Source organism: Eriocheir sinensis, chromosome 4 (genome assembly GCF_024679095.1).
Source record: "Eriocheir sinensis breed Jianghai 21 chromosome 4, ASM2467909v1, whole genome shotgun sequence".
Taxonomy (NCBI): Eukaryota; Metazoa; Arthropoda; class Malacostraca; order Decapoda; family Varunidae; genus Eriocheir; species Eriocheir sinensis.
Genome location: NC_066512.1, coordinates 13,188,324 through 13,260,412, shown reverse-complemented (window position 1 = coordinate 13,260,412; position 72,089 = coordinate 13,188,324). Strand labels below are relative to the sequence as shown.

Genomic DNA, 72,089 nt, shown 5'->3' with positions numbered 1-72,089 from the left:
GTTGTCCTCTTCACCGACCTGAGTAAGACGCCACCGTAAGAATAGAAGGCCCGCGAGGATGGTTCTGTTAATACACTTTTTTTTCTCTTCCTTTTTTTTCGTGTCTTGAACTCAACTAAAAATCAATAGAATATCAAACATTAACATTGATGAAGTCTTTGACGACCAATTTAATATATTGTCTGGTGTCTCCACTAGGCAACAGATAAGCACAGTATGATAAAAAAAAGCAAATATACAGACGATATATCAAATGGATGGTCGTATAATTGTTTTTCTTCTTTCATGAATTTCACGAAGTCAAAGTGAGAAAGAAAAAAAGTGACGACCATTTTTTTATGATTGCACGCACGTGTATTTGTTTTTATTAACTCGAAGACTAGGAAAGGACACCGACGATCATGGCTTTCACAAATCTCTCTCTCTCTCTCTCTCTCTCTCTCTCTCTCTCTCTCTCTCTCTCTCTCTCTCTCTCTCTCGTCAGGCCCAAGCCTGTGTGTGTGTGTGTGTGTGTGTGTGTTTCAGTAAGAAGTATAAATATCCACCCAATGCATCTCTCTCTCTCTCTCTCTCTCTCTCTCTCTGAGCTCGGTAATCAGTAAAATATAGCACCAATAGCCTTTACCATTGTCGCTACGTAGAAAGTGTTCCTTCCGTAAACTCAACAACAGTTCAGGGATCGGGAGAAGGCCGTCGACCAGAACGTTTCCCTTTCCCTGAACCCAGCCACCACTCAGCGACGGTGACAGTGGGGGTCGTGGCTTCTTGTTCAAGCATAAGGCAACTTTTATAATAGGCACAGCATAGAAGCACCATAAGAAAAGGACGTCTGGGATAGAATATGCAAATGTAATTATTATTTTCCTTTATATATATGTTTGTATTCATGTTTTTATTTTATTATTATTATCATTTTTTTCTACCTCTAACACTGGAGCAACTCAGCATCAGAAAACGAAAGAATGCACGATAACAAGTTGAGCGAAGAAAGGGAAGATATTGTTTTTTTCTTCTTTATGCGGAGTAACAAAACTACTGTAAAATGACACTTAAAGAATTGTTCTGCGGAATACATTTAGGAACTCCTTTTTTCATTGAAAGTCATCAAAAAAACGACAAGGCTTCGCGAGAAATGAAATCAGCAGGGATGGCACCAGCCTTAATGAGTGTGCCTCGGCAGTCTCCTTCTTTCCCGTATTGAACTTACGGAGAACTCTTCATTATTTAGTTTTAACAGGACGAAAACAATTGATATAGGCTTTTTCGCATTTATGTATACAAATAAAAAACAACAACAATGATGAAGTAAAAAAGAAAAGTGAATAAATAAGTAGGAATGGCGATACTACCGGTAGATGCACGTTTATATTAAAAGAATAAAGCAAACGAAATAATCTTCCGAACCCAGCAATAAGGCGGCATATGAACACTAAAGTAAATTAACGAGTGAATAAATACGCAGTTATGTTGATAACTAAATAAACTATAACAATACGACCATTCCACAAATAGTCACACGGTTTTTTTATCATTCTGCCGGGCGGGAGGGTGATCGGGAAGGACACACACACACATACACACACAACGAGGAAGGGCCGCCCGTGTTTCCTCCTGACTGGGTGAGGCATCGAGGGCTGAGGTGTCGCCGGCTCATTGGGTTTTCCACTGCGCCTGTCTCCCAGTTACATTCATGTGCCCTTTGTGTGTGTGTGTGTGTGTGTGTGTGTGTGTGTGTATGAGGTGATAAAACAAATAAACGGCGTGTATGTGTTGGTATCATGTCCCCTTTTGCTATTTCGAAGTATTCTTTTTCCTTTCTCAAGCAGCGGCCAAATGGGCGTGAGAGAGTAAAGCCCCGTTCACACTGTGCCGACTTTGGGCCACGGCTACCCACGACTCTAGGGTACACGAGGTCTTGGGTGTTGATGTGAAAGGGTCGGGCATGTCTTGAAAGAGGTCTTGAGACTGTTGCCGAATGCTGCGCCGACGTCGTGACGGGAGTCTGGAGTCGTGAGGGTTAGCACGACATGCTGGCAACTAGTTGGCCGAATGTCCCAGACAGTCGGCAAGACACCAAGACCCCAATAAAACCTACCCCCTTCTTGGAGCGTGGGAACCAACTGTCAAATAGAAAAGTCGCTGGGTTGTCGTGGCCCAGAGTCGGCACAGTGTGAACGGGGCTTGCGTGAGCTGGTTAGGACACTTCCTGTCCTTCCTTTCTCTTAATGCAATATAACGAGCGATGTCGTAGATGCTGGGGAATAATCAACATGTCTGTTATTATTTTTTTTTTCTTTTAGGGGGAATTAAAGTTTTTACTCATTTGACTTGTAATTTTGTTTCTACTACTACTACTACTACTATATACTACTACTGCTGCTGTTGCTGCAGTAGTAGTAGTAGTAGTAGTCTTTTTGCTGGTGAAGGCGTTTGTGGTCGTGGCAGTGGTTTATCAAGGAGCAAGTACGACAGCGACAGACATCCAAGGCCCTGTTAGTTGTTATTGCTTCTCATTTTGCACGCTCGTCCGTGTGTGTGTGTGTGTGTGTGTGTGTGTGTGTGTGTACCTATTTGTAGTCTACCGGGCCCGAGCTAAGCTCTATTAGTCCCGTCTCTATATCTTCATTCATCCAGCCTTTCCTTCATTTGTTGGACACTGTTCGTCTTCACCACCTCTTCCCGCAAGCTGTTCCATGTGTTAACACTTCTATGTGATAAACTATACTTTTTTTAAGTCACTCAAACAGGTTCCTTTATTAAATTTCTTCCTATGTCCTCAAAGCCCCTGTCGTGTCGTCAAGTCCATCTCCTTCAGTCTGTCTTCATACGTTATATTCGAGAGTTCTGGGACCATTCTAGTTGCAATTCTCTGTATCCTTTCCAGCTTTCTGATATCCTTCTTTATGTGAGGCGACCACACAACTGCAGCGTGTGTGTGTGTGTGTGTGTGTGTGCGCTTGCCTTGTTTTTTATTTGGCCAAGGCTTAAACGACTGAATGAGTACACGAATATTCAACTAGATCGGTAATATGATATGGAATAAATGAGGAGAACAACAGTAAAAACTGGGGAATTGGGCCTCACAGAAGGGAAGGACACGAGGCGAGGCAGTGCGAAGATGATGGTGTGGTGATGAAAGGTGGAAATGTTGAAAGCAAGGAGTGTAAGAGAGAGAGAGAGCGAGAGAGAGAGAGAGAGATTATTTTTATTTAGTAAATTTATTACGCCCAAGGGCGACAGACCTAGTGACGTTTGTGCAGCAGATTAGTTACATATTCGTGACTCGCAGGGCACGTCGGAAACAACTTTGTAAGACATACGTACATATACGTGTAATACCCATCCATGCCAACACACACACACACACACACACACACACACACACACACACAAGCAAAATACGTATAGACAAAGAACAAAATAATTACAATCAACTGCCACCAAAATGTGGATATCTAACAAGAACGGTGTCTAAATTGTCTATTGAGCAAATATTTACAAATTTGGAGTAGGATGTGTCTGTGTGGGAGTAAGTTTGTTACTGTGGGGCTTTGGAGGCAATAGTGTTCAAGGGTGTTTGCGTACGGTTGGTCGCACAGCTTGCAGGAGGAATAGTGCGGCACATCCTCTTCTTGTCTGAGCCGCGCACTCACAACATTGTACCTCCGTACCATGAGGTCGTGTCGGCGGTACTTGTGACGACACTGGAGCGTGTTGTCATGGTGCTGGATGGACCCACTGTTGGCCCGTTCTGCGTTGAGAGAGAGAGAGAGAGAGAGAGAGAGAGAGAGAGAGAGAGAGAGAGAGAGAGGAAATGCCACTATCGCCACTGCGACCACATGTCTACACCGCAGCCATACCTGGAGTGATGCCTGTGTGTGTGTGTGTGTGTGTGTGTCGGGATACTCAGTGTGATAACTATGTAAACATTATTCTTACAATGAGTGATGTGATCATTCTTTTAGTGTTGAGTTGTCATAGATTCATCTCGCCGTTGTCGTCGTCGTTGTTGTTGTTGTGGTTGGTGGTGGTGGTATTATTATTGTTTTTTTCATTATTATTACTATCATTATTATTGTAATTATTATTATATTATTATTATTTTTTGTTATTATTATTATTATTATTGTTATTATTATTATTATTATTATTATTATTATTATTATTATTATTATTATTATTATTATTATTATTATTATTATTATTATCATCTTTGTTACTACTGATCAATTTCCTCCTGTGCCATTTGCGTCGCATCTTTGATATTTTTGTTTGTACTCTTCCTGATTTTTCTCCTCGAACACTTCCTCTTCCTCTTTCGCTCTTAACCTTTCCTTCCTCAGGAGCTATCTTGTGTAGGTCACCAGACTTCTTGCAGTCTCCTTATATCCTTGTGTATCCTTGCTTCCTTCTCCCTCCTCCATATCCACACGAGTATTATTCATAGTTAGTTGATACTACTACTACTACTACTACTACTACTACTACCACCACCACCACAACCGCTACATCATCATCATCATCATCAACAACAACAGCAACAACAACAACAACAACAACAACAACATCATCATCATCATCATCATCATCATCATCATCATCATCATCATCATCATCATCATCAACAACAACAACAACAAAACAATAACATATATATATACTACTACTACTACTACTACTACTACTACTACTACTACTACTACTACGACTGCTGCTGCTGTTGCTGTTGCTGCTGCTACTGCTACTGCTGTTGTTGATGTTGTTGTTGTTGCTGCTGTTGCTGCTGTTGTTGATGTTGTTGTTGTTGCTGCTGCTGCTGCTGTTGTTGATGTTGTTGATGTTGTTGTTGCTGCTGCTGCTGCTGTTGTTGATGTTGTTGCTGCTGCTGCTGTTGTTGATGTTGTTGCTGCTGCTGCTGTTGTTGATGTTGTTGTTGTTGCTGCTGCTGCTGTTGATGTTGTTGTTGCTGCTGTTGCTGCTGTTGTTGATGTTGTTGTTGCTGCTGCTGCTGCTGTTGTTGATGTTGTTGTTGCTGCTGCTGCTGTTGTTGATGTTGTTGCTGCTGCTGTTGTTGATGTTGTTGTTGCTGCTGTTGCTGCTGTTGTTGATGTTGTTGTTGTTGTTGCTGCTGCTGCTGCTACTACTGTTGCTGTTGCTGCTGCTGTTGTTGATGTTGTTGTTGTTGTTGCTGCTGCTGCTACTGTTGCTGTTGCTGTTGCTGCTGCTGCTGCTGTTGTTGATGTTGTTGTTGTTGTTGTTGCTGCTGCTACTGTTGCTGTTGCTGTTGCTGCTGCTGCTGCTGTTGTTGATGTTGTTGTTGCTGCTGCTGCTGCCGTCGCTGCCGCCCTCCCCATCACGCTTCCAGTTTCACCTTTGCTCCTTACACTTGTGTCTACCTCCCCCCCCTCACCTTGTACCATGACCTTGCATTTCTGCAACGTCTTGGTGGCCGTTTGATGTCGTTTCACTTAGGTTTAAGGACTGACTACCTAGATGAATTCTCTCTCTCTCTCTCTCTCTCTCTCTCTCTCTCTCTCTCTCTCTCTCTCTCTCTCTCTCTCTCTCTCTCTCTCTCTCTCTCTCTCTCTCTCTCTCTCTCTCTCTCTCTCTCTCCATTCACTTGAGGAAGCTCTAATTTGTTCCATTATATATATATATATATATATATATATATATATATATATATAGATCTATATATATATATCTATATATATATATATATATATATATCTACATACATACATACATACAATTAAGATTGTAGCAGCAGCAGCAGCAGCAGCAGTAGTAGTAGTAGTAGTAGTAGTAGTAGTAGTAGTAGTAGTAGTAGTAGTAGTAGTAGTAGTAGTAGTAGTAGTAGTAGTAGTAGTAGTAGTAGTAGTAGTAGTAGTAGTAGTAGTAGTAGTAGTAGCCTCCATAAATACAAATCAGGTGAAGGAGACTGAGCTGCTCACCGCCGTGCCGCCGCTGCTTTCACTTCCAGGTCACCGGTGACCAGCCACGTCTTCCAGGAACACCCCTCTCCTCCTCCCCCCTTCATCCGTCCTTCTTCCCTCACCACCTAGTGGCACCAACCCCATCTCCCATCACCAGTCCTCCTCCCTCATCTCCCCCACATCTACCTAGTGCCGGAACTTGCCTCACTTTTGGACACAACGTTGTAACAAGCATCTGTCTGGAGGAGAAAGGCATGCACACTTTATACTCTCTCTCTCTCTCTCTCTCTCTCTCTCTCTCTCTCTCTCTCTCTCTCTCTCTCTCTCTCTCTCTCTCCTTTTTCTTTTTCTTCGTCTTTTTCTTCTTCTTCTTCTTATTGTTGTTGTTGTTGTTGTTGTTGTTGTTGTTGTTGCTGCCATCTCGCCCATGCACAACCTCACAATGTCTTTTTTCACCTCTTTGCAGCCCTACCAAGGAAGGACACTAGTAGCTTGCGTCCAGTATCTCCTTATTCCTATATGCTCTTTCCGAGAATTGCTGGACTCTTACAGGAACCACTAATCCACAGCTAAAGATGGATGGAGGTTTTTCTGTGGCTTCTCGTGGGCCGACGGTTGTTGTTGCCGGTCGTGGTGATGGTGGTGGTCAGCGAAAGTGAGAGTCAGGGAGAGTATTACACGACGGAGATAATTTGTGTGAAGGCCGGACGGAGAGAACAACGGCTATCATTTCACACATTTGACATAGTGGACGAATGTAGATCTATAAATAGATAGCCTTATGAGTATACAATTAGGTACATATATACACATATTCACATATAGGTATAGGTATAGATAGATAGATAGTGAGATATAGACAGATAGATAGGTATAGATGGAGGGGGAGCAAATCTCATGCATGCATAATATTTCAATATAAATAAAAAAAATCGTTGGTTTTGCAGATCCCAACCATGCCTTTTTTTAAATCAGCAAGAAGACATTGCATAGTCTGATTCTTTAATTGGCATCCCTTTAAAAAATAATACGTACATACATATGTTAGCACACACACACACACACACACACACACACACACACACACACACACACTTAGGCTGGTCATATCACGAGTAGACCTCATAACAGTTGGACAATCAAAGTAACAGATTGGCAACTCAGATAATTTATGGTAAAAGGGCAAACAGAGTGGATAGATGATATTAGAGATTTTGATGGAGGAGGATAGAGTTAAAAAGAGATGGATAACATTGGGAAAGGCCTTTGTGCTGTATGGACCACTGTAGTAATGTAATGGCTGCTGCTAATGATAATAATGCTTAAGCAGCCCTCAAGGTTTATTACTTCCCTAATTCTCTGGGAATTTTTTTTCTCTCTCTCTCTCTCTCTCTCTCTCTCTCTCTCTCTCTCTCTCTCTCTCTCTCTCTCTCTCTCTCTCTCTCTCACACACACACACACACACACACACACACACACACACACACTGTCAGGCTTCACAGCCTGACAGGGCGGCGGTTCGAGCCCGCTCGGGCTGGATTCTTTCCGTTGTCTATAGGAGTGGTTACTCTCCCCCCTTGAGCAAGGGTGTGCGGTGTGTGAGGTCCTGGCAATGCCCATAGAGCGACTATAAAAGAGCACTTGCTCATGTCGAGAGGGTACCTGCTGGCGATTACGAGTCCAACTCGTGATCAGGCCGTGGTGAATTACACACACACACACACACACACACACACACACACACGTGCGCGTGCACCTGTATCCTAATTTTTCGGCAAAAAATATTGGATTGTCTACATCTTATTAAGTATTCCTTATTCATGTTTCATTATTCTTATGGTAACTAAGGAATTATTTAATTCCATTGGAAATCAATGTGTATGTTACAACTATCCCCTATTCTTTGACAACACCCAGCTATCACCTTCCTCAACACTAAACATCCTCGGTCTATCCTTAACTCAAAATCTCAACTGGAAACTTCATATCTCATCTCTTACTAAATCAGCTTCCTCGAGGCTGGGCGTTCTGTACCGTCTCCGCCAGTTCTTCTCCCCTGCACAGTTGCTGTCCATATACAGGGGCCTTGTCCGCCCTCGTATGGAGTATGCATCTCATGTGTGGGGGGGCTCCACTCACACAGCTCTTCTGGACAGAGTGGAGGCTAAGGCTCTTCGTCTCATCAGCTCTCCTCCTCATACTGATAGTCTTCTACCTCTTAAATTCCGCCGCAATGTTGCCTCTCTTTCTATCTTCTATCGATATTTCCACGCTGACTGCTCTTCTGAACTTGCTAACTGCATGCCTCCCCCCCTCACGCGGCCCGCTGCACTCGACTTTCTACTCATGCTCATCCCTATACTGTCCAAACCCCTTATGTAAGAGTTAACCAGCATCTTCACTCTTTCATCCCTCACGCTGGTAAACTCTGGAACAATCTTCCTTCATCTGTATTTCCTCCTGCCTACGACTTGAACTCTTTCAAGAGGAGGGTATCAGGACACCTCTCCTCCCGTATTTGATCTTGCTTTCGGCCACCTCTTTTGTTTCTTTTTTAGGAGCAGCGAGTAGCGGGCTTTTTTTTATTATTGTTTTATTTTTTTGTGTGCCCTTGAGCTGCCTCCTTTGTTGTAAAAAAAAAAAAAAAATTGTATTATAGTGAGATGCTAGGTGGTGAGACAGGCCAGCAATTTTCACGTTCCAAATTGTAATGTATATTTTTGAGGATTCCAATGTATAATGGTGGTGTTGGCTACTTATACCGTTCTTCACGTGTGTGTCAGCAGGATTTTGCTGTGAGATGTGTGGGCTATTTTTACTTTGTGTTCTACGTAGGTGTACGAGTAGCCTACTTTCATTATGGTTCATAATATGCGCTGCTGGGTTCTTTTGTAAAGTGGTGGGTGTGGATATCATTTAGTTGATAATTTTTTTTACAGGGTTCTGGTGTGAGATGCTTGGTGTGGGCGACTTTTACTATGAGCTGGGCGTGCAGGTGGTGGAGCTGTGCGTGGCCACCAGTCACCGCAACGGCGGCGTATTATCCCTGGACGAGGTGCTGCTCAGACTCAACCACAGACGCAGACCAGACAACCAGATCAGCAGGTCAGTTGTGTATACGTGGTTACCAGGGTAGGCAGTCTAAATATGCTTTTGTGTACAATTTTGTTGTTTTCATCTGTGGTGCATCGAGTGCACCCATGGGTAAGGGTTATAATAACTATTATTACCAGTGCTCAGGGATAATGATCAGAGGAAGTAATGTTTTTTTTTCTTCTGTAATATCCCTTACTTTATCATATGCATGTGTTTACTTTCTTCTGTAATACAGTGTTGTGTTAGCATCATTATAAGGCTCTGAATAGCATTGTGACCCATTAGTAGATTTTTTGTGCTATTTTGGTATGCGGTGATATGCGGTTTACCGAAGTACATATTTGTAGTCTACCCCAGTATCCACCCAAGTGTGGTGATACCTGTCTACCGGTCTGACCTGTCTCCCGAGACCTTATCTGATGTTGTATTGTTACCTGAGGGCTCCTCACTTGACACCTGAATGACCTGACCTGTCTCCGGAGACCTTAGCGTGACCAGACCACAGTCAGGTCATTACCTCATGTTACCTGAGTACTCCTGAGCGGTCTATATAAAAGGACAATCAACGAACACCCACATCATTATCCTCCTTGCACTGAAGTCAGTATCATCAGCTCAACTTATTCTGCTAACAGTTACTGCAATGCTGTTTAAAGACTTTACAGACGTGTCATTTTCACGGAGGAAACAGCAGTTTCATTTCTACGAGAAAACCATCTTCTGGAGACACCACAAGTAGCAGACCCTTGTCATCGATGCGGTAGCGTTATGCAAGAAAAACGAAAGCGTAACAGAGGTGGGGAATTTCGGTTTGTACTTCTCTATCTTCGAAAGAGGTGCCAAACTTCGCGGTCTGTTCGACAAGGAAACTTATTTTTCCATTATACGGATATCAGTAACAAATTAAATTGCAAACTGAATTTGAGTTAAATCTTAGAACTGTCGTTCTTGTTTGTACTGGAAATACCCATGAATACCGCAGTGACTCTAACAGGAAAGTCTTCCAGTACCGTAAATGACTGGTATAACATGTGCCGAGAGGTGTGATATGCTATTTAGCATCTTTTTATAGTTATGTTTTGATGATTTACATTGGTGTCATATGATAATAAAACCTTTAATCAGCACTATTCAGCTTGTTTTTCATTATCCTGCAGTATAAGGTTCATGTAGTGAGGTAGACTGCACGCAGAATTGTAAATATGGTGGTCGACCGCACGCTAAAGTAGAAACGGGCGGGTAGACAGCATAATAAAGTTACATCGATTATTTTTCTCACTGATGCTCTTTCTCTTACTTTTTTTTTTTTTATAAACATGAGCATTTAGACTCCTCACCCAGTGTCTACTGGATGGATGAGTATGTTGAAAATGGTGATGACAATGATATTGATTATAATAATGACAATACTGGGTTACTTATTACAGTCACAAACGTAGACCAGATATCCAGATAAGCTACTTCGGCTTTTGGCTAAAATACAGTATCAAGAACAACCAGTATTATGCACAATGCTTAGTAGATTTTTTTTTTCTTTCATCATAATCATCATTTCGTTTAACGTCCGTTTTCACTCTTCCTGAGCGGTTGGACGCTTTATGGCTTTCCTCCATTCTACTCCGTCTTCTGCCTGATGTTCATCTAATCCCATCAATGCCAAGTCTTCCTGTATACACCTTCTCCACGTTTTCCTAGGTCTACCAACTGGTCTCCTTCCTTCTTCCTCCAATCTCTCCAAAACTTCCAGCACTGTATCCTCCCCAGCTCTCTTTACATGTCCAAACTATCAGAGTCTTTCCCCTCTGAGCACTGTTACCAGGTCCTCTACTCCACATATGTTAGCTACATCTGCACTGCACACCCTGTCTTTCCACCTGATCTCCGCCATATACCTCAGCATTCTGCATTTTCTAGTTAGAGCCCGTGTTTCTGCTCCATACACCCCTGCTCTGCTTTTTAGATTAGAGGGATGCTACGATTCACAAGTAGACTAGCCACCTCCCTCCACTTTAACCACGCTGCCACCACTCTTGCTCCCACTGTCCTCTCCACTCCCGCCTCACAGTCCAGGAAGTAGGAACATCTCCCAAATAACAGAAATGTTCTACCTCATCTAGCTTTACTCCATTCACCTCTTGTTCATCCCTCTCAGTTTCTTGTCCTTGCTGTCTCCTTACACAAGCTGGGGATGTACAATTCTGCACTCTTACATTTCTGAGGCCTGAGCATCTATGGTGGCACCACTGCCTGCAACATGTGCACAGGACTGAATTTACACCTACTCCCCTCCCACAGCATCCACATGGATATTTTCTTGATTTAATCTTTTCTCTTGCTTCCTTTGCATTCACCATGTACTTTGTTTTTTCCATATTAATTTTCAAACCTTTCTCCTCCTTTCCTTCCTTCCATTTATTACATTTTTCTTTCATTTCTTCTGCTGTCTCTGCATTTACTACCAAGTTATCTGACATTTATCAATTCTTATTATCCTTCTCAGCCTCTTCTTCAGGAATTTTTTCATATACCTTCATGCCATGCTCCAGTAACCCTTTAAAAATGGGTATAGTGTAGTAGCTTCCTTTCCAGTCTTCTGGTATCTCTCCCTTTCTTTAATACATTGTTTAACACTCTTGTCAATTCCACCACTCCTTCCTTTCCTGCTGCTTTTATTAAATCTACTGTTAGCCCTGTAGGTCCTGCTACTCTACCATTTTTAATTTCCTTTAGTGCTTCTTTAACTTTCTCTTCCGTAATTTTTTCCTGTGGGCTTTCTACTTTTTCATTTTCATTTATCGTATATTCTTTTTCCTCATTTAGCAGTTCACTGAAATATTTACTCCATCTTTCCAATATCTTTTCTTATTCCACCATGATGTTCCCTCCTTCATCTTTTACAAACTTTGCCCCAACTACATCTGCTCTCTCTTTTCATTTGTTTTTAAAATTTAAACATCTCATTTTTTTTAATTTCTCCCTTCTCTCTCCCTCACCCACTCTTCTGTTGCTTTCTTCCTTGCTTTCGCTACCTCTTTTCTTGCCTTTTTCATCTTTTCTTTAAACACCTCTCTATCTTTCTTTAAGTTTTATAAATGGTTGCATGACAAGAGCACAGACCAGCAGATACCCAGCATTTGCTTGATTCATGGTTGAGGTATTTTTTAAATTGTCCACCAGTGTTGGTTTTTCACAAATTGACTTTTTTTTTTTCATTGAGTCATTTGATTATGAGTTTACTTTCTATCTTTATTTATTAATTGCTTTACCACAATAACAAAGTGCATGATGAAATAAGTATGTAATGACCCTATATTTTAATGAAATACTAATAGTATTTTTGCAAACTAAGATGATTTTTTTATTGTTTTTGAAAAACATTTGTTTCTTCTGAGGGGATTGAGCATTTTCACACGTGTAATATATTGACGACAGGAATACAACAGTGAAATTAACTTTCTGTTATTCTGAATTGAAGTTACCTATAATAAATATGCCTCCTTGGTGTAGTGGTTAGCATGCCTAACTTTGAAACCATCACTCCAGGTTTAATCCTGGCAAGGGCAATCACTGCACACCCCACCCAGCTATTCATCCTCACTTTCAAGCTGGTGTATTAATTTGTATTGGGAAAACATGAAAAAGGTAAACTAAAGTAACCCAAATTTCATGCTGTGTTCCTAAGTTATGGATTATTACCCACCACTGGCTCAAGGGCCAAGAGACAAAGATGAGCACTGAAGCAACACACAATTCAGCATATGCCCCCATTTTTACCTTTGTCTTTATAATATGATTTTTTTCCATTACTTTTACTATTTTCTCGCACAGGGATGTAAGATGTCAGTGTTGCTTGGAGCCTGTTTCCCCACTGCACTATTCATTGCCATGCTGCTGGTATTCTTTTCCATTTATTACTGCCATTCCCTTGCACAAGGATGTAGTAGTAAAATTGTTAACATGCCCATTGAACTGCTGTTCAGTCAATCTGATATGACTGAATTGTGTTTCAGTGATGACATTGTGCGTGCAGTGAAGAAGCTCCGAGTGTTAGGGTCTGGTCTGGAGGTTGTTGCTACTGGCTCATCCCAGTTTATTTACTCCATCCCTGGGGAACTCTCCATGGACCACACGGCCCTGCTGCAGCATGTAAGGCTCCTCCCAACTCAATTTTGCTCCTCCATGGTGTAGTGGTTAGCATGCTTAGCTATGAATCCATGAGCCTGGGTTTGAATTCTGGCCTGGTCATGCAGAGCATGCAGCTCACCCAGCAGTTCATCCTCACTTTTGGATTGAGCAATTAATGGGTACTTGGGGAAGCATTGGATAGCTAAAATGTGGTAACTTGGATGTCACACCTGCCCCATGTCTTAGGGGACAGTGGATAGCACACCTAGTTACTAATCTGCAGCCCTAGGTTCAGATCCTGACTGGGGTAGTCAGCACACAGTTCATCCAGGTGTTTAACCTCCTTTTTGTGCAGGTCAGTAAATGGGTACCAGGGGAAACCTGTGAAAGGTAACTGTAGTAACCAGGATGTCACATTGGCCCTGTGTCCTGGGGTAATGGGTTATTTCCTGCCACAGACTCAAGGGCCAATGTGATGGAGATGAGCACCAAAGCCATGCACAGCTTTAGCACATGTCCCCAGCTTTACCTTTTACAGGTACCAATGGAACCAGGCACCAGTGAGATGGATATGAGCACTGAGGCCACATATAGCTATAGCATATTTTTCCAAATTTATCTCTACCTATTTACAGATAGTAGTGGGTTTTGGCATAAAGTGAGAGAATACTGTAGACTGTAGAGTATTGTGGATGAATCTGATAGGGTGTGTGAGAGGAAAAAGTTTAAAGTAAATTTTAGTAAATGTAAGGTTATGGTAGTATTTGAATAGGCAAGAAAACTCTGTATGTTTTTTGCAGTCATATTGAACCAAGAGAACAACAGAGTGTAAGATCTGGTTTGGGGAAGAGAGGATGAAGGGAAAGATTGAGTTTAAGTTATTAGCAGTGGTGGGATTCAAATTTTTTAACAGGTTCTCTCTATGAGGGGTTCACCAAAATAAGTTAGAAGTAAAAGGTGTTCATGGGGGAAAAATTGAGAACCCCTGATTTAAGCTAACAGTAACAACCAGTTCTCGGGATTAAAGAAATTCCAAGAACAAGTTCTTGCGAACCGGTGCGAACCGGCTGAATCCCATCACTGGTTTTTAGGGATAATTATGAAAGCTTGGGAGCATGGACAGAGAGGTCAGGGAGAAAGCAGTGAAGAATAAACAGGTACTTGGTGCATTGGAGAATAATGAAAAGAAGAAGAGTGATCATGGAGGCAATTAATGATATAAGATTCAGCATTGTCCTCCCAACTCTCTCATATGGATCAGAGACATGCATAAAAGTAGCATGTCACAAATATGTACAGTGCCAATGAGCTATATAATAGGTGCATGTGGTTTGTCAGATTGGGATGGAGGAAGTAATGAAAGTATGTATGATAGGTTTGATATGAGTGTAAATGTGAAGGGAGTGGACTGTGGAGTGGTTGAATGGGTGAAGCATGGTGCTCTGAGATGGTTTGAACATGTGATTGGAATGAATGAGGATGATTTTGTGAAGAAAGTGTATGAGGGCAGGATTGACTGAGGAAGAGGGTGTCAGGAGGAGACCATGAATTAGGAGATTAATAGAGTGGAGGAGTATTAGTGTGAGAGAGTTGGTAGACAAATAGGGTGTGGTAAAGGTAGGCAAAGTTGGGGGTTACACTTAGGGCCGCTTTCACGGTCGTTTTGTTTGTTTTGATCGTTACCAATGGCGGAGATCGCCGCTATAGAATTTCCACTTAAAACTGTCCGAAGGGGTAGTGGCGGCTGCGGGGTTAGCCTAGCCCTGCACCTTACCACACACTCTCAACACCTCTCGCTTCCTCTGCAACTGCCACTACCCCATAGGCTAGTTTCATGTGGAAAACTGTAGCGTCGATCGGCGCCATTGGTAACGATCAAAACAAACAAAACGACTGTGAAAGCAGCCCTTAAGCTCACCATACCTTGGTGCTCATCTCTATCCCTGTATCCCATAAGCCTATGGTGAGTAAAAACTCATTACCCTGGGACACAAGGTAAGTACAGCATCTGAATTACCACAGTTTACTGTCCTCAGGTTTCCTTAGATGTGAGAGACAGGTTATAGATAGATAGTAAAAAAAAAAAAGGTAATATATAAGGATATATAATATACAGGGTCAATGTGTGTGTGTGTGTGTGTGTGCGTGTGTGTGTGTGTGTGTGTGTGTGTGTGTGTGTGTGTGTGTGTGTGTGTGTGTGTGTGTGTGTGTGTGTGTGTGTTTACCTATTTGTAGTCTACCGGGCCCGAGCTAAGCTCTTAATAGTCCTGTCTCCATATCTACATTCATCCAGCCTTTCCTTCATTTATTGGACACTGTTTGCCTCCACCACCTCTTCCCACAAGCTGTTCCATGTGTTAACACTTCTATGTGGAAAACTATACTTTTTTAAGTTACTCAAACGGGTTCCTTTATTAAGTTTCTTCCTATATCCTCTCAGCCCCTGCATTCTTGCAGTTAAGAAGAGATGATCCCTATCCACCTCATCAAACTTGTTTACCAACTTATACAGCGTGATCAGATCTCCTCTCTCCCTTCTTTGTTCCAGTGTCGTCAAGTCCATCTCCTATCTGTCTTCATACGTCATATTCGAGAGTTCTGGGACCATTTTAGTTGCAATTCTCTGTATCCTTTCCAACTTTCTGATATCCTTCTTTTTGTGAGGCGACCACATAACTGCAGCAAATTCAAGCTTTGGTCTTATCATTGTTGTTATTATTTTCTTCAGCATTTCTTTGTCTATAAAATGGAATGATACCCTTATATTTTGCATCATCTTGTAGGTTTCTCCAAACAGCCTTTTTATGTGCTTTTCTGGGGATAGTGTGATAAGCATTGTTACTCCCAAATCTTTTTCTTCATGTACCACCTTTAAGTTTTCTTCTCCCATCCCATATGTTTTCCTTGGTCTTTTTTACTTTTCCCCATTTCCATAACATGGCACTTGTTTGCATTAAATTCCATCTCCCATAACTGGCTCCATCTATACACTCTGTCCAGGTCTTTTTGCAGCTCACAATCTTCCTCTGTCCTCAATTTTCTCATTAACTTTGCATCATCTGCAAAAAGACTCATATAACTTTTCATACCCTTTGGCATATCATTTATATATATATATATATATATATATATATATATATATATATATATATATATATATATATATATATATATATATATATATATATATATATTATGAACATTATTGGTGCCAGAACTGAGCCTTGGGGAACTCCACTCTCTATTCTCCTCCAATTTGATTTCTCCTCTCTAATCACTGTCCTAATTTCTCTTCCTGTTGAGTAATCCTTCATCCACTCAATAACCTTTCTGCCCATTCCTCCCCACTGCTGTAGTTTCCAGATTAACCTTTTGTCTGGAACCTTGTCAAAAGCTGTTTTCAAATCGAGACACACACAGTCACCCTACCCTTCTCTCTCTTGCATCACATCTATTGCTCTTGAGTAGAAACATAATAAGTTAGTGACACACGATTTCCCTTTTCTAAATCCAAACTGTCCTTCATTTACCATGTTTTCCTTTTCGTAATGTTCGACCCATTGTTTGTGTGTGTGTGTGTGTGTGTGTAACATATTGAGAGGCTTTCTACTGTTGTGGTCAAAAGGAAGGGTTGTCGATCAGTGAGTCTCCCTGCCATGACAAAATGATCAGAGACATTGGCATTGACCAAGTCTCTGGAAATGGAGAAGTGCCAAAGAATGAGGGAGAGATTGATGGAGGTAAACACTATAATGGATAAAAAATAGATGACAAAATAAGAGCAATTAAAATCAAGAAATGACTATGGAAACATTATGAAAATTATATTTTACTTCTTCAAATATAAGATCACTTGGTACTTCTAATTTATTATTGTAGTATACCCTGATATCAATGACTCTTTGTCATGCAGGCTGAGAGTGTGGGACATTTGACTGTGGCCTCAGCTGCATCTGGCTTGGGATGGTCCCAGGAAAGGGTCAGCCGGGCATTGGATCATCTGTTGCGGGTTGGAGTTGCTTGGCGAGATGACCAAGACCGTCCTCCATCCTACTGGTTCCCTGCTTTTTTCCAGCAGTGTGCCACAGCTGCTGAATAGGGACACAGTGACAGTAGCTCACAGAAACCCTGTATACAAGTTCACAGGCTCCTTTTTTTCTGTTAACATTGTTCATCATGTACCATCCTTATATTGTTTTGTGGAAGTACCACTCTAAATTGATTTGGTATAATGGATAAAAAAGCATAATGCTTCATATGCCTGTTCTCTTTAGGAATTGGTTAGATACATTGATTATTTACATTGTCAAAATATTTTAATGAAAAAACTGCAGTATATATACCCCTTGTAATTCATTGTAACCAATTTTATAAACGAAAAGTTGATTAATCATCTACCTCATCGAGACTTGGTTTTGTCTAAGGAGGTACTAAGCTTCTTATGCTGATACTCAGTGAAGTCCTTAGGTGTAGATTACTGTGCTTTCATTATATGTGCCTAGACATTCATTATGTTGAGGAACTTAAGTGATGACAATTAATTATATTTATATTGTAATGCATTCACTCATAAGTATCCTTTCACAAGTATAAACTAAGATATGCCTTTTAAGGAGGGTGCCAAGGGGGGTCCCTCCTGGGCACACAGTATGTCCTATGGCTTTGAAATTTTAGTATGTTATTTGTTGGTGTAAATGTATGACATTCTGTGAATTTTGTGAAATTTGGGTGAATGTGTATGGGAGACTCAAACAAAGCATAAAATCTTCTTTTTGTTTCACAGACTTTACCTTTTAGTTAATTGTTTTGAAAAAAATACCATAGAAACTTTGTGTATATATCTACATTCCTCATTTTGTAAGTTTTTGATTTTTTGTTTTGGCATCGGAAAAAAATTAGATTTTTTTTTTCACTAATAATTTTCTCCACTTTTTCTCCCATTTTTAGATTTTTAAAAATGTACAAAATGAGAAAAATTGCCATTTAGTTGTAGTTTATATTGAAACCTTATAAAAGACTGTCAGACGTTTTGTTGATTTTGTGAAATTTTTTGAAGTGTGAATAACAAATTTTCAAGATTTTGGCTCCTAAAGAATTTTTTTTTCCATTTCATGTGTCTTGCCATTTGTATTAATTTGATTGGCATAAAATCTTCACATATGATTGTTTATACCTTGTTCACTTACTGGAGAAGGATAAGCCATCTAGTCCCCCTTTATAATAAAAAGTATTATCACTCAGAGGTGGTGGTGGTGATGGTGAGGTTGGTGTGAAGACAGAGTTGTGACTCTTTCTTCTTGCATTGCTTTCTTGCATGTTTCCTGGGTCTCCATTTTGTTCCAGAAGCCTTCTTCATGTTCATAAATCTGCTCATGGTTGCTTTGCGCTTGTACGTCATTGTAAAGACGTTTTGGGGTAGTAGCGCAGCAAAAAAATTCAACGTCCTCCCCGGTCAAAGTCTGGGTGAAAACTGAGCAGCAGAGCTCGCATTTCACATTCGCCAACTGTCACAAGTGGATAGAGGGATGACGGATGACAAAGTTTAGAGGTAAAAAGACTATTTTTAATGTGAATTTTACGTGCATACAAGCCCTGAGAAATACCAGGTGTGCTGGTGTGCTATGACGTAACAGCACGGGGCATTTAAATCTCTGAAAGGGACCCTGTTTTTTAATATTCTACAAAATTATGCTTCATTACCTGGTAGTGCATAGCATCCCTGACATGTTGAGCGAGAAAAACTAATTTAGTCAGTTTAAAAAATATTTGTCAAAAATGTGTGTATCATCATGCATTTGACCAAAGTATAACATGTGCTACATGCATGCTTTTTTAATCACTGAACATAACTATCAAACTGGGGACACCAGTTGAAAATTAATGTATAATGTAATTTTCAATTTTCAATGATTTAGTTGACTTCCTAGACCTAGAGGGATGTTGATAGGACACCTCTCTTAACCAAACATAATTTTTAGCAACTTTTTTTTTTTTTCTTTTCCCCAAGATGTTTATAAGACCCTTTCCTTATCAGTGTTAATACTTATTCTAGTCTTAGTTTTTTTTTAGGCTGAGTTTGAGTCTGTATAGAGCAATCACAATGGCAAAGAGAAAAGTTTGGTATAAAACTACATCAATATACATGAAAAGTGCAAGCTATCTGTAAAGCTACCACTTGTCAGAGCAAAGATTCTTGTGGATAGGTGGGGGGTGCCTTTATCTTGTAGTGGTGGGTGCCCATGTGTCCCATTATGACCACCATAGTTAAATAATGTCAATCACAATCTAATGGGGCAAGATAAAGTGGTTCTGAGGCTCTCAAAATAAGTTGTGTAATAGGGTAAAGACTCAGTTGTGTAAATTTTGATATGTGACAGTTATATTCTTGGAAAAAGTATTGCACACTTAAGTATCCATTGCATGATAATACTTCAGAGGACATTGCTATTAAAGGGATAACATTTTACTAAGGTGCTGTGTGCTTGCAGCTTGTATATTCAATGTATATTCATTTCCTTAGGGTTTACTTTTTTTTTCATTAAAAGACTTGAAGTAAATGATGAAATATACCAGTATTTAAATATGAATAAAGTTTCACTTATATTAAGTTTATTTTTTAACATCACTATTACTTTTGACTTTCAAGGTTACTCTGTTTCTACCCTCAAAAATGCAGCCTGATAAAATCTTCTGTAAGAAGATTGGTCTGTAATAATAGAACATTGCTAAGAAGAGTGTTATGATTTTCAAAGTTGATTGGAGTGAACTCTCCCCACAAAAATTTCACTTGGTGGGTTTCTTTATCCTCATGACTAAAAACATGATAAGGGATGATACAGGAAGACTTACATTGCTCCTCTGTCAGCTGTTACCTTTGAAATATTACTGTATAGACCATTCCGGACTGCTGACTGCCTGGACCGGTCGCCGCACCAATATACAAACCCAGCTAGTCCGCTGATTTGTAGTTAATTAAGCACGCAAATCACTGCACCGCAAAGATATGGAGACGCAGTGAAAGCATATTTATTCCTTTTTTAATATAAGAATAAGATAATTACCTGTATAGTTAGAACCAAGTTTTCAATCAAGTGAACCCAAATACCTGATCCATATTAGGCCCACTGCCCCAAAACCATGGGAGGTGGGGGAAATGTACTATATATTGGTTGTTGAGTTATTTGAGCATAAAGGTACCTTTTATTCAATTAACATAATTCTTAACACAGACTATGTATTATGAAGCGGAGATGTAACCCCATAGGCAAAGCAAAAAATATTTTTTTCTTTCAAAGTTGATATGTGCAGGGAATTATTTTGCGACTTTGGATGTTATATAAATACTACCACGGAAAACCTAAAGATACCCAACCATATAAGTAAAACGGTACAAAAAAGCTTTACCTATACGAGATAATAGTATAGAAATCCAACCTTTATTTTAGTTAGCCTTACATGCACTGTTTTCTTTGATAATCCGTGGTCAGGTAAGCAAGAACATTTCTAAACATGCCGCTTTGTCATTATCTGAATTTTTAGCAATCGATGAAATCATTAAGCTGCCATTGTGCTGTCCTTCAGGAGGTCACACAGGGAAAATGATTATCATTTGCTAACGTTAGTGGAGATCGAACGTTGGGAAAGACCATTCTCCAGTAATGGCTGTTGATAATACCTAGCTGGCCCCACCAGGCCATGCCAAGCCATGCTACACTGTTGTACAAGTTTGCACCTGTTATAGCTCCACACTTCCTGCATAGGCGAAACGTTACATATTTTTACACCCCTCTGCGTCAGTCAAGATCTTGGTGGGCGCCTCGTTCTAGTTTATTGTACTCTTCATCTTCCACTTGTACACTTTATCCATAATGCCAAAACCAATGCTTAAAAATTATATAAATATTTATTTCGGGTCACTTTTGTTCGTCACGTTTTCGAATTTAACCCAAATTGACGTCACAAGCCGAGGCGGAGGCGCGGCCCCGCTGATTGGTGCCTTTGAAGGTGGCGCCTCGCACCCACGGATCGATGCTGTTTTGGTAAAACTTCCCTAGATGCAGGGATATTTATGGTGGACCCAGAGCTTCGATTTATTATATGTTGTTTATGCACACGACTTAATGCTGTGCTATTTAGTGCAAACACGGCAATTGAATTCATTGATATTCTTCATATGGTACCCTCGTGATAGCAAGCTTCCTATATGTGTCCGCGGGCTTATACGGCCTAGGCCACGCTTCCTGATCAATAGCAAGGCAAAACCAAGAAATGTAAAGACAATAAATGAACATGAAACTGTTGTATAAAATTAATTGCTGGAATGCTGATTACGTTGCTGCAACCAAGAAAGAAGTCTTTATCTGATAAAGTTAGGGAGATCGGAGGTTGCTATGTAAATTGGATAAAGCAAAATATTTTGTGGTTAAATGTAAATATATATATTCAAAACCAAAGAAATCTTGAGACTGATCATGAAACCCATTCCTAGTTTCCTAGGTTCTTAATTCCGCTGCCCGTGAATTCAGGGACAAACCAAAGCAGCAAAATATGTCCCTGTAGGCAATGTTACATGGGGAAGGGGGGGAGGGAGATGTCAGGGAAAATTATAGACTGTGGTGTTTTATGCAATACAGTACCTATCATACACAGTTATATCAATTTTATATCCTCAAATAGACTGCCTACATGGGTTAAGGTGTGAGAATACGGCTTTGTGAGGTCTGGCGGGGAGGGGGCGGGGGCGGAGCGGGGGCGCGGGGCGGCAGACGCGCGGCGCGAACACTTGTGGGCCCGAGCCAGGGACTGTCCCACGCCGCCCAGCCCTGCTGCACCGCGGCCATGGAGAAGAGGATAGAACTTGAGAGAAGGGGCAGGAGTCCTTCCAAGGTACGTTAAGGGGTCTAGAGCAGGTGGTGGTGAACGCTGGGTGGTGCTGTTAAGGCTGTAATAAGGCGAGAAGTGAGCTGCGTCACACAGATGGGGAGGGCATTGCTGGCAGGCTGAGGCCGCCCTTCACCTCATGACAGAACGTGTCCCGGGCATGTGGCCCGCCGTGATTGTCCTTGTCAAGGCCTCGAACCAGAGTCACCTTGGCAGAGCGTGCTCCCAGTGCCAGGGGAAGGAAGGAGTGGCATGAGGGTGTCAGATTCGGTGACTGTCGGTGGCGTCTCCAGCAACAGCAGCAGCATCACGGTCACCTGGATACCCCCCGTGCCCCACCGCCACGCTGGGCACCTGCCCGTGACCTCATGGCCAAGGGGGAAGGAAGGATGCTTGGAGATAAGGGCCTGAATAACTCTGAACGGTGTACAGCTCTGCTCCCATACCCCTCCCCCCTCCCACCCCTGGGCCTCTTCCTTCCACAGCCTCCCCCAGGGACTTAGGAAAGGGTAGTTGTGTTATCCCTGGTGGGTGAATAGGTCAAGGAGAAATTCTGAGCAACATAGAAGGAGAAAATATTACTGATTTTTCCTGTAACATCTGACACAAGTTGCAGCTGGAGTTCAGTACTTTGAAAGATTTGTGTTGAATTGATTCATACTTTTTAGCATTTGGAGGGCAGAAGTTAGGTCATGTGCCAGGGGGTGCTTAGCCATAGTCCTCTATCCCACTTTTGTGGCTCTAGATTTCTAGGCAGGCTGTTCAGCCACCATCTTTGGACACAGGGCTTCTGTCATATTTAAGGTGCCATTAGCTATACTCTAGTAACATTAGAGTGGATTGATGGCTGATTGTGGTGAGTCAGCCTCCTCATCTAAGACCCAGATGAAGTAGGGGGCATAGAATAGCTTGAATCAAACAAATCAAATGAATGTAGTAGGTTGACCAGATCTGGTGTTTTTTGCAAGTAATTAAAGGGTCAAATGAGAATATGATGCACTTCCAGTTTTATTGCAAGTCCACTCTAAAGATTATGTCATTACTTGTGCCTAAATAGAGGTTACCAGGTGTCTTAGTTTATTTTTTTTTTAATTCAAACAAGAATAGAAGTGTCAGTTATATTGATTACTTCAGATGGGAAGGGGTAGTGGTAGAGGCTACACTAACCTTGGAACAGTGGTGAGGGCACAGCAGATACTGTTAAAGTTAGTAAGGTTAGCAACATGCTAGAGCAAGTTTCCTCAAATTCTGAGTAGCAACCCTCCCTGTGTCACAGTATGGACATGCTAAGTTTGAGCTGCACACAGAGGTCAGATGGTTATATATTTTTCTGGAAGTGAAAAATCTTAATATACAAGATAAATATTTATGTTGAGATAGACCAGGATGTTGTAAGTTAGAAAATTATACAACTAATTTTTATCTTACTTAATGGTATTGATTACCAAAGCAAAACAAGTCACTGTGCTGCATAAATAAGCACCTAAAAACTAAAAATGTGTTTAACATTGAACATGTTTGATTCCAGCTTTTTGAAGGATCAATTTCCATCTATGAGTTGCCCTAATCATTTTAACCTCATCCTACCTGCTAACATTCTCTAAGCTAGGGGTTCCCAAGTTTCTCCTTATATATATATATATATATATATATATATATATATATATATATATATATATATATATATATATATATATATATATATATATATATATATACTCACACAGCTCTCCTTGACAGAGTGGAGTCAAAGGCTCTTTGTCTCATCAGCTCTCTTTCTCATACTGATAGTCTTCTACCTCTCAAATTCCGCCGCCATGTTGCCTCTCTTTCTATCTTTTATCGATATTTTCATGCTGACTGCTCTTCTGAACTTGCAAACTGCATGCCTCCCCCCCTCCCGCGGCCCTGCTGCACACGACTTTCTACTCATGCTCATCCCTATACTGTCCAAACCCCTTATGCAAGAGTCAACCAGCATCTTCACGCTTTCATCCGTCACGCTGGTAAACTCTGGAACAGTCTTCCTTCATCTGTATTTCCTCCTGCCTACGACTTGAACTCTTTCAAGAGGAGGGTATCAGGACACCTCTCCCCCTGAAATTGACCTCTCTCTCTGGGCACTCCTTTGACCTCTATTCAGGAGCAGTAAGTAGCGGGCTTTTTTTCTTTTTTTCTTTATGCCATTTGATCTGCCTCCTTATTAGAGCGTTTCCATTTCTTGGCGGAAGTTTCAGATGGTGTCTTTAAGAACCTCTCCATAATGGCTGTACTCGTATTACTAAATATATTTCAATTAATGTTATTAATCAGCAATGTAAATAAAATATTTTCAAAAGAGTAATGCAACATCATCACTTCTCTTCCCATTGTGATACCTCTTTTGCTGCACAATATCATAGCATTGCACCTTCTTACCACACTAAAACGCCACATAAAATTGCGGTTCACAGGAACTTACCTGAGAGAGCGGGGGTGGAAGCACAAGTGAGTGCTCTCAGCCTGCTCCTGCACAGAGGTTGATTTGTTATGTGAATTTTATTTAATCAATTGTCATAAACCATGGAAGTGAGGATTCTTTTTGCATATATGCCAAAGTTTTACGGGTGCTGATGATAATGAGGATGTGAAATTTTTGGAATAAATTAGTAAATAGGGAGATAAATTGAAATTTAGATTATGCGAATTTCACGATGATGTAAGAGCGGAGAGGGTAGTAAGGGAGTGAAAGAGAGGGGGGATTCAATGGTCAGTCGTGGCTCGTGTAAGGGTGCTTGAAGCAATTATTTGACTTGTTATTTTTTCTCAATGAAAATACTATACAGCACTGAATTTGTCATGGTCTCATAATCCCTGCTTGGATATTTCGCACCCCCAGGCCTTAATTGGGGTACCTCAGCGACCCCACCGACCCCATGACCTCTTTATGACCCCACATAATGAGCATTCCGACCCCACTTGGGGTCCCGACCCCTGGTTTGGGAACCCCTGCTCTAAGCTGATATAATGTTAGAATTATAGGCAAAGAAAGGTGAGATAGCTGTTTTGCAAGGTTACTTGATATCGTGGGTAACATGAGTGTAACTTGTCAACTGGTAATATCCTTAATCTTAAATAAGCTCGACCTTTGTCAACTGATAATAGTCTTTAATGAGCTTTAAGTAAAGAGTAGGGCAGATGGAAAAATATATTGCACAAGCATATGGTGGTTATATTTTGTATCATCATCCTTAAAATTACAAGAGCCTTGTTTTTCAAAGTGTAAAGTGAAATGAAAGGACCCCATAACTAACAGACAATGTGTTGCTGTCTCAGAGAAGAGGGGTATCTGAGAGGGAGGGGCAGGTGGTAGGCTCATTGTTACACAGTTGAATGTTTAGGTGAGTCACCAATGAAATGCACAAGATTACAGGAACAAAATGGATGATGAGTATATCAATGAAGTAATGGGTGTTAAGTGGGTAAGTGAAAACCAGATCTGCTTCTTAATTTCCATAAAACTTTGATATTCAGATTATTAATTGAAATTTAACCACATTGCATGTATTTCAGAATCATGTTCTTTAGCAGACATGAGAGCTAGATAAGACCTTGCTAAGGCAGCATTTTTTTAAAATTTTCAACTATTTTAACATTTGCCATGTGATTTAATATTTAGCAGATTGTTGGTGGTATATTATGTTTGTCTATATTCATATTTTATATAAGTGAAAGCTACTTTATTTTACTGTAATGAATTTAGCATGAAAAGTATGCTATAGCTGTCCTCCTTTCATGAAGCCCACTTTGAAAGCACTAGTATGTATAGTAACGGAGCTGCCACATTTGGTCTCCTATTGGTGAAACCTACACCTAGATAAGTGGCAGTGTTTGAAATCAGATCAAAGAAGTACAGAACAGTTTCTCAATCCAATTCCCAGCCAGTCAGACCTATATAGGTTCCTACATGTCAGGCACAGGTATCAGTCATGGTGGATCAGTCTGTAGCCTCACCTTACCCCATAACTATCTGCAATTTGTTTATTTGGAAAAAAATTAATGTAATTAACAAACGTTTTTGGGTAATGGAGAGTATCACTTACAATTGTCATGTTCTTATTGAGATGTGAAACTTGGGATGGTAACTGTCATTAATAACTAATCTATATTGTGCAACTGAACTAAAGAGAAAAATTGATATAAAATTTCACAAGTGTATTAGAAATGAGATTCTTTGCCACCTATAATTTAAATATGTCAAGCACATTGGCAAAATGAATTGAGATATGGGTAATGTTGGTTCAAGTAAATGCATACTTTTAATGTATGTTGAGATATGAACTGTAACATTTGTGAAGCTCTGTCTTTTCTCTTTTTTATTTTACTGTTTTTTTCCATAGATCACAGAGCTCAACTTGGACAACTGCAAGAGTACCTGCATTGTTGGCCTGACAGAGGAGTTTGAGAAGCTGGAGGTATTGAGTCTTATCAATGTAGGACTGACCACACTCAAGGGCTTCCCAGCTCTTCCCAACCTCCGGAAGGTGAGAAATAGAACCCTGCTGTCAAAGTCACTTAAGAATTGTTTGCCTGCCTTTGTAACTAGTGCTTTGATGAAGTTCTGGATCACATGAAATTCCACCATCTGAAGATCTACCACCCCAAATTTACCCACCTTAATTAAGATCCATATGTGGGTTGACTTTCTCATTCTATATTATCATAATAGTATATGGTATTTCATAGACTATTTTGTATAAAGGAACATTCTGAAGGTGCATAAAAAGGCATGTTTGCTAACTATATTTTATAAAAGAACCTTCTAAAGGATCTTAAAATGTCATATCGGCATAGTTGCATTGTCATCGTATACAGTGAATTGTAGGTATGCTTTGAAAAGTGATCATGTGACATGAATTCTTGGCAGTATGGGTTTAAGAAGTCAGGTTTGCATCCGTACATCTTCTTTATTTAAGCCTTATGGATGTTCCAATAAGATTCAATAGTTTGTGTATGTCCTCCTGTCCTCCTGTCCACAAAGCCACCTAACAGAACGATTAATAGTCATGTGAACGTAACTTGGATCCATAACCTGGATTGAATGGAAACATCCTCATGAAGATCAGCTACCCCACTCAGCCACATGAAGATCTGCAGCCCACTCTCACCCACATGAAGATTGGCCACCCCAGGTGCATCTGGGGTGGCAGGTCTTCATGTGATTCCAAGTTTCTAATAATTTCAGTGTAGAAGTTCTTAATATAGTAAAAGCCCAAAAATCCAGCATCCAATAATTAGAATATCCTGGTGGTTCAGGATTTCCAGCCGACAGTCAATTTTAGTTTTTTGGGGGTAATGCCAAGAAAAATTGAGGGAAAATATTGAAAAATATGAAACTTGGATTTGCTTGATTTTATCTGTATTCTTCCATAATAATGGCTCCTACTACACCACCTACTGTGGGGAAGAAGAAAATGGGAAACGCTGCTTTGCCTGCGCCGCATGTCATTTGCTTGTTTATGTGTAGCAACCGAGCAGCAGCAGCTGCTTGTGCTTGTAGTTATGATTTTTTTATTACCTGTTTCATATGTTTACTGTCTGAATATTTATAGAAAGAAGCATTCATTAGTAATTAATTTGCATTGTACATGTTAACCCTTTCAATACGGTGACGCAGATGTCGGCGTCACAGTATGGAAAGGGTTAAGAGGAAATGGAAGAGGATTAATCCTCTTCTAAACCTCTTAATCCTCTTCTAAACCTCTTAACCCTTTCCTTGCGCGCAGTCTGGACGCGACTATCCCCTCAGGCGCAGTCGGGGAGCCCAATGGGGGGGTTCTTTTAACCTCTGTATCTCAAAAACTATTCATCACAGTTAAAAACCAAAAACACCACTGGAAAGAGGAGGTCCAGATCTATAGGAGTCGGTTATGTATGCCTGTCTTGCAAACGTACATGCACGTTCAGGGAGTGTTGAATGTTAACACTTACGTCGGTGCGTGCGGGATGATCAGCCATATTGAGGTAACTGCGGACATCTCTTTCTCAGACTCTGGCAAGGGAGTACACGTGTATTGCCAACTGCAATATTTACAACTATTTGGTCAAAGAATCAGTCAGGTGAAGCTATGCAAAAATGCCGCTATTTTGGGCAAGAACATCCACCAGTTACTCGTCCGTAGATTTGCCGCACTGGCCTGATATGATTTTCCACCAAATTTAGTGAAGAACCCACTCAATTGGCAATCCTGTGTTGTGAGAATTAGTGTTGGAACACTCATACGCGGGAGATTTGAGTGTGGCTGGAGCTCGCAGCGAGCGTTTAGCGCCACCAGCAAATACGCCTAACGCCCGCTGCAAGCGTTTAACAATGAAAGGGTTAATCCCCTTCCATTTCCTCTTAAGAGGTTTAAAAGAGGATTAATCCTCTTCCATTTCCTCTGAACCCTTTCCATACTGTGATGCCGTCACACCGGTGTCTGTGTCGTGTATTGAAAGGGTTACTCCCCTCGAGTTGAAAAAAAATAAATAAATAAAGGCAAACACTTTGTGACTTCTGCTGACGTAGTGTCCATTCTTGACAAATAATACAACCCTACACATATTTTGTCGTAGATAATCCCTTAAATGTGATGCTTAAATGTGCCATACAAACTTTAATAAAATTCTGGAGCAGGTGCTGAATATTGGCGATTGTCAGACTGAGTGTGGTGAACATCTGGGAATGGTATGTTTTGTACATTTTGAGGTCCATTCATGGTAATCTGGAAAATATGCTAATCTGGAAGGTCTGTGACCCCCTACATTCTGGATTAACCCTTGGCCGGCTGTGGAACTATATATAGACGGTCCAAAATTCAGTCAGTCAGTTTTGTATAGCAGAAATATAACAACACTTCCAGATTGCAGTTGGATTTGTAATATAGACGACAGTTAAAACATCTCTTATGCGGCTTAGCTATATTTATACCACGCTCCTGAGGTCGACAGTGATTATATATCGACATTTCATTTGGGGGGGGAACTACTCTTCAAATGCTGCTGCCATCTTAGGTTAAAGGACTTTTACTGTATATATATATATATATATATATATATATATATATATATATATATATATATATATATATATATATATATATATATATATATATATATATATATATATCTTTATTTATTTATTTATTTGATAGTGTATGTAAAAGGAGGAAGCTGAAAATAAATGTCAACAAAAGTAAAGTGATGGTTTGTGAGTGGAGTAGAAGTGAGGTTGTGGATTTTGTATGCCCATATAGAGTGGGAATTGAATGTGAAAAAGAATGCAAAATAATTTTGAATGGTGAAGATATGGAGGAGGTAAATGAGTTTAAGTACCTTGGATCAGTTATGTGTAAGCATGGTGGTACAAAAGGAAAGACAAGAGAAAGGGCATTGCAAGGAAGAAAGGTGGTAGGGTCTGTGGGATGTATCATGAATGGCAGAAGTGTGAGCATGGAGGTAAAGAGGGATTTGAGAAATACAATAATAGTACCAACCCTCACATATGCAAAACATGAAAGTCAGAGGTCTAGAGCGCAGGCAGTGGAAATTAGTTATTTGAGGAGTGCATGTGGTGTGAGTAGAATGGATGGAATGAGTAATGAAAGTTTGTATGAGCGTTTTGGAATGTGTCACGCATAGCTGGGCGTTATCGAGATAAGTTATCGCGATACTTTATCGCTGATAACGAAATCAGGTTATCGGCCATCCGCTACTTATTTATATACATGTTGGTATCTTCGTTGCTTTTGTAACCAAACTAGCGATAATCGCTACTTTTTTCTGCCTCAGAAAAAAAAAAAAGTTGTCTCCTCCCTACTGCGCATGCATGGCGCGGGCGCCCGGTGTTGTATGAAAAAACTTCGGGGTATGAAATATCTTCGGTGAAGAGATTTCATACTTTGATCATCTACATTAAAAAACTAGGTTATTTTTTTTTTTATGTTAGACTCAAAAATTACTATATCAAAGAGAAAAGTCATTTAACTTTGCCCCAAAAATGATTATTCACTGCCTGAAATTTGTGATCCCGTTGTAAAGAGCGCAAACAGAGACCAATAGGTTGTGTTATCACGTGGTGGTGTGGCACGTGGCCTCTCAGCTGTGTCTCGAGTGACGGAGTGAGTGCCAGTGTTCCGGTTCCCAGTGCTTCAGTGCTTCTTTACTGAAGTGACTGTTAAAGTGTTAATGGTGATAAGTAAGAATAACTGAATAAGTACATAGTGATGGGCCAGTTCATGAGAGACCAGTGTTTGTAAACAAAAGCGCCAGCTTTTGACGATGGGGACGCCAAATAACACAAAATTGGTTCAGGCGTTTCTAGTATTACCGTGCATATTTACGTGTCAACGTGTGGTTTTCAGGTTTTGTAAGTTTTCTAAAATACAGATAATGAAAATTTTAATTCATCTATGTTTTTTATTTGAAATATCAATGTAGTATTGTTTTCACCTATCGGACTTATTGCTTGCTAGTATCGGAATTGCGGATTTATATCGGTTATCGGTTATCACCTACATTTGTGTCTCCAGTTAACGAATATCGGTTATCACCGATAAGGTTTTCCATTATCAGTTATCGGGTATCGGGAATAAGGTTTTCTGTTATCGTGCCCAGCTATGGTGTCGTGGGTGAATGGAAGATGTGTGGAGTGGTGGAAGAAGTGAAGTGACAGACTTTAAAGTGGTTTGGCCACATGGAGCAAATGGAGGAGAGTAAGATGACCAGGAGGGTGTATGTGAGTGAGATAGAGGGAAGGAATGTTAGAGGATGACCTCCAGTGAAATGGAGAGATAGGGTGCAGGAGTATGTCAGGGAGAGGGGTGAAAGATCCTTGAGAAACTTTGAGCAGGCAAGGAGGGAGTGTCTGGATAGAGAGAGATGGAAACTTCTGCTGTGGCCATCCCCTGGTGGGAGCTCCTAGGAGCAGACGTCAAAGATGAATGAATGTGTATATATATAGATATATATATATATATATATATATATATATATATATATATATATATATATATATATATATATATATATATATATATATATATATATATATATATATATATATATATATATATATATATATATATATATATATATATATATATATATATATATATATATATATATATATATATATATATATATATATATATATATATATATATATATATATATATATATATATATATATATATATATATATATATATATATATATATTTTTTTTTATCATGCCTATATATATATAGGTTTTTTTCCGTGGGGCTTGATGGTCGCCAAGGCTTCTTCCCGGTGGGTCCTGATGATCGGCCCAGCCTGTTCTGGCAGGCGAGTGTTTATAGTGGCGCCATCTTGCATTGGCTCATGCTGCCTCCCGAGCTCATCTTTAATCCTAGAATCTAGAGTCCGGGTTGATAGGTGGTCTTCTGGACAGCATGTGGTAGTTTTAAGCCACTGGCGGCGGCTGAAAAATCCAGCTTGGTGGCACTGGCGGGATTGAACTCGGCCTCCTGAGCGGTGGTGTTACTCTGTCGATATATATATATATATATATATATATATATATATACATATATATATATATATATATATATATATATATATATATATATATATATATATATATATATATATATATATATATATATAAATATACACACAGTGGTACCTCATGATTCGAACTTAACTGGTTCATTTGGGCTGTTCGAATTGAAAATTTGAATTAGGAAGCAATTTATCCCATTGAAATTAATGTAGGATAAATTAATCCGTTCCTGGCCCCAAAATCCTCATATTTTTTTAACATTTTTATGGGTTTATGTTGTGCCCTGTGATTTACCAAACACTCCTTTAGCCACATCAGCAGCCTTTATTTTCTCTTTATCTTTTAGAAATGTACAGATCGTAGACTTTGCCATTCTGTACTGTAAGGCCAGATCAGAAACACGAGCTCCACTCTCATGTTTTTGTATTATTTCCTTCTTCATTTCCATACTATAATGCTTAAGCTTCCTACCACCACTTGCACTGTCACTTTTCACTATCTTGGGAGCCATAATGAGGGTTAATTCAAGAAAATATGCAAAATATATCAAGAACAACAAAGAGTGGCATTCAGAACAGGGGAGCGCAAGCGTGACTGACAAGAGTGGCTTCCAGCGTTGCCAGGTCCATGTTTTTCCCAGCAGTTGGGTTATTTTTCAAGGGAGCTTGCGTGAAAAAATGGCAGTTGCGGGTTGGCGTTTCTTGAGGCTGGAGTTCGCAGGATCACATTCACCGACCTGGCTGCAGCCGTTTGTTTGTGTTCGAATTGCGACGCATATTCGAATTGGAGGACAAGATTTGTTTGATAAATGTGTTCGAATTGGGAATTGTTCAAATTGAAAGGTGTTCGAATCACGAGGTACCACTATATATATACATATATATATATATATATATATATATATATATATATATATATATATAAATATATATATATATATATATATATATATATATATATATACATATATATATATATATATATATATATATATATATATATATATATATATATATATATTTTGAATGGTGTCAGTGAATTGATTTTTTATTAGTAGTATCTTACCCCTTTTATCATGTATGAGTCTTGAAAAAAAGGTAAGTTTGAATACTTGGTGATAGGCACCCAGTGTAATACAGTATTAATTCATTACAGCTGGAGCTCAGTGACAATCGAATCTCTGGAGGACTGAGTGCCCTAACCTGCCTTCCCAAGTTGGCTTATCTCAACCTCTCTGGCAATAGAATCAAAGACCTGGAAACACTGGAGCCTCTGGTAGGTTAAGTACCCCATTGGCATTAATGAAAGACTAGAAAGATTGATAAATGTTATATTATTTAGTGATTCATCTGCATTTTAAAATTTTTAGGTAATTTCTGATGTGCAAGACCATCTGTTACAGCATTTTTTCATATTCCCCCCACACAGAGGCATTTAAAGTCCCTGTTTAACCTGGACCTATTCAACTGTGAGGTACTGCAAATTGAAAACTATAGAGAGAAGATGTTTGCACTCGTCCCCTCCCTGGTGTACCTTGATGGGTGAGTTCGCTGTCAATCATGTATTTGTTCACAGGAGAAAGGCAATCCATTATTCAACAGCATTTTATCACATTAATGCATTATTTTTTTACAATTTTTGAACAATTTAGCTTATCTCCACTTGATACCATCATATATTTATGTTGGCATATCTCAACCAAAGCCTTCCTTGAATATGTGTGTGTTTGTGTGTATTTACCTAGTTGTATTTACCTAGTTGTGGTATAAGGGAGAGAATCTACACTCATACTGTCCTGTCTATATATCTTCTATAATCTAACTTGGCCTTAAATTAATGAATCGTCTTTGCGTGGACCACATCATTTTCCAGGCCGTTCCAGGCCTCCACCACTCATTGTGGAAAATCGTTCTTCTTTATGTTTCTTCTACAGGCTTCCTCTTTCATCTTCCTGCCATGGCCTCTTGATTCTCTTGTATCCCATTTTATTAGATCTTCTTTGTCTACTTTTTCCATTCCACTCAGCACCCTATATACTGCAATCAGATCTCCTCTCTCCCTCCTCAGTTCCATATATATATATATATATATATATATATATATATATCTATATATATATATATATATATATATATATATATATATATATATATATATATATATATATATATATATATATATATATATATATATATATTAGGTTGAAATTTAAACTCGGAAAGAATTTACAAATTAGAAAATTATGAATAAGAAAGATCGCCTTTTTGAGTGGTTTTACCTTTTCAGTGCTAAATCGTCGCTGCGGCAGCTCACAGTCCATGTTGGTGGTGCAATCGTCACCAAAACAGTTGATCAGTTTTAAATCTCCCGCTCACAATACATGTTCCAACACCATTGCACACTCCAGCTTAAGTAGCTTCGTTTGTGAGATAATAAGGATATATATTCTCGGGGCACCCCGCCCCGAGAATATATATCCTTATTATCTCACAAACGGCTGAGATGTAGCCCATAACATATTTTTCTTTTTTACGGCTATAACATATCTTCCCTGCACTTATTGCATATATATACGTATGCGTGGGCGTGGAAGGCTGTCGTGGGTTTACGGGTGTGATCTTAAGTAGCTTTGTTTGTGCTGATGATATATTAACCACTTCAACATGAGGATGCGTATACTGCGTCCTTGCGTGCCCCGTACCATATCTGAGGACGTGCATACTGCGTCCTGGCGCGCTTTAGCCAATATACGAGTTGTTTTATCTTTATATTTATGCCTACATCTCAAAATTATCAATTAATTCATGCTTCTTTATGCGCACCATTTAATTCTGCATGTTTTCATATATAATACATGATTATGTTGAGTTTGTGGCTGAAAACTTGTTATATTCAATAGCGACATTTGAAATTTGGTGCGCGTGGCGATCCCAGATACAGCGCGGGGCGCTGTTTTTGGCCTGGCCGTAGTAAGTTTCTTTATGTTCACCATTTAATTCTGCATGTTTTGTGTTTCATATATAATACACAATGATTATGTTGAGTTTATGGCTGAAAACTTGTTATATTCAATAGCGACATTTGAAATTTGGCGCGCACGGCGATCTCAGATACAGCACGGGACGCTGTTTTAGCCCGGCCGTAGTGAAGGGGTTAAATGTGGTAGGTGAAAGTTGGGTTTTCTGGTCCGTAGACTTAACCTACACCATATCCGGGGTTTTCCTATATCTGGGTGCCCCCGTGGCTCTATTAACCTGGATACCATAGGGTTTACTGTATATATATATATATATATATATATATATATATATATATATATATATATATATATATATATATATATATATATATATATATATATATATATATATATATATATATATATATATATATATATATATATATATATATATATATATATATATATATATATATATATATATATACAGTCGTCCCTCAAATAGTACGGGGGTTAGGGACCCAGGCCCCCTGTACTATTCGAAAATCCGTATAAAATTAGAGCCCCCTCTTGAAACACTCCTGGGCTGCGTTTGAGAGAGGGAATCGGGACTCTCGGAACGTCACGAGTGCTCTCAAACGTGTGACGCGGTAGCACGAGTTCCCAACTCAGCACATCTGCTGGCTCCCAGCTTTGAGAGGTGGAGTGCCTTCGTGCTGTGATGACGTCATCAGCAAATATGGCGGCCCAAACAAACACATATAAGTGTTTCCATTGCATTTCACCTCTGTGCCACCATAACCACTGCAGCTTCCTTTTCAAGTTTTCATCTTCTGTTGTAAGGAGTTCGTCAACCAGGACAGCTAGTAATGCATGTTAAATGTCACCAGGAAGATCAGCGTACGGCATTTTGGTGCGAGTGAGACGCCGTAATCATAGCAACGACGAGGCTTAGTAAAAGGACGGCCTTTATCTTCACTCTTGCAGTACCCTTGGAGCACTGGCAGTTACTGTGGCAAGAATTTCTTTTACTGATACAGATAACACAACAACACTGCATCACATTCACGCATGCCTCCAATCCGCAAATGTAACTCACCCAAAAACGTAACCTCCTAAATCTGAATTCTTTCTGCAAGCGGTGAACACTTTCGCTTCTCTCAGGGTAGCTTAATCATTTGGTAAATAGTGTTTAGCTACTTGCGCATTAAAAGCTTACTTAGTGAAAATTTAAAAAAATAAAAAAATTTAAAAATGACACAAAAAATAAATTTATATATATATATATATATATATATATATATATATATATATAATATATATATACTATATATATATATATATATATATATATATATATATATATATATATATATATATATATAGTATATATATATATATATATATATATATATATATATATATATATATATATATATATATATATTATATATATATATATATATATATATATATATATATATATATATATACATATATATACTATATATATATATATATATATATATATATATATATATATATATATATATTTATATATATAACATACATACATATATATATATATATATATATATATATATATATATATATATATATATATATATATATATATATATATATATATATATATATATATATATATATATATATATATATATATATCTATATAATATATATATATATATATATATATATATATATATATATATATATATATATATATATATATATATATATATATATATATATATATATATAAATCACTGCCTCCAGGGAAACTTCCTTTGGTTTGAATGTTGTTGGTGTGTGGGTCATCCACGGCTTGGGCTCCCTGAATTTGCCAAAAGGCTGGGGCTGTTGGTGAATGTGGACATGGCTGGGGAAAGGTGTACAACAAAGGCCACAAACACACACACACACACACACACACACACACACACACACACACACACACACACACACACACACACACACACACACACAGGGCCACACACATGACACCAGGGAACAAACACAGCCAGGCCAACGTGTGTACACGCACCTGACACATTTCACCACCACCACCATCATCAGCTGGTGCCACACTTGCCACACCCAGGCCACATCAACACACACATACAACACACTGGACCCAAACCAAACACCACAGCACACACACACACACACGCACACACACACAACACAACACACACACACACACACACACACACACACACCCACAACACAACCCAAACACACACACACACTTGAGACAACCACATATATATATAATATATATATATATATATATATATATATATATATATATAACACACACACACACACACACACACACACACACCCTGACAATAACACAATTCCACCCACACCATATATAAATATATATATATATATATATATATATATATATATATATATATATATATATATACAGGGGGTCATTGATATGCGAACTTGGGATATGCGAACCACCTCATATGCGCTCCTTCCTCCTCCCTCCCTCCCCTCCTTGGGGGGTGGAGCACGTGGGAGCGGTGACTTGACTCGGTAGTAAGAGAAAAGTTTTTTTTTCATTCATTTCATGTTCCCGACTTCGCTAACATCCATTTCCTACCAAATAATGAACTTGCTGTTACTCACTTCCCGAAGGAAGGGAAATAAACAATGGCGCAATCTGGCAACTCTACTCTGTGAGACGGCTCCACGTGTTCTCTTCATCAGTACGTCTATGATACGAAAAAGATATACTAGGTTAAAGAGTTTGGGAAAATGTGGCTGACCGCCCATATACCATTATTTACATGCTTTTTAAGGTTCCTAATATGCGAATTTGCGATATGCGAGGCTTTGAACCGCCTATATTCTCGCATATTAGACGACCCCCCTGTATATATATATCAACAACTTATCTTGCAGTAGGAAGTCAGTTGGGAAAGTTGCTCTTCTTGTTTGATAAATAAAAGCCGCACAACATAAACTTTTATTAGGTCGTAATCATGAGAGCATTGTTAGCTGCCTTTGTTAACAAACAAATATTAAACACAATACTATTGCTTAATGTATGATTATTTGTATTAGTTAATCAGACTTGTGCAATGTGTTAAGGTAGAGTTGAATTTGCTTGATTTAGGTGTAGTTCATGTTAGATGTAGTTCATGTGTAGAGGAAATTATAGTCGAGTTATGTAGGGCCTTATATTCCTTTCCTTTCCAGCTCCTGCAACGTTTGTGCACACAACTTGACAGTACTCCCTACTTTTGTCTGATGATACTGAACATAATAACATAGTTACTCTGCTTTTTTGATTGGGAATATATTGGACACATTCAATGGCATATAGCCATTTGGAGGACAGTTGCTTATCCTGCATGAAGGATAATTCACTTCTTTTGCAGTTGTATATTTTCCCCTACTATAGGGAACACAACACATGCATGACATTATTGCCTTATTAGAATGCATAGGTAATGTTCAGACAACTGTTTTTTCCTTGTGTTACAAAACACAATACTTTCCTGACCAATTTTTTTTCCATGTGTCACAAAATAGCATGACCTTTCCTGACCACATTTTTTTTCCATCAGTCTCAAAACAGCATGACCTTTCCTAACCATAACTTTTTTGCCATCACTCACAAAACTGCATGACCTCTCCTGACCACAGCTGACCCACCTCTAAATGACGGTCAACCTACAGGGCATTAGTCACAGCTTAACTGTCCCCTTAGGGATGAGGCCTCCCTCTCAAGATGGCCTTGGTAAAGCAAGTAACATAACAACACTGGATGATGTAGAAACCCAGGGATGAATCTCAGAGTATAAATTTGGATAAAGGGTTAGAACTGATATCTTCAAACTTTATTTCTGTATTTTCAAAAGTTAATTTGACATGTAGTAAAGAATCATGAATCATGAAAATTATGAAGAAGATTTTTTATTGATAGGTCTTTTCTTTTTTTCACAGGTTTGACAAAGAAGACAATAGTGAGGAGGAAGAGGATGGTGAGTTTGAATTCGATACACTTCTATTATTAGTAAATTTTAGACAATTGTAATTACCAGATTTATATATATTGATAGTATAGTACTTCAGTAGCTTTGCCTAGTGGCAGAATGGTATTCAATATGGCTTTTTTCATGAAACAAAACGTTGGGTTGTTTTAATATAGCTGCATCACTAGGGCTACCACATGTATAGTAGTCAAGTCTTCCCCTGCCTTCACAAGGTGGCCTTTTCAGTATGCTACATTTCTTGATTTTACTCTTTTATATTGTTTTTTCTTATATTTTTTACATGGTGGAATTAGAGGGGAGGGTGGGTACTGTTAGTACTTTATTTTTATGATTAATCTGCTTTTTTTTATTTATTATATAGGATATTTTTGCAAGTGTATGAACTTTGGTGGTGGTAAATGTAGTTCCTTGATGATTTGATGCTCTGAGACCCTCCTGGAATGAACACTACAAAAGCCATGGGGTGGACAGTAAAAGGCCATGAGCAGAGTCCCATTTTTATAGGGAAGGGGATGAGCAGGAGGTAGGAGCTCCCTATGGTTGTATGCGTGATTGGAGAATGGAAGAGGAGAAAAGTTATAGAATTTGTCTGGAGAAGAAAGGTATCCATTAGTTATTATCGTTTAGTGTCACGAAAGCTGGCGGGGATAATCCTCCAGAGTGGGACTCGCGGACTTGGTATCATTGCTTGGGTAATGGTACTCTGCGCTCATTGGCCAATTATTAACTTGCTCTAACGTGCCGGAAATTGACTTTGTATTCCTACCAAAATCCTTTTTGAGTTGTAAGGTAACAGCAACAAAAACTAATGCAATAATATTTTTATTAATAAAAATGTGACATTTGAACTATTATTGATAAATCTGGAATGATATTCATAACAAAACTAAGTTGGAACTACATGTAAACAGACAATATCCTGTGACTGAAGCAGCAAGCTTAATATTTTTAGGCCTGTCAAGCCCTTTCCCTACTTTTCCTATTACTACAAAATGCTAGGCTACTGTCTACACAATGTCATTCATTAACTCAATGTAACATTTCTTGGTATATTTTTAGTCCTGACTTAGTCTTAATGTGTAGTGATGCTTAGTAGTCATAGCGAAAGCATTGGCCTAATGCAAGAACCTCCTTTTCTCTTTTATCGTGATATCATTAATCCTTTATGTATTTACGTTATTTGTGGGTAATAAATAGCCTTAAAGAAGAGTGATTATAAGAGTAACTACATTTAGATACCAACAGTGCTGATTTAAAGAGGTAACAGAGTGAGAGATAGTAGGCTGTGTCATGGCAAACAGAATTTGCCACAGGTTTAATTTTGTAAACAACAGGCCAATGAGCGGCGCACCAAAACATTCATGTCAAGTCCGCGGGTCCATCCCTGAAGGATTATCCCCGCCAGCTTTCATGACAGCGAACATAGTGAAACAAGCCTGAAAGTGTTTGGTGCTTCAGAATATGGAAATGATAATGAAAATGGGTTGTGGAAAGACCTAGGAAGAGGAGTTAAAAAGGGGAAGAGGGAAGAAAGAATGTGGATTGTTAGTCCCCACTAGAGTTTATTGCCTTTGTGGTGCAGTGATTAGCATGCCTAGATACGAATTCAGGGACCCAGGTTCGAATCCCAGCCCGGACTGTTGGCGTGTAGTTCACCCATCTGTTTATCCTCCTTTTTTGGCTTATCAATAAATGGGTACCTAGGGAAACCTGGGGAAGGTAAACTGGTAACCTGGATTTTAATTTTTCTTTGCAAGCAAGCATGGGTTGGACTGCAGTTCACACAGTTCAAGCTTAAGCTCTGATAGCTCGGTCTCCACAACAACTTCCAGGGGGTTGTTAAATAAAAGGAGACTGGGTCTCAGTTTTTCAGTCTCTAAATCTTTTCTTAAACTCACAATATAAATTTTCATTTTTTCTAGCAAAACCTGAAAATAACTTTATATCATGTCATGAGTTCTTGACAAGAAGTAAAGTGTGCAAGATCATTCTTTTTTAAGCATGCACTGAATAGCAACAGCTGGCGGAAAGTTTTAATGTGTCGAAGTTGATGAAAAATATTTTGTTTTCCTTGTAGACTCTCAGGATCAGCACATTCAAATGGGCTGTCATGTCTGTTAGGAATGCTAGGAAGCAAAGAAAATATTTGTCTTGCAGCTGAGTTTGGTACACCTTTATTGCTCAACTGCTCATTTTGAACAAATGAGAGAATCTTTTCAAAGAGCAAAGAAATGCTGGAGCAATTTTCCAGCACTCACCCACCTGATACTTGAGTGCAGTGGATGATCCCTGAATTCTTCATTAACTTCTTCAAGGAAAGACAAATTTTCTGTGTGTCTGTTCCTTATTACCACCTCTGATTAGATTCACTATGTTGACAACACTCTGCATGACATCACTCATGTGTAATAGCCTGCCACATCATGCTTTTTGATGGATAATGCAGTGTAGTGTGATGGTCAACTCCATTTTCCTTCAGCAAGCCAACTTATTCCACATTACTGCCAGCTCTGACACCATCTTTTACAATACAGGAAGTCAGGAACTCTTCAAATCCTTCATATTCATCAGCAACTGACTTGAGAGCACCATAAATATCTGAAATATTTGAGGGTTGCATCTTGACTAGCTTTTCATGTATGTACCATGAAATCCTCAGCCACAATATGTTTGAATATGAGCAACTGGCTTTTGTCACTATGTCTGCACTCTTGTCTAGAGCCAATGAAAAGTATTTGCAGTGTTTCATTATATCTTTCAGTTTTAAAGAAATGTGTTTAAAGTTCATTTACTCTTTTTCAACTGTTTGATGAGATAATGACAGACTTTCAAAATTTCTGGCTGCTTTTTCTTCCCCAAACACTTCTGCCATTTTCACATTACACTGTTTTATCAATTCTCCATCCCTAAATGATTTCTTGTTTTTCACAAGCATCATAACAACTTCATATGATGCTGTAAGACTCGAGGTTTCCTAACATACATATCACCTCCTTCTGTTTCTGGTGTTTGCTCATTAATTTCATGAGAATATCACTGCAAGATTTTCTGACATCCCGAGCATACTGCGTGCTGTGCAATGTCTCATAATGCCACTTGACATTATATTCCTTTCATCACAGAAACTGTCTGTTGACATACAACACATAGAGCTTTCCATTATTTTCTATGAAAAGATATTCTTCCTCCCATTTTATATTAAACACACTGTTCACCTCAATAAACTTTCCTTTCTTGCCTGTGTTCATTGTGAAAGGTAGGTAGTGTTAGAGACACAATGTGACGAAACAAAACCCTGAGTTAAACTGACAGGCGATGTGTCCCGTGCACTTGTGAAGCTGGCCGTGGGTCATGACGCATACCACACATGTTCCTACTTTGTAATCATGGTCATGGGGCAGGATTCTCACTCTCCTGGAGCAATTTTATTCAAGTAACCTAGTCCTACTACCATAGTTATTAATTCTCCACATACAAAACCAGGGGTATGGAGTTGGATATAAAAATTATGACTCTGTCTCTGACTCTAGGAAATTTTAAGGTTGCGACATCAACCCTGACTCTGACTCCTCCCCCTCCCCCTTTTCTGCAGTACTGTGGTAGGAAAATCAAACCCTGCCACTCCACACCCTGCCACACCACACATCACACAGCTACACCACCCACACACCACAGCCAGTCACACCACACAACGCATCACATCCAGCTACATCACACCACACATCACTTCCTGCCACATGCCACACTACACCTCACACCACATCCAGCCACACTAGACCACACCCAGCCACACCACAACATACCACACCCAGCCACACCACACCACACATTACAGCCAGCCACACCATGCTACACATCACACCATATCTTGCACCACACCCAGCCACACCATATCACACATCACAATACACATCACATCCAGCCACACTACACCTCACACCACACCCAGCCACATGACATCACACATCATATCAAGCCACACCACACCATACCACACCCAGCCTCACCACACCTTACACTACACAACACATTACACCCATCCACACCACACTACACACCACACTCAGCCACACTATATCACACATCACACCCAGCCACACCACACATCACACCCAGCCATACTACACTACACATCACACCAGGTAATACCACACCAAACATCATACTCAGTCACACCAAACCCAAGCATACATCACCCAGCCACACCACACCATACATCACACCCAGCCACACCACACCATACATCACGCTCAGTCACACTACACACATCACACCCAGTCACTCCATACTTCACGGCTCACACCATACCCAACCACACCACATTTCACACCACACTCACCCACATCACACCCAGTCACATCACACTTCATACCATACCCAGCCATGTCACAACATACCTCACACCACACCCAACCACAACACACGACATCTCATCCAGCCATACCACACCACACATCACACCCAACCACACCATCTCACGCTCCGACTCCAGCCAAAAGTGGGTAACTCCACCAACTCTGACTCTGACCCCACACCCCTGTACATAACTTTGGAGTTGCAGACACTTTTATGTTTTTTTTTTTTTCATATTATAGAATTAATCAGTATATTAGTATGAGTACTTGCGGGCCACAAAGAATCAACTCACGGGTCATGAGTGGTCCGTGGGCCCACAGTTGGACCACACTGTTCTAGACTACAACAAAAAAAATCCTTACAAGTTAACCCCTAAAGGATGAGTAACCTGCTGGTGGAAAGCCAGGCCTATCTGGATGAGTAACACAGTGCACCCAACCACCCTGAGCTGTATCCTTCTTTTCTTCTTTCTGATTAATCCCTCTCTTCATTAGATGTACCAAACCGTGAGGATGGGTTGGTCCGCCCTTAACCTTGGTCCTCCTATGTGTTTGCCATGTGTGGCGTCCCTGTAAAGCTGGGAGATGGAAGTCCTGGAGGTTGAATGATGCTGTAGTCGTGTGCTGTGGCTAGCAACACACCTCTTTGGTCCCTTATTATGGCCAAGATGGGCTGCCTCTCCTGGCTTGGAGAGGTTATTCTGCTAGCTGGTGACCAATAGCCAAGTGGCCACCACTGTGTCAGGGGGTGGCCGCATATACTCTCCTGCTACCCCTGGGGCTGTTGAGCTTTTAGGCCCAACAATCAGCCTCCCCTTGTAGGGCTCTGTGGTGGGTGGGGGTGTGGGAGAGTGAACCTCCCAACACAAACATGGCATTCAGTACTTTTGACAGGTCTGGTCTGCCCCATAAGCACCCACCCCCTTCCCTTGAGGACTGCCAGGGTGGTGCAGATGAGACACGAGCTTGTCGAGCCAGGTCCATGGTTAATCTCCAGTGGGCTCTCTGTATGGGTGCCTGGAACGTCATGAGCCTCTAGGATGATCAATGACTACCCTGTCTGTCAGATGAGCTCAGGAGGCTGAGAGTTGACATAGTGGCTCTCTGAGATGAAGAGACCTGGTAATGGAGAGATCAGTAGTGAGGGTCATACTTACTACTGGTCAGGCCAGAGCGATGGTGCTCGTTGCAAGGGAGTAGCTATAGCCATTTCTAACTGACCAGTTCTCTGTCGTTGGGGTTACTCTGGTTGATGAGTGTATGATGCTGGTGAGGTTGAAGCACACCTTGTCGGCTTTACATCTCTTATTTCAGTGTACGCCCCTACTGAGATGTGTGGACTTGAGGAAAAAGAGGTGTTCTATGCCAAGCTTGACCCTATAGTTGACCAGTGCACCCTGCGTGACACACTGATTGTCTTGGGTGATTTCAATGCAGTTACTGGCACAGAGAGAGATGGCTACGAGTTATGTGTTTGTCCCCATGGCTCTGGTACCAGAAACTTATACAGTTTACTCTTGAACCTTGCAAGTCCAGAAGGCTGAGGATTGCTGGTTTCTGGTTCCAGAGATACGAGCCTCGTTGTTGGACTAGTTGACGGTGTGGCAAAGGAGATAGATCACATCCTTTTTAGTACTTTTTGGAGGATCCTCCAGAACTGTAGGGTTTTCTGGAGTGCTGAGTTCTTTGCTACTGACCACAGACTTGTTACGAAGTTGAAGCAACACATCAGGTCCAAAGAATTCTCAAGATGCAACCCCCAGGGTTCCATTTTGAGAAACTGAGAGACCAGGTGTGCGTGCAGGAGTATGCAGTGATAACAGGGATGGAGTATTCAAATACATATGAATACTGTATTTGGGTTTATTCATATTCGTATTTTTTATTTTTATTTATTTATTTATTTTTTATTTATTTATATATTTTTATGTGTCGGCCTTTAGCACCAGTAGGCTTTCTTGAAGGGCCTGTATGGTGGTCGGCCCCAGCTCGTCATGGTGCAGGCAAGTGTTTTCTAGTGGCGCCATCTTTTCTTGGCTCATGCTGACCCCTGGAACTACTACTTGATTCACTTGGACGTGTTTTTTCAATTCGAATAAATATTGATAGAAATCAAAGTGTTTTCATACGTATTCGAATACAAGGGAAAATTATTTGTATTCTGCTAATAATCTGGCGGATACTTCATGATTTATTATCAGAAATAACAGCCATTGTTCCTTACAACTCCAGCCTCCTGGGTGAACGTGTAATCGTCGTGTATAGTACAAGTTTGCAGGCTGTGGCAGCGTGGTGTCTGGAGTCTGACTTAGTTGCCACTTGCCAGTGTGGAAGGTGAATGTGTGTACATAAGCTCATTTTACTGTTGCATAACTTGAGAACAGCTCTATACCCAGTTATGCCTAGGGAGTATTTTCAATGAAAAGTATTCTTGAGAGTATTCATGAATACTTTTTTATTCATATTTGTATTCAAATTAAAACCGTTTCAGTGCATTCAAGTTTGTATTTGTTGGAATTTGAAGTATTCGTATTTGAATACACAATACTTGCATTCACTCCATCCCTGAGTGGTAGTCTCACTGGTTTGAAGTGCTTCATACTTTGGTAGACCCTGGAAAGTTGTGTGATACCTTTAACCCCTAAAGGACACAAAAAAATCTAATGGGTGCCTCTGGAGATCGCAAAAAACAGCTGTTTTTCAAGTACATTTCTCTTAAAACTCATTTAATAACAGTTTTACAGAATTTCAAGCTGGTTCTAATGGTATAAACATTTCATAAATTATTTTTGTAATTACTCGGGAAATTACGATAAACTGAAAATAAGTTGAATTTTCATATTCACCGGACCAAAAATTTCATAGAACAAAAGTTGTAGATATCGAAGAAACAATCACAAAAAATGTAAATTTTGATGAAAAAATCAAGTTGTACTGACATCAAGGCATGTCAGAAGTGGCGCGATGTGGTGGGTGGCACCCATACATGCGTACTTCAGCATCTTTGGAACTTTCCACAGCTTTTAGCGCCTGATTTTGAGGTGATGCGATGCGTCCCACGTAGTGGGGAGTTGGCGTCACCTGAGTCAGACAATTTATGAATGGGCAGGGCAGCTGGATGAGGACCTCGTGGCTTGATGGGGGTTGAAGTGAATCCTTGAGGCAAAATATCAGAAAGGTTAGAAAGGTTAGAATCTGACGACGAGAGCTGTGGGTCGTCCGCATCTCATTCTCTAGACAAGGCAAACTCACTAGATATATCCAAGAGAGTGTCCTTTATTATTTACAACTGGCTGTGTGAATTAGCCTCTAGGCCTATGTATGTGTGTATTTAGGCCTAAGGTTGTCAATTAGTGTGTTTCTGATGATGAACAATAGCGAAGGTCACGAGGAAACAAGGGATAGGAAAGAAAACGGAGGCATCCGCATGCAGAACACTCGTCCTTTTATGCATCCCACCAATATTTCTGCCTGCGGGTCACTTGTCACTCAAAGCTGCCAAGGAATGCATTGGAGAGTGCCCAAGATCTAGGAGTGGTGTTGCCTCGAGGGAGACACTGGAGAATGTAGAGTCGTGGTGCCAGGCTGGCTTGGGACTCGGAGGGTTACAGGGTTCTGTCACGAAGGACTAGATCCTTTATGAGGAGGGATAAGGAGAGGCATGTCAGAGATCTTGCTGAGGATGTTGAGGGTTGTCTAAATGCAAATGACCTTAGACCTTCCTTTTGAGCTCTGAAAAAGCTCCGCTCCAAATCCACATCTCAGATGAGTCCTATCCGAACAGCTGATGGGCAGATAGTATCAGATGCAGATGGGCACCGGGTTTGTTGGGCCGAGTACTATGGGCAGCTGTACATTGTAGAACCCACAAGTGGACAGCTCCCTTTGGCTGGGTTGCAGGTGGCAGCTGCTGATCCACCAATAGATGAAACTCTACCCTCACTTACAGAAGTGAGAGAGGCTGTGAGAAAGTTGATGGGTGGAAAGGCAAGTGGGATCTGTAATATCAGCACAGAGATGTTGAAAGCTGGGGATGAAGCCATTATTCGTGGATTGCATGTGGTGTTGTCTGCTGTGTGGCAGTCTGATGCCATTCCTCTTGACTGGAAAAGGGGGTTAGTTGTCCCTATCCGGAAAGGGAAAGGAGACTGACAGGACTGCAACAGTTACAGTCATATTACACTGCTCAGTGTGCCAGGCAAGGTGCTTGCTCATCTGCTGCTGATTTGAATTCAATCTCATCTGCTAAAGTTTCAGAGACCTGAGCAATCTGGGTTCACGCCCGTCAAGTAAAAAATTCATGGTATCCTAGTACTTCGTGTCCTTGTAGAACGCGATGTGAGTTTTGACAAAGGTTGCTCACAGCCTATGTTGATCTCAAAAAGACATTTGACTCAGTGCATCATGAGGCATTCTGGCATATTCTGCAGATCCATGGGATTCCTACAAGGATTACTGACCTGATGACTGGTCTTTACTTTGGGACTGAGAGTGCTGTGAAGTGTAGGGGAGATGTTTCTGGCATCTTCCCTGTTAAGTCAGGAGTGAGGCAGGGGTGCGTCCTCGCTGCATTACTTTTCAACACTTCCATGAACTAGGTATTAGGCAAAGTTACTGATCAAAGTCATTACAGAGCATCTGTTGGCGACATCAAGGTCATTGATCTTGTTTTTGCTGATGATGCTATACTCTTCACAGAATCGCTTTAGGTTCTGGTGATGGCTCTTGAAGTGCTGCATGATGAGGCGAAGCCTCTGGGACTGAAGGTCTCCTGGGCCAAAACCAAGGTCCAGTCATTTGAAGGCTTGCTGGATGACACAGCTCAGTCTGTCCATGCATGTGGTGAGGATGTCAAAATCACCAAAAGCTTCACATACATTGGTAGCATAGTGCATAACAACGGTGGGTCTTATCAGAAAGTTACTTGGAGGATTGTCCTGACCCATGGTGTTATGGGCTCGGTCAATACAAGTGTATGGCATTGTTGATATGCAGGCGGACAGAGATTCAAATCTTTTAAGTCGTTTGTACTCCCTGTCTTACTGTATGGCTGAATAGTGACTTGGAGAGGTGTGTTGATGCTTTTGGTACCTAGTGCCTTTGCAGGATTATGGAGTATTGCTGGAATGACTTCATGTCAAACCAGTGACTACTTCGTGAAACTGAATTGAGGCCTGTTACCGGCTTAGTCTGTGAATGCTAACACCAACTATACGTGCACTTGTTGTGCCTCCCGGATGCCGATCCGGCTCACAGGAGTTTTTCTTCTACGCGAGAACAACCCCAAGTGGAAGAGACAGGGAAGACCTTGTAACATGGCGCTGGGACAAATCGGCGATCCTTCTGGGAGACTGAGGATGGACAGGCAGGGTGTAGGAGCTTTACTCGGAGGACCGCTGGGAGGAGTGCTGGAGGTGAGGTGAGGTGTTGGATGTTCCCTGGATGTATGCTCCCATTAGTTAAAGTTAGTGTTCCATGTGGACGCCTTCTTTGTTTAATTTTTTCCTTCTTTATGTTGACATTTTTCTTTTGTTTTTTCTCACAAATTACACTAATATTACACCCTTACTATAAATATATGCATATATTGACAGGCTCAACACACAACTAGTTGTGATGGATAATGTTTTTTTTCTTTTTTTGGCTTCTCGCGTTTGCGTAAAATTTGCACATACATAATGGCATACACCATCATCATGTGCACATACCTTTTTGTTTTGTTTATTTTTTATTTTATTATTTTCACTATTTTCTTTTTATTTTATCTTATAAATATCACAATAGTTTTTTCAGAAAATGTGCTTGAAAATTTTTTTTTTTTTTTTCTCTTTTTTTTTTTTTACTTACTTTTTTTTTTCACTTAAGGGGGTGTCATTAATTCTTCTTTTATTATTATATTGATCTGATTTATATTCATGAAATGTATGCTTATGGTGAATATATATACACTTACTTTCAGATCTATGATGATAAATACAAGAAAAAAAAAAAACAAAAAAAATAAAAAAAAAAACAAAAGAACTCTTATCTAATCTCCTACATGACCACTGCTGAAAAAAAACCAAAGAAACTTAAAAAAAAGATCAAAGATTCAGAATTTGAAAATTTTTTTTTAATTTACTTTGTTAAATTTTGATTTTTTTTTTTCTTTTTTTTTCTTTTTGTGTTTATTTTTTTATTTTTTTTTTTATTCTAGTGAAAAGAAAAAAACAAAACTCAAAAAAAAAAAACTTGCGCTTCCCGCTTAGTATATTCTATATTGATTATTAAAAAATTCAAATAGTGTGGGGGTTATTGCAGAAAGACAAAAAACAATCTGTTTTTAAAAAGGAGAGTTAAGTTGTGACTTAAAGAGTCTCCCTTAAAAACTAGATGCTCCTGGTGGTTATTTTTCTTCTTGAATTCAGTTCTCTCTTTTTTTGAGGACGTCTCTGTCTGATGGTGTCCTTTTTTTCTTGTGGTCACAAGCAGACATGAAGCTCCTATCTCTGTCCTCCGGGAGACTCAGCTCAGTTTCCTGCTGCTCTGCCAGCCTGCTGCCTGGTAGCCTCAAGATACCTAGCTGCCATATACAAATATTCTTTCTATTTTTCAATGTGACAATGTGACATGTTCTGTACCCTTTTTCTTTTTTTTTTTTTTTTTTTTTTTTTTTTTTTTTTTTTTTCCTGTTTTTTTGCTGGTAGGCTTTCAGCAGATCGGGGCCTGGGTGCATTTTCATGGGCAAGTGTTTTATAGTGACGCCAGTGATGAGAGGAGAGGGGGGAATTCAGCCATTCATTATTTTCTTCTTATTTATTTTTCACTAGCTAGCTGAGGCATGTATGAAGACATCTGAATTTTTTCAATTTTATCAATTCTTTTTAAAAAAAATCCACGGCGGACGCTCTGGTTAAGGGTTAAAAGGAAATTCTTAATTTTATGTTATAGCTTTAATAGGGATGGTATATGATATATATGTTTTTTCATCAGCAGTGATCAATGCATAACTCCAAAATATATTTTTTTTCTGAACTTTTTTTTTTGCAGAATTACTAGAAATTGTTATTTATTTGATATTAGTAATATAAAACTCACCTTGTTGGAGAATGGGATGTTTGGTGTGATGATTGTTCCAAGGCTTGCACATGGAGGCTACTGTGGCTGTGTCCCCACTTGTGCTATGCTCGCTCACTTCCATCAACATATCATTAAGTCCATCAAATCCAATTCTTGCAACAACTGGTAGAGAGGCAAAAATATCACACAGCAGCACACACAGCATTTTAAACCACAGAGCTTGAGAACTGAGCTATGGGTAACATGATTGTTTTGGTGGGGTAAGGGTAGGACAAGTATTTGAGTCATCTGGAATGTATCATGTTTTGTATCAAACAAGTAATGTTGTGCTTGCATGCATTAATCATCATCTATTCACATAAATAGCATAAGATGAGCAGTGATAAATAACCACAGGAGGAAGAGGAACTGATGTTACTGGGTTGTGGTGGTCAATCTAGAATGCTGTGCTAGTTAACATGACCCTGCTAATTTGCTATATGTAAATTGCATTTTGAGTGTTGGTTGTATATAATCAAAGAACTTTAGATTCATTTCAACGCAGTGGCTAGTGTACCCTGCGCTCACAGGGTAGTTTGGTTACTGCCAATGCTGTGAGGGTATCTATAAGGCAGTGAGGTTGCTGCTCCCAGCTAGTTAACATTTTCATTTTTTTCATACAGGAGAAGAGGAGGAGGATGGAGTGGAAGCTATTGGGGAAGGTGAGAATGAGGAAGATGATGGCGTGGTGGTGGAGGGTGAGCAGGACCAAGATGAAGATGATGACGATGAAGGGGGTGAGGAAGAGGAAGAAATAGATGAGGAGGAAGTGGAGGAAGAGGAGGAGGAAGATGAGGAAGAAGATGTAGCCCTCGATGCCCTGTACAAGGATTACAATCCCGTAAGTTTGAAGATGTTGTGTAAATGAATGGCAGATATTTATTGTGAAACTGTTTTGTTTTGTGCTGTTGCAGTATTTATACTAACTATCAGTGGTGGGCACTGTTAATCAAAAACTCAACTTCGTTAACCGTAAATCCATTAAACAAAAATTAACTTAGATAACCGTTAATCAGTTAATTCTTTAAAAATGTAACGGAAGTTATCGTTAAATCGTTAACGTTAATTTTTATTATAGATAAAAACAAAAAATCAGTTCTTGCTCTAAAACCACCTTTATCATCAACTAAAGTCTAAAATCTTAAACTATAAATATTTGAAACTATTATATAACATGTGGCTAATTAGTAATTAACAAACCAGATCTTACAATATCGAAAATATAATTTGGCTATGCAAATACTAGAATATCAAATGAATGTATGCAAATGTTTAATATATTATATGAAACTTGACATTCATTTTCTTTCAATTAACACTAATGATATCGCTATAATAACAGATACTCACGTTGTAACCGTAATAGCTCTCCAAAGTGAAGTGAATCCTTTTTCTACCGGCACTTCCTTTTATATATAGCGCTGCGTTGCATGCGATGGTGCAATATCTTAATTGTTTATTAAAGAAAGTTTATATGATCTATTAATAGAAAATAACTGCTTAAATATCGAATGCATAAAATATCATTTTGAACTCACACTTCGAAGTTTGATTGAAAAGTTATTTATAATAATAAGTGCCGTTATATCGGGGTTTAAAGAATGATGCATACATTATTAAATATGCTAAGACTCTACATCTGTATTTAAAATCTGAAAATAATAGAAACTTTTAAACGTTTACCAGTTTTTATGAATTTTTTGGGTTAGCGGACTTGAGTTAACGGAACTTAAATGTAACGGAAGTTAGTTATTCCGAAAATGATTTCCAAAGTTAACTTAAAATTTAAATCGTTAACGAAAATGTTAACTTCGTTAATTAACAATTAATTGATTAATGGTTTAGTGCCTAGATTTGCTAACCATGGAATGCTGTCGTGTACATTCTCACATAGGCTTGTGTTTACCACTAATTTGCTTTGAAACAAAAAATGTGAAGTACTGTATCAGAACTTCATTGTGTCTAATAATATAAATATAAAAAATATACTATTTATATTAATAATATAGTGCTGAAAACACAAAGATCGCACACTCCTACCTCTGCAAGTTTACAACATGGACTGAAGGCTGTGTCACACTGGGCATTTTCTTCCAACTGTTGGAGCTAGGAGCAACCGCGGTTGCCTGTATGCCCAACCGGGAGCGAGTTGTTGGCTTGGGTAAACACTCCTGTCCTCGCGTCTTTGAAGCCATGATCTTACCCACAACCACTTCTTTCCATTTAACTGTAGCAACAGGTCCATAATTTGAGTAACAGCAGCACAAGCCACAACAGCCCTTACTTTTGCAAACGGCGCCATGTGGATACAGGGCGTATGGTTTCTTTACGTTGTGGATATGGGCAACCGACCTTGGTCGTGTGTGACGCACACCCAGAGAAGTTGGAATTGCCAGCTGTGCCTACAGCCACTGCGGTTGGTGGAAAAAGGTCCAGTGTGACACCAGTTTGAGACCCCATTCGCATTGTTTTACGCTCTGAGTGCTCTCGTCTTGTGGTGAACAAAGGGAACCCATGCTCACGTCTTCGACTTGTACAAACAGGATGCTCTTACACCAAGTCACCGCTCGTTAACCAAGGCATCTTTAGTGATTTTTTTTGCTCATAAATCAAAGCGCTCGTAAACTAAGGCACTCATAATCCGAGGTATTATTGTGTGTGTTTGCGCCCTCGCCATTTGTGCGGCCTTAATTTGTGGCCATCATCCCACCATTTGCGCAGGTGGTCTTGCCATTTGCGCACCTCGCCGCTATGGTAATGGCGTCTCACTGGCAGCAAAATGGCGTCTGCTGATCTTCTGAGAACGCTTACTAGCTGTTCTGGCAGCAAAATGGCATCCGCTGATCTTCTAAGGATGCTTACTAGCTGTTCTGGCAGCAAAATGGCGTCTGCTGATCTTGAGGACGTTTACTAGCTGTTCTGGCAGCAAAATGGCGTCTGCTGATCTTCTAAGGACGTTTGCTAGCTGTTCTGGCAGCAAAATGGCATCCGCTGATCTTCTAAGGACGTTTACTAGCTGTTCTGGCAGCAAAATGGCGTCCGCTGATCTTCTAAGGACGTTTACTAGCTGTTCTGGCAGCAAAATGGCGTCTGCTGATCTTCTAAGGACGTTTACTAGCTGTTCTGGCAGCAAAATCGCATCCGCTGATCTTCTAAGGACGTTTACTAGCTGTTCTGGCAGCAAAATGGCGTCCGCTGATCTTCTGAGGACGTTTACTAGCTGTTCTGGCAGCAAAATGGCGTCCGCTGATCTTCTAAGGACGTTTACTAGCTGTTCTGGCAGCAAAATGGCGTCTGCTGATCTTCTGAGGACGTTTACTAGCTGTTCTGGCAGCAAAATGGCGTCCGCTGATCTTGAGGATGTTTACTAGCTGTTCTGGCAGCAAAATGGTGTCCGCTGATCTTGAGGATGTTTACTAGCTGTTCTGGCAGCAAAATGGTGTCCGCTGATCTTGAGGATGTTTACTAGCTGTTCTGGCAGCAAAATGGTGTCCGCTGATCTTGAGGATGTTTACTAGCTGTTCTGGCAGCAAAATGGTGTCCGCTGATCTTGAGGATGTTTACTAGCTGTTCTGGCAGCAAAATGACGTCCGCTGATCTTCTAAGGACGTTTACTAGCTGTTCTGGCAGCAAAATGGCGTCCGCTGATCTTCTAAGGACGTTTACTAGCTGTTCTGGCAGCAAAATGGCGTCCGCTGATCTTCTGAGGACGTTTACTAGCTGTTCTGGCAGCAAAATGGCGTCCGCTGATCTTCTAAGGACGTTTACTAGCTGTTCTGGCAGCAAAATGGCGTCCGCTGATCTTCTAAGGACGTTTACTAGCTGTTCTGGCAGCAAAATGGCGTCCGCTGATCTTCTGAGGACGTTTACTAGCTGTTCTGGCAGCAAAATGACGTCCGCTGATCTTCTGAGGACGTTTACTAGCTGTTCTGGCAGCAGAATGGCGTCCGCTGATCTTCTGAGGACGTTTACTAGCTGTTCTGGCAGCAAAATGGCGTCCGCTGATCTTCTGAGGACGTTTACTAGCTGTTCTGGCAGCAAAATGGCGTCCGCTGATCTTCTGAGGACGTTTACTAGCTGTTCTGGCAGCAAAATGGCGTCCGCTGATCTTCTGAGGACGTTTACTAGCTGTTCTGGCAGCAGAATGGCGTCCGCTGATCTTCTGAGGATGTTTACTAGCTGTTCTGGCAGCAAAATGGGGTACGCTGATCTTGAGGACATTTACTAGCTGTTCTGGCAGCAGAATGGCGTCCGCTGATCTTCAGAGGACGTTTACTAGCTGTTCTGGCAGCAGAATGGCGTCCGCTGATCTTCAGAGGACGTTTACTAGCTGTTCTGGCAGCAGAATGGGGTACGCTGATCTTGAGGACATTTACTAGCTGTTCTGGCAGCAGAATGGGGTACGCTGATCTTGAGGACATTTACTAGCTGTTCTGGCAGCAGAATGGGGTACGCTGATCTTGAGGACATTTACTAGCTGTTCTGGCAGCAAAATGGCGTCCGCTGATCTTCTGAGGATGTTTACTAGCTGCTCTGGCAGCAAAATGGTGTCTGCTGGCGAGCTACAGCTGTCTACCACCTGCGCGCCCTCTGCCGCCTGTGAAGAACACTGCCAATGTACACAACATGTCATTTCCTGCCGTAACCCGATCGCCTCTCCTTGTCTTGTGGTGACTGCGATTATTTGATGTTTTCTGCCTCACCTTTGCACCACCGTCATGCTGCATGCAGCGTCATCGAAGCCTAAACCCTGGAAGAACCCGATGATGACCATAGTACAGGTGGAAGGATTAAGAAGGTGGACAGTGGAAAAAAAAAAAAGCGAGAGATTGGCCGTGAGTATGACGTGTTTCCTGCCAGCCCCCCCCCCCTTTTTTTAAATTTTTTTTTTTTTTTTTGGTGGTAGGGGGTTTTGGGCCGTGACCGCCCATATGTATTTTTCCACATAGGTTATTAAGTTCGCCATTTGTGCACCTTCAGATCACCCATTTGTGCGCAAATGGTGAGGTTTGACTGTATATATAATTAATAAATATATATATATATATATATATATATATATATATATATATATATATATATATATATATATATATATATATATATATATATATATATATATATATATATATATATATATATATATATATATATATATATATATATATATATATATATATATATATATATATATATATATATATATATATATATATATATATATATATATATATATATATATACAGTAAACACTCAGTTATCTGGGTGTACCGTATCCGACCTCGGCTGTATCCGGGAGTTTCCAAAAATATTTGATTTTTTCCAAAAAAAAAAAAAAAAAAAAAATTTGTCGCACGCTGCCAAAAGTTCAAATTGCCCGTGCGATGCCTCTAAGCTCTGCCTGAGCGGCGTACTGCACCCATAAGGCGCGCCCCAGCTTGCACGTAGCAATGATATTGACGTCCTGGTGCGAAGGTTCGCAGGAAAGCTGTGTGCTTCTCAGTACACCTGGCACGTAATCGTTCTTGCCGAGCGCTGCAGACCATATCGAAGTGATGAGAGTCAAGGCAGTGCAGGTTTAAATGGCGGGAGTGTCAAAGGACTGTTTAAATGAAACACACAGTGCGAACCCTAGCTTAAGCCTTGATGACTGCTTAAATCCAGACTGGACTAGGTGAGTAGGGCTCCGTCCCCGTGGAGAAGGTGTGCGGGTCTGCTAGCACTCCAGCGGGAGTGAGGGCGGAATAAGAAATGCGGATAAGTACCGCCCTCGGTCCGACATGTGAAAGAAGGATTTTACCATGATTATGGTAAAGCAAGTAAAGGGGTCTGCAGGGGTTCGGGAGTCCCATGGGCCAGTCCGATCTGGAGGTGCGGGCTGGCCGTAAATCGTGGTTACTTCTTGTGGCTGGACTCCCCGTGGTCCCGCTGGATGCACTGTGCAGGGGGTACCCGCCTCCCCTGGCTTGCAAGGGCAACACAATGTAATTAAACAGCCACAGATCACCACGCAAGTGGATGCACCAGGTTGTCATTGACACCTTGGTTATCCTCCCCACTCACACTCAGAGTGGGGCGGCCTGACGTACTTGCCCGGCATCTGTGGGCCTTCGGGCTCATTGCCAGGGTAGCGCCTTGGGGTGCCTGCCCGGGCGTCCGTATAGAAGCCTGCTTTGAGCACTTGATGCCCTTTGCTGGCCCGGACCGCTTCGGGTATCACTCTGGTATGCCTTCTGGATGACCCAGGTGGTAAAGCCCGCGGTGCTCTTAGCCACGAGGCTGCTATCGCAGCTATGCAGTGATAAAGCCGCGGGGGCACACCTAAGAACAGCACAGAACGTCGGCCTTCCAGTTTTGTAAAACTGGACCCATTAAAAGTTTCTTGTGGCAGTGCTGGGTCTGCCAGAAAGCCTATGTGGTAAACATGATGGTGCAGACTTGGGCGGTTAAGCTGTCACAAATATCTGGGCTTTTCTGTGTTGGGTCCAGGCCCCGCTGCTGTGATTGGCCAGGCAGGGGAACATCAGCTGCTGCCTCTGAACACGGGACTAGGCACCCCAGCAATGGGTTAGTGGCTGAGGCTGTCGTGCCTAATTGCCGAATCCCAAGTAACAGATTCCCCCAAGGTGCAGCAGGACTGTGATAAGCCAGGGAGAGATTGCCACGAGTGCTAACCGTGACGACGCTGCTTGAACCCTTTTCTCAGTGCCCGGAGCACGTCAATCGCGCGTATTACACTCCCTGGTGCAGACTGACTGCTACAAAGCCATGGGGTGTACCATATGAGTATGGACAGAAGCACGTATGCAGTACTCTGTCGTTGCCTCTATGGCTGGCCATGATTGAAAGTTGGGCTTTCGAGTCCGTAGACTTAACCTACACCATATCCAGGTTTTTCCCATATCCGGGTGCCCCCGTGGCTCTATTAACCCAGATACCAGAGGGTTTACTGTATATATATATATATATATATATATATATATATATATATATATATATATATATATATATATATATATATATATATATATATATATATATATATATATATATATATATATATATATATATATATATATATATATATATATATATATATATATATATATATATATATATATATATATATATATATATATATATATATATATATATATATATATATATATATATATATATATATATATATATATATATATATATATATATATATATATATATATATATATATATATATATATATATATATATATATATATATATATATATATATATATATATATATATATATATATATATATATATATATATATATATATATTAAACACTATGATACAATAAAACTTCAATACAATGAATAATTAGTCTATAATTTTTTCCTTTAATGATTATTTTGTGACTTGTTTCAGGAAGGGGATGATGATTATGAAGTTGAGGAGGGTGGAGAAGAGGAAGAGGAGGATGCTGTTGGTGAGGAAGATGGTAAGTGTCATATGTTTGCTGTAAATCCTGGTTAAAGAGATCTCACTGCTGTGAACACAGAAAGGGCCGGGGAGCCCATGTTACAGTGGGGGTACTGTTCTATTATATAATGATCATTGGCAATTAAATGGTTGAAAGATTTGCCACTTTACACCTACCTGAAATCCATAACATCTCACCAGATCACTGAATGTTCCTTTTGGAGTTTGTTGAAAATATGAAAACTTGCGAGAAAGTGAGCTATTAATTATTTCAACAGGGAGCTGCACATATAATTGATCAGATGGTGGCTAATTTTCTGAAAAGCCATATGATAGAAATCTCGATTCATTTCACTATGCAATACTAGTTGCAAGACAGTGCTGCTTAAATTATTATTGTGTTCATGGTGAGTTTGCATAATGTAAATTTTGTGTGATGTAAACACTTTTCCAATGCTATAGTGTTATGTGTGCGCATTATATAGTGTTATGTCTGCGCATTATCGAACAGAATCAGAATTAGTGTTAATAAATCTGTGTGTTTTTCACCATGGCCTGATCACAAATTGGACTCACAATTGCTAGCAAGTATTCTCCTGACAAGAGCAAGCTCATTATAGTCGATTTCTGGCTATTGCCAGGACCTCACACACCACACACCCCATGATTTTCATTTATTTTTTTCCGTATTTGCAATTTTTGTCATTTATTTGACCCTTGTGATGTTGCAGGTGAGGTTCCCAGAGGGCAGAAGAGGAAGCTGGAGGATGGTGATGACTAACTAGGGATTGCCTGTCTCTGGCCACGTGGTGACCTCTAGAAAGGGGTTGATGGGAAAAACTGGAGGAGCAGCTCAGCCATACCATTGGTATCCAGGGCCGTGCTCTAGCAACACTGTGGTCCATTGAACACATAAGATGGTGGTTACTGGGTAGCAACTGCAGTGATGAGGAAGATCAAAGTCTGACTCTGGCTTACAGTAATCTCAAAGTACATCATCATTCATCATCAACACCTCATTTCCTACTAAGTAGGGTGGTTAATTTAAAGTAAATGCATCTGTTAAATTTACCTCAGTGTATCAAAAAGAATTACTTAAGCTCATTGGACTCTTGACAGTGTTGTGTCTCGAAAGACACTATGTAATTGGTATTTCAGCCTCACACCTCTCCTCTGTGACCTGCAGCCCTGGACTTGGTGGTAATTATTTGTGAGCCTTTTGTGGCTGATGTCTACATATGTGACTCCAGCAACACTGTTGGGGTCATATGCTGGAGTCCTGACTTAAAGTTTTGGATTCATTTCAGACCACCTTTGAGGACCTGGATAGTTGGCTTTTAAAAGGCACACTAGATAGTTGCTGTAGCTGATGTTAGGACTGCAGGAATCAAGGAGTGGCTGAGGTCAGGAGTGAGTGGTGGTACATGTGGAGGCCAGTAACAAACAACCTGATGATGTGGGTCAGCACATCACAGCTTAACAACTGTTGTAAGGCATTTGACATTTGCTTTCTTTTCTTTTGATATTTGTCTCAAATCTGTTAAAAGTCATGGAATGTTGTCTTTAAATCTAACTTTAATATGTTTGTTGTTCAGTAATTGTTCAGATTTTTAAAAATGTTATCAGCAATAAGATTTCATTTTGGGTCCTGACTGGTGAATGTGTGTGTACATGTAAGCATAAGACTCCTAGTTAATTTTAGGACAGAGTTGTACAGGCAGTGTAACAGATGGTACCATCAGTACAGTAATTATAGAATGTTAACTGGGATTGCCTGAAGTAATGTTTTATTTTTCTTTATGATAATGTGTACAATAGAAAATGTGTACAATAGAAAATGTGTACTATTAGAGCAGAGAGTGTGTGTGTGTGTGTGTGTGTGTGTGTGTGTGTGTTGGATAATTGAGTTGGTATGGCTTTGTCTGTACGTCTGTCTGTTTGCACACGTATGCATGTGGCTGGCCAAGCCCTCTGTCATGGCTGCTGAGGCTAGCTGGATCATAGTGAGGGCTGGTGACTAGACTGTACCACTGCCCTTCAACTCCTCCATCACAAGGTGTGAGGATTTTCATTCATTTTGCTTTTAAAAGGGAACAGAAGTTTGGTATCAAAGTTCTTTTTCATGCTCATTGTTAAAGATTATGGTTTCATTCACAGAAAAGATAAACATTTTGGGTTTAGGAATGACATAAAAAGTATTAAAATAATCTATAAGGTTTATAAATTGTGTGGAATTAGACTTGAGGCAATGGGATGCTAGGTCACAGAGATTATAAATTTGTAACAGTATATGTTTGCTGCAGAAGTTGGATGACATCTAGATATGGTAGTAGTGTGGTCTCTGATCTCATGAAAACAGCTCCTCTTCCTCCACAGAGCCCCAGCAGCCATGACCCCAATCTGTGTGTTACATGCAGATCCCCAGCATCCCCCACCCCCTTGATTTGTTGCCCTCAAGCTGCTCACTTAGCAATCACTTTTAATGATCAGGAATTACTAACAATAAGGAAGATTATTATACCACATATGTGTGGTAGTTATTAATTTGGTGGTTTAAAAAAAAATGCCAGTTGTAAGTTGAATATATGAACAGAGGCATTCTCACAAAATTCAATAAGATTACAAAGTTTACAGATATGTGCTAAATATAAGACAGAAGAAACACAATCTGTTGATAATAGGGTTATCCGTACTATTATCCAGGAATGAGATTAATACCTTGATATCATGTAATAACATGTTTTTGAGTTGTTCCAAGAAAAATGAAAGCTAGTTTTCTTTGCTTGTACAGGGACAAGAAGAGTCAAGCACTCTTTCAATAACCATACTAAAATAACCATCATAACTAGTTCTTTGATTTGTAGACATGGAAATGAATCATGTAATTTATAGGTCTTGAAAAGGAAAAAATAAAATGTGAAGCACAAACCTATAAGGGTAGACAAAAGAGATCACAAATGGTAGGCCATTGTAAGGGTTGTCACCAGTCCAACATGTGAAGTGAATTATATATCCATTTTCTAATATCAATTACAGAGAGATTATGGAAGGGGATGTTGGGGTAGTGTGTCCACTACAGTTATCAAGAGTACAAAGTACAGGGCCCAGCCTCTGCTGCAGCCAGGTAACACAGCCTCCAGGCGCAGCAGTCATGTGTAAGGTTATCCGTCTCACTCAGAACTTGTCCCGTGTGGGCCCCCTCACCTGGGTCGCAGGAGGTCCCATAAGAGTTAGTTACACACAGTTGCTGCAGACAGTAGTAGCCCATGTGCCTCTTGGTGAGGTGAGGTCATCACCACCCATTTCAGTAAAGAACCTTTTATATAGTTTGAGTTTGGGCTGCTCACAGACCTGTGGTGTAGCTATCTGAGGCACTACACCTGATTTTGTCTCTTGTTAGGCCTTAATGATTTTCTATCTTCTAAGCCACTCACAGGCAGATTTTGAGGTAACTAAATGAAATTATGATGCCAATTGGTTTGTGCCTCAGAATCACCCAAACCAGACTGGAGTAGTAGTGGATTTGATTATGTTTATGGAGTATATGAGTAGTTGTGACTTGTGGAGTCATTTTCACTGTTATGCAAGGGTGTCTGAGTGCAATTCCTCACCAAACACTAATTGTAAAAGTACTTGGGTGTGGCATTGACTAGATTTCCACTATCCTGTATGTGTGTTAGAGTAAATGTGTGAATGTTTGAATGAAGTAACACTGCTGGCCTTGGTGAGCACCCCATGTCACCCTCCTTAGCCCTCACCTAGGCTATATTCTTCCAATAGCAGTCTTTTATGTGTCCTCTTGCTCATTTGTCATTGCATCTGAGACTTAATCATTCTCGTAAAAAGTACCGACTGTTGAGGGCTTAAATTTGTTATAAATTATTGAAACTACTCATGAAAAGTCTTTATTAAGTACATGTACAAGATAAGAAATGCAAGGAAATATGTGTGGTGTGAAGAGCTGAGGACCTGCCAAATATGTTTACTCTACATGATGTGAGGGAATGAGGTGCCATCAAGGTCACTCAACTTCATACTTCCAGGTCATGGAGTGGTCACCTCCCAAGCTAGTTAGTAGGGGGGGCATTTGGGGACTGTAAAACCCCATTAATATAAGGGATCCCCCATGTAATGTTCAGAATTCAGGAGATCTGGTTTTATTAATGAATTAAGGATTGATTATATATGTGTACAAATTATTCACGGGAGAACTCTGTGGATGAGCAGGGTGTGGTGTCCCTAAGTGCTTCCTCTCGGAGTAGTTGTAGTAAACTTCTAGACCCCATGCAGAGAAAGGTGCCTTCCCTGAGGGGTGCCAACACTGCCTCCCGCCCCTCAATGATCCTGTTGGAGGCTAGTTTTTTCTTTACACCCGGGCTTTGTTTTCTGTATGGTCTGTCATCAAGTGTTATTTGTTGGATCTTTTATCAGTAACTGAGGTATTTTGTATGTCAACATGTATTTTCTAGGTCATGCAACACCAAGTGTGGGCCTTAGTCATGTCCAAAGGCAGTTGTTTTAGGTTTTTGTTGCAGTTAACAATTTTACTTTGCCTGAGTACTAAATGGTCTGGTAAATAAAGCATCATTCATGGTATTGTTGTAATCTGGGCAGAGAGAAAAGAGATATCTCATACAGTGGTTAGCATACCTAGTTATGAATCTGTGGGCTCAGATTTGATTCCGGCCATGGCAGTCTTTGCACAGTCCATCCAGTTTTTCATCCTCCATTTCTGGTTGGTTATTTATGAGTGCCTGGGGAAGGTAAACTTGGGTGACACATACCCTGCATCCTGGGGTAATCTGTTTCTATCCACTACAGTCTTAAGGGTTAGAGGTGGAGAAAAGTGTCTATAGCTTATATGCTCCCCACTTACAATACTTTAGTAAAGGTAAAGTTGGGGGTCTGTGACATAGCTGCACATGGCCTCAGTAGTCACCTCTCATTAGCCCTTTAGTTTGTGGGGTCATTGGATATTCAGATTACCACTGTTTACCCTCCCCAGGCTTCCCTGGATACCCATTTATTGACCAGTGCAAAAGAGGAGATGAACAACTGGGTGGGCTCGTGAGCTGACTGTCTGGGTCCGAGGATTTAAAGCTAGGCGTGCTACTCGCCACACATTGAAGTATGTATTTTGCTAAAGAAGACAAAGTATTTATCTACTTTATATGTCATTTAATTTATAGTATACTATTTTTGTTATGTAACAACTTAAACACCCTGCAGGACATGACTATAGAGCTATTCCTTGAGTGATAGTTGTAGCGTAAACAGTAAGTGTAAATCCTTGACCCTCATTAGGTGAAATTACATTGCTAATGCCTGTAGAGGAAATATTCAGTAGCAGTGTTTCAGTACCTCACTTAGGACATTGGGCCTTTCAGTGCTTTTGCATGGCATTCAAGGTTCAAAACTTAAAAAGAATCAGCTTGCCAGTCCTGATAGTAACTAAAATACCTGTCCCATTTTTCTTGTTTAGTTTCATACATTTATTTTGTTCACTATTATCCATTAGTAGGCAGATCTCAACCCTAAAGCTCCTGTTCTCTTTATAATGCCATCAGTGGAAGTTTATAAGCAATGCAAAGTATATTTTGTTTCATGAAAGTGATAATGCACTAGTAAAGAAGGAAGCTGTCTGTTTATATAATTCTATTTTAATTTTACTATTTTGTTCATAGTAATGCTGATTGCTCTACACATGTCTCTCTTTAATTATAATTTGTAGCATAGTAATAAATTTAATTACCAGCATATTTTTAGTATCATGATAAATACGGTGACTGATTTATAATCCAGATACCTTTGCCTTGTTTCCCATCAATACAGTACCTATATACCAAGTCTGAATATATTTGTATTATTTATCTTGAGTTTTTTGGTGTAACTACAAACACAAATTGCATGTATGTAGCTGGTGAACCAAATGTCTTACTGTTAAGAAAAAAATCAGGGCAAATTGAAATGCTGATTCAGTTACATAATTGTCACCCTCTTATCATCATCATCATCATCACCATTACAGTCTCCTAATTTCCTGCACAAGCAGGGTGGAAGAGTAAGCTTTGAGAGGAAAGAAAAGTTAATGGAAATGTAAAGCTATTGGTGTGAAAGTTATTAAAGAAAATATAATGCAAATATTTTTAATTAATGTAATGAACTTTGATTGATTCATTGGCTGTAAAACATGAATTGGAATTGGAGGCTTTATCTTGTGGAGTAAATACTAACAGTTTGATGAGATCTATATTGTGATCTTTGTAATACATAATCAAAATAGTCATCCAGATTTCCACCCTTGTATTGAGAGTTATGTTGGTTTCTTCAACTCACTCGTGTCAAATTGCAAAGGATGATTGTAATTGTTTGCACTATTAATTTTCTGAAAACTATTTATTTAGACATTAGGTTGTAAGGAAAGCTACTATTGTTGGGAAATGCACATATCGATAACACTGATTTTAATGTCCTATTCCCAACCAATCATGATAGAAGCTAATATTTCCTGTATAGTTACCTTCTCTTCAAATACTAAATGCAAGAATCAAGTAGCTGTTACACGTTTATATAATATCTTGTAAGGAAACTTAGCAAATAGCTTCTTAGAAATGTTTGTGAGGCCTATTGGTGAGGTTCTTTTATGCTTCTGCTGCTGATCCATGAGATAATTAAAACTATGAAAAGTTCTTGAGTTTATCCCAGTCACCTATGTCAAGGAAGCCATAGTTGGTTGGGGCCTTTTTTAAGGTTTTTAAGGTTTAATGGATTTGTCAACAAGCAGTCCAGCAAAGTATTTTGTATTGCTTACCGTCTCCCAGCTGAACGTGTTTTATTATGCTATTTTTACTTGTTTTTATAAAAGCCAGGGAAAGGAAAACTTACTTATTTCTGCATTTAATTAGGGTCATATTAAGTGAACACTGCAGGTATTCCATGGGATTTATTCTACTTTCTTTAGGGATTATCCATAACATTTCATAGAATTGGTGCATAGCATGTGTCTGGACATTAGAACCCTGTAGGGTTTCGTCATCACCTTTGTATCACACTATTTTTAGTCACGCATTTAGTTGTAAATTATTACCTTAAGCTTGATGACTGTCTTGCCAAGAAGGAATAGCTTTATTGAAGTGGAGGCAGGCTATACTTACACATGATATGGGTACACAGTGAGAATTTTATAATTTCTTTTGTGGAAGCAGTTTTAACTTTAGCCATCCATGTGTACTGTAGCATAACCTTTCACTGCACATAACACCTAAACAATATCCCTGGCAATGGAGGCCATTATGAGGTTTCAACAGTACATACCACGTCACCTGTGGTGTGGTTCATGCCTGCAGTTTCATGTGATTTATTCAGAAAATTTATGAAGTATTTTTGTACTTTACTACACTGATTGGACTGAGTACAATGCTGATTGATACTGTGAACTTTACATACTAATTTTGCTGTGGGAGGTGATCACTTATGTGTTCCTGTGAGGTTGTTTTAATAATGTAGAAACGAGTTGCAAATACACTTTCATTTTTTGTAATATGGATGTTTATATTCCCATCAGGACAGGTTAGAGGTTTAGCTCTTGGAGCTGGGTCATAAATGGCTACTGGGAGCACCAGCAGATCAGTACTCAGGCCCAGAGACAAGGATGTCTGCCTTGTCCATGGTAAAATCTGAATATGAATTCCGTTTTCATAATCTGTCTAATGTAAATGTATATATTTTATACAAGAAGAAAGAAAACCGGGTATATTTTAATGTGCGGGTTGATACTTTAAGTGAGCACAAGAAAACATGATGAACGACTGATATGAATATAATTCTAGTGTAAATATTGACGCCACTGACCGTGACTGCAAAGCTATATAGTACTTTGATTAAACAGATAAAGGACAACTCTCATTACATCATTATACTTCTTTCACAATGAACTCGTGAGTATGGGTAAAATATAAAGGAACTGGGGAGATGGCATTGTTAAGGGTGATAACAATGGGCACTAACTTGTTAATATTAGTATGGTGCTATAACAATATTCCTACAAACACGATTTTATCAGACCCTTAGAAATAGATCAGCTGGTGATCAAATATTCTGGGATTTTTCACACACAAACAAACGACGGCGTCCAAACTTGCTCCGATGTTACAGCTGACTAATGAGCCGAGGAGTAAGTAGCTACATATCCTTATCAATAACTGGCAGAAGCTAAAAAAACAGAAAAACGGGGTGTTCCATATTACCCACCTGTGCCATGTTGCCCCACCTTCCCCTATACTGAAGATTCAGACAGTGGACATGGTGCAGGTATTTTACAGGACGGTGACAGTGACAGTGAGATAGAAATGCCTATTGGGACACAAAAGCCAGAAGATGAAGATGCTGCCTGTCTTTTCTGTGACAGGAAGTTTTCTGATGATAAAAGAGGTGAACTGTGGGTTCAGTGTATGATGTGTTCACTGTGGGCACATTCTATGATGTGTTCAATGTGAGCACACACTAAATGTGCAGGAACTGGGATGGATGGATATGTGTGCCCCTATTGTAAATCATTACAAGTTAAAAGTTTTTTTTCCAAACATTTTTTTTTATTTAACAAAATAATACGGGAATATTTTATTACAATACTGAAAAGGAGTAAGTTATCTTTCATCTGTGATTACTTATGGCTGTGTATGAAAAAGTAATTAATTATAGGAATCTGTGGAGTTCAGTTTTTCCATCTTTAAACCGTTTATATACACCATTAAATATATTTGATATAGGTAGCCCATATTTGCACCCCCAGTGATTTTGAGTGATTGAAAAGTTTTTTTTTTAAATTTATTTATTTATTTATTTTTTTTTTCGTTGGGGATACACCACAATGGAGGAAGGCGGTGCATGCCGCGCAACCACAGAGTTATATAACTCTGTGCGCGCAACCCCCCAGACGGCTGGTAGAGAGATACCCAATTCTTTGAAGGAGGAAAGTTATTTTACAGAAAACTGTAATGATATTAAAGGACGTTGCATGCTTAGCATATAGTAAATATAACATATTTTATATTGCGGATATTATTTTCTTTAACCGCCGTTAAAACTCAGATATTTGGAGAAAAAAATGGTAGCCCATATTTGCACCATTTCCTCTACTAGCCCATTCAGTCGGGATGATCTCATTATATATTGCCAAACATCGATTATTTTTCTCTTTGAAAAAAATCATATTTTTCAATTGATATTATTTGTTTTGTACTTCAAAGCCTATATAGTTTTACGCATCTTGCCTTCCCTGCGGCTGACAGGTGGCGCTGCGGCTCGTGTCACTGCCTGTGTGTGTTATGTGGACTCGTGACGCACTACTCGCCTTCCCAGGGAAAATACTTAGTCTTTTCAGTGATTTACTGGTGTTGAAACAGTCCGATGACTACTATATACTGCTTGACCATACACCGGTGTTTGCGTAGTGCACGTAATAATGGCGTGGCAGGCGCGGGCCTCCCTCCCGGCGTCGGCTGCTGTCAACAACCCCCGCGTGGTGGACAAAGCTACATGTTAGTCCCAGGGGCGACGAGCTCCATGAACGGTGCTCACATGGATAAGGTGTTCACAGAGCTATAGTGGTGATGATCCACATTAATGTGTACAAGTTTTGGACCGATCCCTTGCCCCCTACACTAGCGCCACGATGCCATAATGTACGCTGGTCTCTGGTGAGTACAGTCTTATAATTATTCTTACCATTTTCACGGATGAATATACTCATGTTTCTGCCAGTGTAGGAATGGGGCTGTGTATCTGACAGCATTAGGACGAAAAAGTCAGCGGGCTGCTTCGGTGTTATTTCACTGGTCACTCAGAGTTCAGATATTGTTTTACTTTTAGCCTATGTGGTCTCACCCACGAGACGGCTTGTGTAGTGCTGGGATGCAGTCCAACCGCATGCTTATACTACGGCAGGTCAATGCGCGCCACAAAAAATAACCTCATCCATAGCTTAGCAAGTTAGCCCTATGTGTAAGAGGCATAATAATGATCCAGTTCTCTGATTCCCGGCGCACGGTTTACCAGTATTCTGGGACATTTTGTGTGTGCAGTAGTATTTTTTTTTTTATAGTACCCGTCGCAAATTCAAATTTGAGAATTGACTGACATTATCACGCGTCGCATGTGGTTCACTCACGGGTCGCTGTGATCAATGAGGTATATTCAGAGTTGCCAGCGAGCGAGTATTGGGTCACAGGGCCCACGAAGCTTGAGCTATTCTTTCAATTATCGTAAATTACCTGTGTTTCTCTGGGGCTGTAACAAATACACTTCAATATAATAAGTGACACTATTGTTAATAATAATGTAGCAGATCATTCTCGTTGTTTTATTTATTGGTAAACGAGAGAAAATATAAATGCTGTCCGGCAGCCTCTCCTCATTCAAAATCGTTCTTGCCTGAAAGCCCTGCGAAATCAAGCAAAAATGGGCTTTAAGGGGAGGCACAACAGCTGAGATGATAAAATTAGGTCAAAAAATCATTTTTTAGTATTTCGCATATCTAGATAGAAAAAAGCTTCAAGAATAAAGCCGTAGTCAGTAAATAACGAACACCGGGTGGCAACACGGTTTAAAAGAAATCGAATCCCTCGATAATTACCACATATGTCATACTCAAAACTTTAAACTCATTTATCTCAAAACGTCAAATTTTAACTTCAATGAGTAGCTGTGCACAAAAAACTTGATGGATCTAAATGAAACTCACCATACTTGTACATAATGGGTATGTCTACATTTCCAAGACAGGGTTTTAAGAAATTCGAAAAAGTCTTGTTCTGGATACGTTATATAGCTAAAAAAATAGTGACGTCATTATTTCATGAAATTGCGAAAGCGGTTTCTCACGAACTAAAACGAATTTAGCAAAAAACTGTCTTGGGTAGGTTAATATGTTATTCTACTAATACCATGCAAAATTTGGTAACTCTAGAGTGAAAATTAAAATTTACGTGAATTTTTTAAGCTGTGACGTCATGACGTCACGACGTCATGAACTAAAATGTTCTACCTACTACCATAATATCAGAAAATGGTGCCATTGCACATTGCAAAAGTTTCAAACAAAAATATTGAAAACTTTTTTTTTATGAATATTTTTCATCCAGTTGTGCCTCCCCTTTAAAAAAAAATTCTACTTACATTACAATATATATACTGAGCACCTGCCGTGGGTGTATCAGTGTCGCCTTCGTAGAAATCCATAAAAAAAAAAAACATTAGGGCGTCATGGTCGGTCAGGCATCTCGACAACCCCCTTCTACTACCCGTAGCCATTTCCATTTCCAGGTGATGAAACAAGTTTCTAAATCGTCCGAACCATCCCCACCCGTGGTGATAGTTCGGCCAGGGAGGTGGGATACGAACACTATAGTATTACTCGGTATAACATTTATATAATTTAAGTTTGATTAGCTAATAAACAAGAATATATCTATTACAAGACATTTATATAACCACAAAAGTATCCTCTCAATATTTAAAGGAAAAAATGAATTAAAAGACCTATAAGAAATATCTCAATAATTTTGTTATGTCTTTCTTCTCTTCATAGTCAATGTGCCTTGTATGCTCTTCTGTCCTCCCCTTCTGACTGTGATATAGTCAATAAGTGCCTTAGTGCCCTTAGCCTGCTGGAGCGCTGTGGTGCTACTGCACACTTCATCTGGGTGCCCTCACATGTTGGGCTGCCCCATAATGAAAAGGCAGACAGACTTGCTCGTGCTGTCTCTGATGATCTCAATGTACACCCAGGTGTTGAATACACCTATAATTATGTTAAGAATGGACTAAGATCCCTTGTTAGTGAGTCTGTTACCAATCAGCTTGCCTTGAGGTGTCAGGATGGTAGTCCCTCCAGCATTCACTATGCCCAGGTATCAAGTATCTGCACCCACACTTATGGTAGGCTTAGTGCATCCTATGATCTGGTGGTGATGCGGCTGAGGCTGGGCTATAGATATTACTGGGAGGTCAGTGGGGCTGACCCTGTACCTTGCCGCTTGTGTGCTCAAACACTATGTCCTGCAATGTTCTGCTATTAGTGCCTACCGCCCACAGGGCCACTGGGACCTGCCTGGGCTGGTGGGCTGGTTCATTCACAATAATGTTCTTTCAGCTGTGCTTAGTGAGTATCCTGCATTTGCCTCTAGATTGTAGTCCATATGTACAGTCCCTTATGTCTGCTCCCTTGACTAAATCAAGGCCTTTATTTTTTTTAGCACTTGTCCCCTACCATTGTATCTTTTTAGTTTCCTGGTGCTACTTACACATGTATCCTTAGTTGTATAATCACACTTTGTACTGCCTGGGGGTTGGGATGGCATGCTCCTCCCTTCTCCTTTGTTATTTTATTGCAACAATAAACTATCAATCAGTCAATCAATATTTGAATATAAATCAACCAAATTAACCTTTTCATAACTGTTGCAACAGCTGCAATGTTTAAATTGATAAATAATAAATAAAAACCATGAAAAAATCAATTGTCCGAATCATCACGACTCGATAGAAAATAAATGGGTGGTCACACTCCACTTCTAGCACGAGGGCTGGGTGTTCGTGTTATATGGCAATACCTTCGCCGTGCATCGCTGCGTCACCTTAATAATGTATATTTCGCTACTTACCATATTCTTGAAGAGAGAGCTTACGATACACCCTGAAAATATTACATTGGAGATGCAAAAACACTTAAAATCGGTCTTTCATCGAAAAGAACAGCTCTGAGGGCGTGGTAGTCTCGTGTGGGCCAAGGCAACAAAGTTTTGCACATTCACACAAAGTCTCGCAGCACTCAGTCCCATAGGTTGCGTGCACGACCATCAGGTTCAAGCTCGGGGCCGAGTTGGAGGCAAAACAAACCGCGCTTCTTCTTTTGATCTGTTCCGCGTTGGTGCCGCAAGACAGACTTTCCGCCGAAATGCCATCCACTTGTGCAGTGCTGGGGTGCGGCAATAAAACGAACAAGTTCCCCGACAAGTTGTTTTACAGACTACCAGCTACCTCCAACCCGATAGTAACCCCATTGCGATGGTGAACAGTTACTCTCGTGCATGCCACCTAAACGTTTTACAATAAATGTGATGTCCGGAGCATCCCACTGTCCGAATCATCACCCCTCTCCCCTATTACTGTATAAATAGCCAGTCATACGTTATTTACCAATGTGCTAGGAAATACAATGAAATTCGATAGTTAAATGAAGATATAATTACACTGTATTACTTTGATAAAATTACTCGTATATCAGAAAACATGTTAGTGAATGATAGGGTTGCAAAAGGTGGGAATGTTTCCGGAAAAATAGAAACTTTCCACGGAAAGTTTCCTGAAGTTTTCAGGGCCCGGAAATTTTGGTAATTTTCGAGAATTTTCACATTTTATTTACACGTGCATTTATATTAATAAATAAACCAATTTTGGTTAATATAACTATAAATGAAAAAAATCACGCAATAAAAATTGTATTTATATAAAATTAAAATACCTACATTCATGTTATTGTAGGCTTGCTTTGAGTTATATAATTTTGGGTAGGGTTAACTTACATATTTATTTCCTGAGTAAGCTATAGTTTTATAATTACTTCATTACATGGCCATTTATCAAGCTGCTGTCGAGTGGCGGAATACCCACTTGCTGCTATGAATTCTGTCTCTGGTAGCGAGTTCATCAGAGAGCACCGGAGGGCGGCAAGAGCCTCAATAGGCGTCACTCAAAAATGCTCCCTTCGCCACCAACGGGCAAAGGGACATTCACCAATAGCCCCCTAAAACTGAAGTCTGAAGAGTTTCTGGAAACCATGCCACATGCATATGTTTCCGGAGTTAGCTTTCGCGGGATGTAATCGTCGATTTGACACAAAGTCATTCCAAAGATATCCCCCATGCAGCCATGCTTCCGTGAAGGAACTCATTACTAATGCCGTTTATTCGCTTCTAAAATTCACTAATTAGTGTCCATGTCTTACATCCGCAGAGAACACAGCATGGGGACTGAAAGATCTGAAACTTTATCTTAAACAGGCATCGATGCTATCATATGTTCGGACATATTAAGTACACTGTGGGTCAATCCAATCTACGTGGAGTGAGTACAAGTAAGCGAGAAAGTCCCCAAAGATTTCATTGCCCTTGCCACATTCATTTGACAGCTGTATATGGTATCATCCGGTAAGCCTCCGAACCTGTATTTTAATCTTGGCTCATGAGACCTGGAGTCGCAGCGACTGCACCTTCTCGTGCCCTTCGAGAGCCATCATAATCGCCAGAATGCACGACAACCTCCAAAGACTCGGCGGGGAAATCGCATCACAGGCATAAACAAAGGCAGTGGCCGTGCTGTTACCACAAGATGCTCCATCATGACTGGTCCACAGCCCTAAGCTTTTCTCCCACGGTATTGTCCCTGTGATTAGTGTGGGCAATGGGCACTCCGTGATCGCGTGGAGCTCACTCCACCTGCAGGCTGACTTCATGTGCTACTCCAGTGCGTCGACTCATTCATAATCTGATGCACGCATATACCTAGTGTATATACAATAT

General features: G+C 39.9%; 2 protein-coding genes across 2 annotated transcripts in view; both read left to right on the top strand.

Moving 5' to 3' along the window:
- The window catches only part of LOC127008559 (vacuolar-sorting protein SNF8-like), a 58,705-nt gene extending 38,945 nt beyond the window's left edge, over nt 1-19,760 (top strand). The window contains exons 4-6 of the mRNA XM_050880749.1: nt 8,876-9,041; nt 13,043-13,178; nt 17,071-19,760. Coding sequence (XP_050736706.1) covers nt 8,876-9,041; nt 13,043-13,178; nt 17,071-17,256 — 488 coding nt within the window. The 3' untranslated portion in view covers nt 17,257-19,760. The remainder of the gene's footprint in view (nt 1-8,875; nt 9,042-13,042; nt 13,179-17,070) is intronic.
- Nucleotides 19,761-21,877: 2,117 nt separating this feature from the next.
- Nucleotides 21,878-65,050, top strand: LOC127008548 (acidic leucine-rich nuclear phosphoprotein 32 family member A-like). Its single transcript, XM_050880725.1, has 8 exons — nt 21,878-22,043; nt 26,417-26,560; nt 32,754-32,873; nt 33,027-33,139; nt 38,545-38,582; nt 50,671-50,888; nt 57,457-57,529; nt 58,242-65,050. The coding sequence occupies exons 1-8, from the start codon at nt 21,996-21,998 to the stop codon at nt 58,289-58,291; spliced, it is 804 nt and encodes a 267-aa protein (XP_050736682.1). The 5' UTR covers nt 21,878-21,995; the 3' UTR covers nt 58,292-65,050.
- The last annotated feature ends 7,039 nt before the right edge of the window (nt 65,051-72,089 follow it).

Excerpts from the sequence above, each read along its gene's own strand:
- LOC127008548 (XM_050880725.1), top strand. The coding sequence starts at position 21,996 with ATGGAGAAGAGGATAGAACTTGAGAGAAGGGGCAGGAGTCCTTCCAAG. Across the intron at positions 22,044-26,416 it reads GGGGCAGGAGTCCTTCCAAG|ATCACAGAGCTCAACTTGGA; the intron begins GTACGTTAAGGG and ends TTTTTTCCATAG. Across the intron at positions 32,874-33,026 it reads TGGAAACACTGGAGCCTCTG|AGGCATTTAAAGTCCCTGTT; the intron begins GTAGGTTAAGTA and ends CCCCCCACACAG.